The 70,300-nt window shown below is 45.3% G+C and overlaps 3 protein-coding genes across 16 annotated transcripts; all 3 read left to right on the top strand.

Moving 5' to 3' along the window:
• The first annotated feature begins 1,177 nt into the window (after positions 1-1,177).
• LIN28A (lin-28 homolog A) lies at positions 1,178-12,632 on the top strand. The gene is made up of 4 exons (XM_049875909.1): positions 1,178-1,208; positions 1,673-1,857; positions 11,313-11,497; positions 12,416-12,632. Exons 1-4 carry the CDS (start codon positions 1,178-1,180, stop codon positions 12,630-12,632), a joined length of 618 nt encoding a protein of 205 aa, XP_049731866.1.
• Positions 12,633-17,224: 4,592 nt separating this feature from the next.
• On the top strand, positions 17,225-48,466 carry DHDDS (dehydrodolichyl diphosphate synthase subunit). 13 transcript variants are annotated; one of them, XM_049878364.1, is made up of 9 exons: positions 17,225-17,307; positions 17,832-17,944; positions 19,670-19,786; positions 23,596-23,761; positions 27,287-27,403; positions 28,383-28,484; positions 33,479-33,593; positions 35,991-36,098; positions 45,288-48,466. In XM_049878364.1, the coding sequence occupies exons 2-9, from the start codon at positions 17,887-17,889 to the stop codon at positions 45,525-45,527; spliced, it is 1,023 nt and encodes a 340-aa protein (XP_049734321.1). In that variant the 5' UTR covers positions 17,225-17,307; positions 17,832-17,886; the 3' UTR covers positions 45,528-48,466. The 13 variants fall into 13 exon arrangements, with proteins under 13 accessions (XP_049734321.1, XP_049734328.1, XP_049734324.1 ...); XM_049878371.1 differs by having other exon boundaries at positions 23,619-23,761; positions 45,288-48,464; XM_049878367.1 differs by having other exon boundaries at positions 17,245-17,317.
• Positions 48,467-48,718: 252 nt separating this feature from the next.
• Positions 48,719-52,927, top strand: HMGN2 (high mobility group nucleosomal binding domain 2). 2 transcript variants are annotated; one of them, XM_049878377.1, is made up of 6 exons: positions 48,719-48,921; positions 50,006-50,050; positions 50,284-50,313; positions 50,679-50,729; positions 51,393-51,485; positions 52,050-52,927. In XM_049878377.1, exons 1-6 carry the CDS (start codon positions 48,907-48,909, stop codon positions 52,083-52,085), a joined length of 270 nt encoding a protein of 89 aa, XP_049734334.1. In that variant the 5' UTR covers positions 48,719-48,906; the 3' UTR covers positions 52,086-52,927. The 2 variants fall into 2 exon arrangements, with proteins under 2 accessions (XP_049734334.1, XP_049734333.1); XM_049878376.1 differs by having other exon boundaries at positions 48,723-48,921; positions 51,390-51,485.
• Positions 52,928-70,300: the final 17,373 nt, after the last annotated feature.

A 70,300-nucleotide genomic window follows, 5' to 3' on the forward strand; every position in this document is an offset into this window, starting at 1 on the left:
TCTGGGAACCTAAGAGTGTCGGGAGTACAGGAGGAAGACCTTCCACCCACCTCCCCACCCAGTCCCTCTCTAAGCAATGAGTGGGGTGGGGGTGGGGACAGAATGAGAAGGCAGATGGAGGAGAGGGGAGCACATTTTAAAGCCTCTTCGGGGTCCTGCTACTCTCCCAGGGAGCTCTACCTGGGGCTAACTTTAGACAGATTCGAATGAAGGATTCTTTACATAGAATCAATGGGAGCACTTTCTCTCTTCTAATCGAGAGAGATCCAGAAAAAATCTCAGTTGGAAACTCAGAGGCAGAGACCTTCAATATAGTCAGAGGCTACAGACAAGAGTTTTCAGAGGTAGCGCCTCAGTCAGGACTGAAGATAGGCTCTGCCCAGTCTCTAGCCTCTCACTGCTCTCCTACCCAGGTTTCCTAGTGTCCCGAACTCCAGGTCTATCTAAGCACACGGGGGTGGGGGGTGAGAGCAGGTCAGCGCCAAGCAGCCGGGTCAGCTCAAAGGCCTGAGGGGGAACGGAGGGGGAGGAGCGCTCAGGGGCTGGGGGAGGGGGAGGGCTCATCCATTTCTCCCTTGACAGGTGGTTTGTGTCTCTGATTGGCCAGCACCGCCAGGCTCACACCTCCCTCCCCCAACTCTCTGGAATGTATAATTATCTGCGCGGGGGGTGGGGGTGGTGTGTGAGTGTGTGTGGGAGCAGTCACGTGGTCTTAAAACTACCCCCCCAACCCCCCACCTGTATGCTGCTTTGGGGACCCCCATTGTGCCCTTAAAGTGCAGGACCCCAAATTCCGGGGTACCAAGACTTCTACGGCAGAAGGTCCCCATCTCCAGTCGAGCGTGTGAGGAGGGGGGTGTCAAACCTCAAGGTTCTGAGAAGGGACACCCCAGAGGTGTCAGAGATCGGAGCTGTGGGGGGAGGGCCGGAGCTGGAGCCGGAGGGAAAGGGAGGGGAAAAGAGAGAGAGAGAGGGGAGGGGAGGGGGCTGCCCGCGGGGGGTTGGGTCATTGTCTTTTAGAATTTGGGAGCCTTTGAAAAACCGTGGGCCCTCCCACCGCTATTGTGCCGGGGAAGATGTAGCTGCCTCTTCTTCGAGCCACCCCTTTGCCTCCGGACTTCTCTGGGGCCAGCAGCCGCCCGACCAGGGGCCCGGCCCGCGGGCTCAGCCGACGAACATGGGCTCCGTGTCCAACCAACAGTTTGCAGGTTCGAGCTCGGAACTTAGGGGCGACACCTTAGGTTGCGGGGCGCCCAGGAGCCACGTAAAAGGAAAGTGGGGAAGTATCTTCCCAGGCTGCCCGTAGGACCCCAAGTCGGTGCGGCCTCCTGCTTCAGGGGACCGTTTCTGGAGCAAGGAACCCTGGTGTCCCACCGGCGTGTGCTCCGAGGCTACGGGGCAGGGGGGGAATAGGAAGGGCCTGTCCGGCTCTCTGTCCGCGGGCAACGTGTAGTGGGAAGAGGAGCAAAACTTTCGGGGCACCACTGGTCTCGGTGTAGGCTTTGGGAGCGCGGGAGGCGGCCGGGACAGGTCTCTTCTCGCGGGCTGCCTGGTGGGTGCAGGCTCCTAGTGTCCACCCGCGAGACGCTCGGATCTCCCTGTCCCGTCTCTGCGAGGGCCCTCTGAATGCGTGGCCCCCCAACTAAGCCCCCGGTTCCCTCTCCATCTCCAGGTGGCTGCGCCAAGGCGGCGGAAGAGGCGCCGGAGGATGCGGCCCGGGCGGTAGAGGAACCGCAGCTGCTGCATGGTGCCGGCATCTGTAAGTGGTTCAACGTGCGCATGGGGTTCGGCTTCCTGTCCATGACCGCCCGCGCCGGGGTCGCGCTCGACCCCCCGGTGGACGTCTTTGTGCACCAGGTGAGACTCATTCCGTAACTTTGTCGGGAGCGGGAGGGGGTATAGGTGCTCATATTCCGGGGTGGGCGAAGGACTTGGCTGTTGGATTAAGATTGAAGCCCCTCATTGTGTGTACCCATCTTTGCCGTGGCACCCCGATTCTGGGTCCCCGTTTACTCCGATGGGGAAGGATTGGGGGGCAGCGCCGGTTATCAGCACCTCCCCACCCCCTTCCGGGAACCCCTCAGGCTCACCACGTGTCTGTTACCTCTTTCCCCTGGGAAGAGGGCAGAGGGCAGGGAGGTGACCCCATGTGGCAGAAACTAAGGTTGTATTGTGCTTGCCGGTGGGGGGAGGGCGAGCGGCCGACCAGGAAAGCACATGCCGGGGCCGGGCAGGCGCTGAGCGCCCAGCGCCTTTCACTAACCTCTGAAAAGAGCTGGGAGGGCGGGAGAGAGGGAGGGAAACTGGCTCCCAGGCCCAGCCGGCGTGTTTAATACAGACCTCAGCCAGGTGGTGGCTCAAACTCAGGCCCTGAGGCCTGGTGGGTTTGGCGGATCCTTGAAGGATCCATCTGGGGCCTTGAAAGCTCCTCTGCAGGAACGTCTAAGGCGCACAGTTCAGAGAAGGGGGCCTTTGCTGTCCAGTGAATATCCGGAAGAAAAACCTAAGGCATCTAGGCCTTAGATTCCTGGGCCAGGCTGGGAGGAAGTTAGGTGGCAATCCCAAGTTCTCAGTTAAAGCAAGGAAGCATAGTGGGGGTGAAATTCAGTGTCACAGGGCAGGGGGTGGAGTAAGGCTGGCCTCTGAACCTATTCTCCTCGGCCTGGCATTTATGGCCCCAGACAGACATTGATTACTGTCCTAACATTCCCGGCCTCAAACAAGGAGTCTGAGACTTCAGGTCGCTCTCCTCCCGGGCCTGTTCTTCCTCTCACCCCTTCCCTGAATATGCTAGAAGTGTTTCCGTGGTCCCGGGATACCAGCCACTCATACCAACCATGTAAAGCAAGTTGGCTGCATGGGCCTCTTCCACCTTAGGAGGTTTGGGGCTGGACCTGGGAAGAAGAGATTTCTAGTCCCTGGCTCTGGAGGTTGACACCCAGGCCGGGCAGGGAGGGGTTACTGCAGGGAGGTTGGCCCCAGGAGCTGTGGGGGAGGGGAAAGGAGGATGTAGGGATTAAGAGTTGGAGCCTGAGGGTTGGTAGTCTGGAGGGGGAGGGGCAGGGAAGGGAGATGCTGGGTGGACTGGTTGGAGGTGGTGGAGAAGTCTTCTAGCAGGGCCCTCACCTTGAAGGAGGTTGAGGGTGAGATGAAGGGGGAGAGTCCTAGGAGATGGCGACCTGCCCGTTAAAGTTGAATCCCTGGGTCATTGGGCAACTCGAACACCTGCCTGAAGCCTTAACTACATCTTTGCAGCAACACCCCCCACCCCATCAGACAACCATTTTCAAGCTGGTGGATTTGTCCCCCTCCTGTCTCATTTACATATGTGAATGATAACCCACAGGAAGTAATTGTGGGAGAAAGAAGGGACTTGGCCTCTTTAGATCTATTAAATCACTTTATTGCAGGAACCAGCTTTGAATGGCCCTCCTCAGCAGGGTGCCAAGCCTCCCCCACTCTCCCCTTTATCTGATCACAAAGAGATTAAAATCTCTTCTGGTCTGGAGACGACTGGACAGCTTCCCCAGTTTGGGGAGGCTGGAATAAGAGTCAGACCCAATGTTTTCTTATCTCCCCTCAAAAGACTACTAACTATTTAGGGAGGGGCTGAGGGCAACATATCCCTTCATCTTCTGGGGTTCTGTAGTGATATCCAAATTCCAAGGAAGGTTGGGATCCACACTTTAGCCCACTTAACCTTTGGGATCAAATGCAATTGGAAAAGTATTGGATGGCATCACTCGTGAAGGTAAGGAGGGATGGCTGTGAGACTTGCGGAGTGGAGCCCCTTCCGTGCTGTTTCAGATGGGTTAGCAGGAAGATACTCTGGTCTTTAGGTCCTGAGATGTCCAGGTGCCCACGCCTGTCTCTGGAAAAGGAGTTGAATAATTTATCAGGAGGGAGCAGAACTGGGAAGAAAAAAATCAAGAACTTCTCTTCTTAACCCACCTCCCCTTCAGTCAAAGAGGACAATAACTGATAGAAATTCACTGAGCCTTACCTGATAGCTCTGTCTTTATCAATGCATGCTGCTGGCTGGGTCTTGGGTAATTCCTAAAACCCCACCTAGTAGTATGCTACACTAGTGGTTCCAATCCCTGCACTTGAGAAGTTTGAATATCTCTGGGAATTTAATGTAGAAGACAAAGACGGAAGAATTTTTGTTTGTGTTTGTGGGAAAGAGTTCCCAAAGCCGAGAGAAGAGGGAAAGAAAATTCTCTTTAACAAATCTCTCCATTCTTTGGCTGCTGCTGGTGAAAGAGTGGTGAGAATTGTCCTAAGATAACATCTGCTAAGGGTAGGGGAGCAGAGACCCTTTTCAAGGAAAGGAGGAGAAAAAGACAATTTAACATTTTCTTTATCATTCCAGGGTTGGGCCTATTAGCTTCCCAACACTCTGTTAACTACGGTTCTTAAGCTCCTTTCCAAACATTTTGTGCCTCCCAAGGGTTGGGTGGATGGGAGTGAAAACTCACCTTTAGCCTTAAAAAAAACCAAAAAGCCTTCACCCTAATTCTCATCCAGAAGCCCATAAAAGCAAAGAGATTTCTGTAACAACTCTTTTGCTTAGTCACACATCTTCAGATCTAGAACTCTCTGCCTGTCCTTGGGGCCAGGAAAATGTAAGGATCATAATAATGGCAAATCTCAAGCCCTTAAATCAGGGTTTCTCAATCTCTGCACTATTGACAAATTTTGGCTGGATAATTCATTGCGGGGGTGTGTCCTGTGCATTGTAGGATGTTTAACAGCATCCCTGGCCTTTACCCCCTATGCTGTTTGTACCCCCCGTTTGTGACAACCAAAAATGTTTCCAGACATTGCCAAATGTCCCCTGGGAGACAAAATCACCTCTGCCACTACTGAGAACCACTTGTTATATGGGGAGAGCTGGAGCAAAAGAGCTAGGCGATCTCCTGTTTTTCCTGAGATTCACCAAGAATGCCAAAATCCCTGTGACTGTTTTAAGAGTTCTGGTTCAACTCCCTGACCCCCAAGATTTGCAGAATTTTGAAGAAATAAGAAAAAAGCAACTACTGGCTCTGCTTTCTCCAACACCCCCTCAGAACCCAAATATGTTTAAATTGGCTTTCAGGCTAAAATTCTATTGGAGGGCTTAGAAGCAAAAGCAAGCCCAAATTTAAACAAGGACTGAGTTCGTTTAGGAGAAAAAAATTCCAATACCAAGGAAGAAGCTGTGAGACTGCTGAAGCCACGTGGCCAGCTTTTTCTGAAAAGGAGAAGTGTGGAGGGGTGGCTAGAGGGGCCTCAGGCCAGGGTCTAGATTAGGATTGTAGATTTGGGGGAGGGGGGGCAGCTGGAATGTAAATGGATCTCTCTATTGTAGTTTATAACACTGCCAGCGCCTCTGATTACCCATTTCATGTCTAGTTATTGATGTACTTGTCTAATCCCCTCCCCTAGCTAACCTGTGAGCTCTTTGAAGAGAGGAACTGTCTGGTTAATTTTCTAGTAGGCATTCAGTGGCCCGAGGGAATTAGGGGCTTACAGGGTCACTAAGCCGGCAATAGGTTTGGTTTTGGTTTAGGGGCTCCTGAGAGCCCTGGTGAACCAGGAGTGCACTATCAGTTTGGGATCCATGTCTGCAGATACCCTTTTCCCAAGAATGGAGACTGGAGATAAGGAGGGGCGTTATCTGGACTAGTGCCTAGAATAGGGGTGCACCACACTGTAAATGTTTGGAGTGAATGTCAAAGGACCACGAACCTGAGCCCCAAATAGCAGGAGCCTCTTGTTTTGGCGGAGAGACTGGAAGCCATAGTTTGGTGGCCATTCACTAGTTATTTTCTGCTTTAGCAGGAAGAGGCAGATTAAAAAAAAAAAAGACCAGTGAATCACTTTGCAATTTTCAGAGAAGGTTGACAGAGCTACATGAGTTAGTTGGGGTACCGTTAAATCTTGTGTCATTTCTGAAGAGATACGCTTTCTAGAAATCCTGGGTGCTTACTGTCAGCTGGAATATAAGCAAAATTTCAAATATGGGAAATTTCTACCCTGTAGTTGGTAACATTGCTGTCCTATACTTGGTTTTCAGTGAAATGTTAGTTTCTTAAACTCATCTCACATTTCCACCTTACTGGAATTTGTGTTTTGGAGAAACTGCCCTAAGCAAAACTTCCACTGTTCCCTTCTTCTGCCAGCACGATTAACAATTATTCTCTGTTAAATCTGTCTGGGAGCTTAAAAGGAGTGGCAGGGAAGGAGAAAACTTTCACAAACAAAGTATAGCTCATAGACTTATTTAAAACGATTTCAGCTTGGAAGTTTCTTAATTCAGGCAGAAATGAAAGTCCAAGGAGAGTAAATGGCATTTCTTAACAGCAGAGTAGGAGAACAACTGGGTTTCTGGCCTAAAACTCCAGGATCTTCACATCCTCTTCTTGCGTGAGTGGGTGCGGATGGGCAGAAAGAAAGCACCTCGTACCACCTTGATCAAAGTTTAGGCCTCTTGAAATTTCGGTCTGAGGACAGGGGAGCAGATTAGCGCCCTAAAGATGTTGAGATAAATTATGAGAGCAAACTTCTCTAGGGTCCCTTCAGCTTGCCTTTGTGCGGCCAGGTCGATGCGCAGCGCCATCTGGTGGACGACTTCACGCAGGAGCTGGTGGGTTTGGTGGTATCTGCGCAGAGGTGATGGGGGTGGGCTGCCCACAATCTTCTACGCTGCGGGGGTTTGTTCTGGCAATATCTCTTTCCCCACCCTCCCTAACTCGCACACCATCAGATAAACTGCTTCTGGGAGAACCAGTGGGTTTCCTAGCCCCTACCAAACTCAGCCTCCAGGAATGAAGATCTGGTAAGGCTATGGCACCTAATAATTGAGTCATTACAATTAATTTCATCAGCTGCTTATTTACCTTTTAAAATGAGGTTACTAGAAAATTTTAAGTTACACATGTGACTTGCATTGTATTTCTTTTGGACGGCGCTGGCACAGAGTTTAAAAGCATGGGCTATGGCGTCAGGCTAGTTGTAATCAGCCCAGCTCTGCCTCTCACTGTGACCTTGGACGAGGTGCCTGAGCTCTCTATTTTCCTCAGCTGTGATATGAGGGTCATAGTAACATCTACTGCTCAGGTTGGTTTGAGGGTTAAATGAGTTAGAACATACAAAGGGGCTTAGAGCACTACTTAGCATATGTTGTTTGCTTACCAGTTGGTGTGATTCATAGCAACCCTATATGACAGCAGAACAGCCCCATAGGGTTTCCTAGGCTGTAATCTTTACAGGAGCAGATCCAGAGCCATGACCTTTCAGTTAGTAGCCCAGCAGCTTAAACATTGCCCCACCTGGGCTCCTCACTTAGTATATAGTAAGCATCAATAAACATTATTCTGAACAGTAGAAACTTTGTGTTTATTCCACAAACATTTGAGCAGGGCGAGGCACCTAGACCTGAAGGTATAAACAGGCACTGAGGTACAGTCCTCAGCTGGAATGGCCCTGGGTGTTGCAAAAGAGTTGAGGACCAGAGCTTTGATTCCTGTGACCAGAGCAAGTAGGAGCAATGTGACTAAAACAGGGCTATGGGATGAGGTATTTGATGTGGGGGGAGGGATAGGGTAGGCAGCTGTGAGGTAACCAACTGGGAGCAGGACTGCAAACTTGAACTGCATTCAAAAAAGAAACAAAAATGCTTTCTGCAGCAGTGTTTTGTGTTCCATCCGATGCAGTGGGCACCTGTAGGCTGCTCACCTTCCTACTTTGGACAAATCAGGAACGTTCAGACTCCTGCTTTCTTGCTTCCCCTTTGAAATAATTTATCTAAAAAAATAACCCTAATTCAGGCTCCTGCCTAAAGGATTTGACTGAAGACATCAAGGGAAGGGGGTCCTGTGTAGTTAGATCCCAGGGAGGCTAGGGTGGGCAGGTCAGAGAGAAAGAAAAATGACTGCTGGTGGTGACTTGCAAACCCAGCAAAGCTTGAGTGAAGAAGAAAGTGGCTCTCTATCCATTGCTTTCACCGTGACCACAGCTCCAACATGGAGAGGAAGGAAGGAACTGATGGTGGTGTGCGTGGGGGTCCAGGGACACCAGGGGGTCTGCAGCCTCTGGAACTCCAGGAATCTGACCACCGGAACCAACCAGTGTCAACTCTTTGTTTCCCAGGGCTAGGCTCTGTTGGGGGAGCGAAGGCCTTGCCCCTCCCCCAAGGCCTTTTCTTTTTGGAGGGGATGGGGAGAGGGGCGGGGCCCTGCTTTGTGTGTGGCTAGGGGTGGGGGTGGGGGTGGCAGCAAGAATTTCAGGCTCCTTTCAGATGCTGGCCCTGGGAGGCTGGCTCTGTGGGGCTGCAGGCTGATTACCTATCTGATAAGAGAGGAATTCAAACTATGTGTTTTAGAGAGGGGCGGAGTGGGGGGCAGGGAGCCACCCCTGTAGACCACCAGTCTAAATCCTGGCCAGTTATGGTGAGGTGACTGCAGGATTTTTAAAGTCCTAAACATACCTAAAAATCTCTAGTAACGGAGTGGGTGACCTGGAAAGGACTAGTCAATTTCATATTGTAGGTCCCCATCTATATATGAGGTGCAGATGGAGGAACGTATTGTTGTGTGCCATCCAGTTGGTTTTGACTCATAGTGACTCTATAGGGCAAAGTAGAACTGCCCCATAGGGTGTCCCTTTTGCAATGCTTTTATTTTCTGTTTTAAAGCTATACTGCGTTTCTTGGCTTAAAAAAGTGGGAAGATGGTAGAGGGAGCGGATTCATCACATCCCTGGCTGTCCTGTGGGGCATCAAAGGAATTTGTGAAAGGATCCCAAACCTTCGACATATTCTATTGTGGGGACAGGCAGACAAAACTATAAATAATAACAACACAGGGAATATTTACTGAACACTTATTCTTGACCTTTACATGTCTGCGTAATCTTTATTAGAACCATAGGTTGTTAGTTGCCACTGATTGAATTCTGACTCATGGCGACCCCATGTGTGCAGAGTAGAGCAGCTCCATGAGGTTTTCAAGGCTATGACCTTTCAGAAGCAGATGGCCAGGCCTGCCTGTCACGCGCCTCTGGGTAGGTTCGAACTGCCGACCTTTCTGTTAGTAGCTGAGCACAAACCGTTTGAGCCACCCAGGGACTTTAGTAATCTGGTATAACTAGTTTTCATGAGCCAGGATTTGTCTGGCTCTGGAGCCTGCGCTTATAACCAGCTACCTCAAAGCATATTTGTCTTTCACATACCGTCTAAATTAAAATGATTGAGGATCCCACCTAGTTAAAGAGGGGCTATATATTCACCTAAACATCCAGGTTAAACTAGAACCTCACCCCCCCCGCCCCAGTATAAAACACTAACACTAATTACTCATGTTCTCTCGTGCCCATGTGTCTCCCTGGGACAGGACTAGGTGTGAGGTGGTCAGTTTTGCTTCTCTGGACTCCATTTTCTATGATGACTACTCCTTCTCATTGACGTATTTGACATAAGATTTGGAAGCTTCATTCTAAAGGATGAAGCTATAATAAAGTCTATCCTGGTAGGGTCGAAGAGGGGCTGTCACACCTCTGCAACAGAGCAGCATGGAAAGGGATTAAGCCAAATCCAAGAAATTCTAGATAAACAGCCCCTAAACTCTGTTCCACGGGCCTGAGCTCCACTTGCCTTTTTCTGGATTCTCTTAGAGATTTTATAAAGGCAGTAAGTAGTATTGTGGTATAGTGGAATGAGTTGCGAGCTTTTAAGTCCCGAAACATGGGTTCTTCTGACCCTGGTTTTGCCATTCCCTAACTGTGGAGCTGTGATGGCACAGTGGATAAGCACTCTCCTGCTAACCAAAAGGTCTGCAGTTCAAATCCACCAACGGCTCCTTGGAAACACTCTAGGGTAGTTCTGCTCTGTCTATAGGGTCGCTTTGAGTTGGAATCTACTCAGTGGTAAAGGTTTTTTTTTTTTTTTTTTTTAAGGCACTTTGCTAAATCCTTACCAAGTGTCGATATTTTTAAAATTTTGCTACAAACATAATTGTGTTTTAATGGGATTATTCTATATACATTGTCCTAAACCTTGCCGCAGTGAACAAAACCGCGATCTTACATTCTTTCCAGTGGCTGCATCCTGACGGTATTATAAATTTAACGTTTTATTCAACCATCCTTCTACTAATAAACTGTTATTTCCAATTTTTGTTTTTTTACCAGTGATGAGATATTGAACATGGGTCATATGCTAAGTCCTCCTGCAAATTACCTTCTATTCTGTTGTGTGATTCTTTTTTACTGCTTTCTCTTTTCTGTATGTATAAATTCATTCCCTTTTTTTTATAAACTCTAAGTTTATAAGGCATAAGCACCTTTATCTTTAAATATATCAGCGTGCATTCCCAAAGAACAAGGGCATTATCTTACATAATCTCAGTACAATGATCAAAATCAGGAAATTTAATATTGATATACTTTTTGGCATTACATATGCAAATTAATGTTAATTTTCCAATTTTTTTTTTTTTCCTGGTTCAGGATCCAATTCAGGATCTTGCATTGCATTTGTTTAGTTTCTTTAGTTCTTCAGACTTTCTCCTTCGTAACCTTGCTATTTTGAAGTATATTAAAAATAAAAAACAAATCAAACCAAACCTGTTGCCGTCACATTGATTCTGACTCAGCAACACTAGGGCAGAGTAGAACTGCCCCACAGGGTTTTATAAGGCTGTAAATCTTTATGCAGACAGACTGCCACATCTTTCTCTCCTGGAGTGGCTGGTGGGTTCAAACCACTGACCTTTCGGTTGGCAGTCAAGCGCTTAACCACACTGCACCACCAGGGCTCCTCTTGATAACTGTTTTGTAGAATGTCCCTCACTTTGGGTTTATATGGTAGTCCCTCGGGTTTAAATCTATCTATGGCATGCAATAATGCTTATAATTAATTTTTTTTCCCCATATTCTACTTATTTGGCCTTTTGATGATAGCATGAAAGTAGATGACGTACTTTATTTGAAAGCATAATGTTTAATGCTTAAAAGTGTTGGCCTTTTATATTTTACGGTTTAATTTGTTGGTGTCTTAAATGCTTGTGTCTAGAAATTTTCCTCCTTTCCTATCCTACTTAGAACTTTCAACATAGCTGCAAAAACTACTAATGACATCTCTTTATATAATCATGGTTTTTCTTTGTTAATGTAATATTAGATTCCTTGTTCTGTGGTGACTGAGTTACAATTTCCTTAATGGAAAAATAGAAGTGATACCACATCAGCTCTTCCTACCTCACAGGTGTGCCTGTGTGTTTGATGTAATAATGAGAACTAATGTTAAGGTCCACCATGTTTCCCTTCCCCAGAGTAAACTGCACATGGAGGGCTTCCGGAGCCTGAAGGAGGGAGAGGCAGTCGAGTTCACCTTTAAGAAGTCTGCTAAGGGCCTGGAATCAATCCGTGTCACGGGACCTGGCGGGGTGTTCTGTATTGGGAGTGAGAGACGGCCAAAGGGGAAGAACATGCAGAAGCGCAGGTCAAAAGGAGACAGGTATGGCTGAGGGCAGCTGGTGTGGTGGGTTGGGAAATGGTGTACATGAGGAGAACTCTCCCCATGGTTCTGGTTCTCAAAAGTAAAATGAAGCCCGTGGTCTCTGGGAACATCTAGTTGGTTGGGGTACCTCCCACAGATGTGGAAGAGCAGGGGATAGTATGTGGGGCAGGCACTTGAGAAAAACTCGCTTTTCTACTTGGGAGAAGTAATTTTGCTCTGTGAGCTCTAGACTGTTAAGTGGGCGTAGTGATACTAACATCACATGATTATTTTAGGATGCTAAAGGAGATCATGTATGTAAAAACATAAAGTGTAAGTAGGAGGGGAACAAGATGGCGTATCTGCTGCTTCTTCACCAGGTCTACAAATGGCTGGTTTCCTTGATCTTGTCAGTGGGCTATAATATAGTTTTTTTTTTTTTAATAAAATGGTACGGTAAAATCTTGCATATTTTCCACAACGAAGTCCCTAGTTGGGGTCAGTGGCTTTTACTCTTGGCATCTCAGTATTTTTAAGTTGGCTTGACTCTGAAGAGATCATCTAGACAACTATAAAGTTGGAAAGGATTTTAGATTTTAGTCCTATTCCTCCTTTTACATGTGGAGCTCCAGGAAGGGAAGTGCATTAGGCAGGGTTCTCTAGAGAAACAGAACCAATAGATTCATTTTAAGGAATTGGCTCCTGATCTTATAGGTCCTGGCAAGTCCAAAGAGTTGATGTTACAGTCTTGAGTCTAGAATTTGTAGGGCAGGCTGAAAACACAGGACACCAAACATCTGGGCTCCATAGCCTAGCTAAGCTGACACATAAAATTACACGACAAGTGAAATGACAGAATGTGGACCAGGCTCAGGGGAAGCCTTGTGGCCTCTTCTCATTCCTTTCTCTCATCTTTACCTTCTCGGTTTCCACTAGGTGCTACAACTGTGGAGGTCTAGACCATCATGCCAAGGAATGCAAGCTGCCACCCCAGCCCAAGAAGTGCCACTTCTGCCAGAGCATCAGCCATATGGTAGCCTCATGTCCACTGAAGGCCCAGCAGGCCCCTGGCTCACAGGGAAAGCCAGCCTACTTTCGGGAGGAAGAAGAAGAGATCCAAAGCCCTGCCCTACTCCCAGAGGCCCAGAATTGAGCCACAGTGGGTGGGATCAATCCTTCTGCTATCAGGAAGTTTTAAGGAGCAGGCGTCAATTGGCATAGAGTGGAGAAAGTGGGATAGAGGGTGGGTAGGGGGCAGCTGGCACTGCCGTGTATCTCAGGACGGGGTCCATAGCATCACCCCCTCTTCCCTCTTGGTCGGGGGGAAGGAGTGAAGCAAAGGAACTCCAACCATCTTTATCCAAATGCAACTGAGGGCTTTCAGGAGAAATCCCCCTAGAGCCTGCCAGCTTTATCTGAGGCTCCATTCCCAGAATCTCTGACTTTTGTTGAAAGTGGCATGGATAGGGGAGTTTTCCTTTTAAAGAAGGATATATAATTTCCCATGCCAGAGTATGAAAAAATTAAGCATGAGACCAGTCTGTTGGACCCAACCCAAAAGCCACTACATTCTGTGGGGGGAATCTCTTAGGGGTGGGGCAGAGTTTTTTCCACGTCTTATCCCCTCATAGCCCATTCTTGGGACAGGGTGCTGGAACTGTCCCAAGCAGTGGGTTGTGATGAGAGAAAAAAGAGGTGGTTGGGGAACAGCTGCAGACCTGCTGCTCCTAAGTTTACTCCCACCCCATTCTGGGCCAATACAGTTTTATTTATTTGCTTCCTTGAGTGACTGCACCCTGGGTCCCACTTTCTCCAGAATGCCAACTGCACTAGCTGTGTGCGAATGACGTATCTTGTGCATTTTAACTTTTTTTTTCTTAATATAAATATCCTGGTTTTGTATTTTTGTATATTTTAATCTAAGGCCCTCATTCCTGCACTGTGTTCTCAGGTACATGAGCAATCTCAGGGATAAGCTGGCAGCAGCTCCAGGTCTGCACAGCAGGAATACTTTTCGTTGTTGCTTTATCACCTTTAAGAACAACTATTTGGAGTGTATATCTATGGAACTACCTCATTTTTGCCAATTAGAGCTGGCTTTTCTGCCATAGTATCCTCTTGAAACCCCTCCACCTTAAAAATGTGCCATGGGAGACTAGGTTTTTATTGGGTTGCCCCATGACTTGATCTCCTTCTACTGGAAGATGGGGAATTTGTGTGAACGGAAGGTGGTGCAGAGAGGTTAGGAGAGGCTAGGCCAGATGAAAGGCTCAGAGAGGAAGCCAAAGTTAGGTGAAGCTTGTCTGTTAATGTACTAAGAAGCTCCTGTTCCACACCTTTAATCCTAGGGCACGGGACTCACTTCACACACCAGATCCCTCCGTCACTGGATTAGGCTAGGCCTACCACGCACAGCAGGGTGTGTGTGTGTGTGTGTGAAAATCTGAGTTGGTAGCATAGGTTTTAGGATACCTTTATAACCGTCCTGTGCTCCCCAGGGGTGGATATATGAAGCAAGGACTAAAATGCTTAACCTTTTAAAAGTTCTGGACTTTTCCTTCTCGGCTTCCTGAGAGACCCATAAGCAAGGGCTTTTTTGTGGTGCCCAGTGCCAGAGTCCTGACCTGCTGCCGTAGTGTCATAGTAGCTAAAGGAGAAAGGGGGTTTTGTTTACATGCTGTGAGATCACTGCAAACCTACCTCACTGTTGAAACGGGGCAAATGCAATAGAACGCATTGGGTGATGTGTGTTTGATCCTGGGTTCTTGTCTCCCCCAAATGCTGCCCCCTCTAGTTATTGTATTTGTCTGGGTTTTGTAGAACTTCACAAAGTCGCTGATTTGGTGATTGCTAGGTGGCCTAGTTTGTGTAAATATAATGTGTTGGTCTTTCTCCATGTTCTTTTGGGGTTTTTATTGTTTACAAACTTCTTTTGTATTGAAAGAAAAATAGCCAAAGCATCTTTGACAGAAGGTTCTGCACCAGGCAAAAGGATCTGAAATATAAGCTTGGGGACCCTTCTTGAAGTGGGGGCCTTGAACCACCCTTTCTTTTGTGTTCCCCTTCCCCTATTTCCTCTTTGGAACTAGATCTTCTGCCCTAAAAATTTGACTCCTACCATACCTCCTTCCTAGCACTCCCCTGAAACCCACACATATACAACATTTAATTTGGGGGGTATCTCCACAACATTTAAACATTTTTTTTTCCAGAAAACCTCATTTCCAGCCTTCTGTGTCAAGACCAGTCCTTGATATCATTCATGCCAAAACTTATTAGTGTTTAGATGGGGCAAAGCTACTTAATCTCCAGTCATAGGGTAGAGAGAAGCAATGGGGGGCTTCCACATAGAAAGAGGGGGTGGGAGACCAAGAAAGGGAAGATGAATGTATTTCCAAGTCACTCAGGAACTTTTACGCAGGTGCTAGAAACTTATGTCAAAGTGGCCACAAGATTGTTTAATAGGAGACGGACGAATGTAACCCCATGTTTACTGCTAGAAACCAAAGCTTTGTGTGAAATCTTGAATTTATGGGGAGGGAGGGAGGGTAGGAAAGTATATACCTGACTGTTCTTTCCCTGGTACCTTCACCTCATTCCTGAACTACAACTATGGGAGGCTGAGCCCCACTGGGCTTTGGTGACCCCCATCACTGGGGTATGTTTATTTGATGGTTGATTTTGCTGTACTGGGTACTTCCTTTCTCTTCTATCATTTTGTAACACATGCCGATCCTTTTGCCTTCCCCTCTTTTCCCTGGGAAAATACAATGAATAAATACTTATTGGTACTGAAACTGTGTCTGCTTGTCAGATATTTATTTAGGTGCTTTTCCTCTTCTCCCACAAAATTCCCTCCTCGGGTTGGGACTCAGGTCACAGAAGAGTTGTATTTTCTGTTCAGCCATTCTGGTTCAGTCCTCTTAGTACCTCATTACAGTGGGTTTTTGTTTCTATTTAAGGCCTCTTGTCCTTTCCTTGGAAGCTACCACATTCAAGAGGGGATTAGGGGCTTGGCATACATAAGAATGGGGTTGCCTGTGCCACTAGCTGGGAAGAAAAGATGGGGCCATGGCTTGGGGCATGAGACCCTAATACTACTTTGTCCCTTACTCCTCAAAGCCCTTTACAAACATTAACTCCCTGTACCACCCCAGGGAGGGAATTAGATGTGGAACTGTGGAAACTGAGGCCAGATGAGATAACAAAGACCAGTTGTGGCCAGACATTTTCTTTGAGCCATAGTTTGCTAATACACATGTACTACAACTTTAAAAAAAAAACTTTAGCTCCCCCTAAAGGAAGGACTTTTAAAGGAAAAAGCTTTTGACTGGAGGCATAGCAACTATTACACAAAGGGGCAAGGGAAGTGGATTAAATTCTCAAATTACGGCAACACTACCAGAGCAAGGGTAAGAAGTTTCAATATATCCACCCAGGTGCTTTCTAGTCCCTTCACTAATTGTACAAAACACCAAAGCTGACAGTGGTTGCTCCTAGAGCAGCAAGCTACCACTGGGCTTCACTAAACGGTCTTTGCAAAATTGAAGGAAACCTGTTACCCTCAGGCTGCAAAGCACTAAGAATGGAAAAGTTTAAGGGTTTTCCTGAGGGGGTTACTCATCTCTAGGGCTTTCTTTGATCATGTTTTGTCAAAGTAACCTTTTCATCAGAAAGAGGGGAAGATAAACAATGGATTAGGCATCACCAGTGCACTCTCTTCCTTGTATCCTTGATGGAACTTTGCAATCTAAAGAGGATTGTTCTAAATTGTGAAATTCTCTTCCACTCTCAAAACATTCAAGTGTAAGTTTCACGCTTTAAACAAAATACTGGTTGCATCAGAGTCTGTATTTAAAGTTTGTTTTTTTTCATTCTGCTTTTTTAATTTTGCGAAAATTGAGTTCTGACTTTTGAGTCAGAGCCTCAAATTCCTACAACAGCTTTTCCATAAAAATTTGGTACAAAGCTAATTAATGTCCTTGTTTTTTTCTACTGGGGGTTAATCGAGGGCCTGTTAGCAGTCATTCGGTAGGTAGAGCAGAGCTCTTTCTGGCTTTAGCCCTTTTTGACTTCGTCCGAGTGGGTCCTGGGAATCCGCAAATCCAAAAATCAGCAAAAAATGAATTGGTATTAAATTCGTTGTAAGACTGAATGGCTAAGAACTTCATTCCAGACGACTACATTTACGAACTAAAAACTGTAAAAATAAGGTTTTAAGACTGCACTGTATCAGGCCTCTGAAGAAGCCCAGTTCTTGGGCTTTCTCAGCAGTTCCCAACTGCAATCGGTCACTGAGAAGTCCCTAATTTTGATGTGGCAATTCTTGCCCTGTGGCACATTCCACTCAATCTAGCCCGCCTGCAGCCTCTCTAACCTATGGGTTTACTGCGCCTCTGCTCCCTCTGGAAACTATGGGGCAGTTCTACTCTGCCCTATAGGGTCACTATGAGTCAGAATCTACTCGACAGCAGCGGGTTTGGTTTTTTGGTTTTTGCTCCCCCTGGTCGTCTTCACCCCGCCTTCGCCAGCCCTGTCCTCAGCATGTGGCCTAAATCTTCGTCGCCCGCCACACTCCGTGCGCCCACTGCTTTCACGCTCGTCGCTCGACCCTCTCCCCGCCCCCTTCTCCCAGGGTTGCGAACTGGAGGCCCGGAGAGTTTGCAGCGCGCCGCCTCCTAATCCGCATGCGCAGAGCAGGGCTCCACCCATTAGCTCATGAGGGTACGTGTCCCGGCGCCCAACGATGACGTAATATTCCAGCGCCACGTCGTAAGGAAGTGTCGGCCCACTGGAGCGGTAGGAGGGCACCGTGGGCAGCCGATCAGGTGCTGAGCTGTATGTGTGGTCGAAAGGAGAGGGAGGTGACTGGGTGGAAAGACAGCTATGAGAGAAATAAAAGGGACAATGGAAGAGACAGCTGAAGGAATAGAATATGAGAGAGAACGCTGAGGTAGGAGGTAACGGTGCGACAACTTGAAGGGGTTAGTAACTGGGAGCGCAGAGTGGGAAGCGGCTTGGGGGAAGATGGAGAAGAGGCAGGGAGTGATCAGGACGTGGGCAGTAGAATTTGGCAGGAAGCAGACTTAGATGTTCAGAAGTCAGTGCAGATCCTCAAGAAAAGGCGATGGGAACAAGGGCCAAGAAACCAGGAGAACCAAGGAAAGACCTCTGCCCCACAGGTCCCGTTGACTTCTACAACTCTGGGTGGTGAAAGACTAGAAGATTAGACCAGTGCCTTTGGATTCTAATGCTGGCTGCTCTCCACAGTCTAGGTGAATCTCTGAGCACTGCAAGGAAATAGCTGCTTACAAGCCTTGGTGACTTCTTATTCTCTTTCTTGTTCATCCAGGGTTACTGGCTGGTGTTGTTCTGGGGAGATCTCCTAACAAGGCAAGAACTATGTCATGGATCAAGGAAGGAGAGCTGTCACTTTGGGAGCGGTTCTGCGCCAACATCATAAAGGTGAGCAATGGCCCAGGGCATCAGCTGGCCTTCTGGTCACTGGGTAATTTTGTGTCAAAACCTATTATTAAAACTGAACAATCCATGGCATTGAGTGAAATTCAGCAAGGGAACCATAACATCTTAGAATTGCAAAGAAACTTTGAGATCCATGTTTCTGGCAGATTATTGTCCTAACTGACATTTTCAGGCAGGAAGCGCAGAGCCTCCTAATATCATAGGATGGTTCTCCCAGTCATTGTTGAGCAGAGACTACTAAGCTTTCCTTGTAGAGAACTGAAATTTGTTTTCCTGGAACTTTGATCTGTTGTTCCTAGTATGGTCCTCTGGACTTACTAAGAATAACTAATCTTTGACGTGACGGTAGAGCATAGTGGCTAAGAGTTTGGGCTCAGAAGGCAGACAAACATGAGTGAAAGTCTTGTTCTGTCATTAACTATGTGACTTAACATCTATAGTGTTGTTACGTGGATTAAATGAAACATATATATAAAGCACCTAGTTCAGCATCTAGCAGTTCTTAATTCTTTTTTTCCCTTTAATTACAATTATTATTGGGGCTGCCTTTCAGCCGTTTGAAAACTATGATCACTTTATTTCCTACACATTCCTTGTTTCCCCAAATCTTCCTTCAGTTTTGTCTCCAGGAATCACAACACTGTTGTGCTCTCCGCCTAAGACAGAGATTTAATGTGAGATCAGGGCCAGTCAGCTTGGTTTTGTTTGTCATCCACAGGCTGTCATTCAACTGGTAGCAGTGAATTTATGAGTCAGTAATCCTTATACCCACACACACTCACACACAAACACCATGTGATCTCTAGCAGGCAACCACTGCAGTCATGTGTTGGGAATAACAACAAGCTGCATGACTTGACTGGAATTTTATTTGAAAAATGCTGCTTGTGGGGGACAAAAGTAGAAAATGTTGGAGAGCTGCCTGGGGAAGCAGCCGGTGAAGAGCCCTTCCTGGTGAGGGAAGATAGACTGAGGAGTCCATTTTTGTTGTGGTAGACAATCCTAGCCTGCTGTAAACCAGATAAGAAGCTTTGTTTGGCTTTCAAGCCTTCAAAATGTCTTTTTTGTTTTGAAATGGCTCCTGACATTTAAGTTTTTATGTAAAAATCCTGATTTTTGACTTCTCTTGAAAAATTAGAAGATTCAGCAGCATTGCCCCCTCCTCCCCCAGTGTCCTGTGTGGCAGCATTTGGCTGGTGCTGAGGAGTGGGTGCCTCTTGAGTTTTGACCTATCCGTTTGACCTTACCCATCAGTATCCTTCTTGGGCCATTCAGCTGGACTAATGCAACCAAGGTGGTGGTTAATAGTATGTGGTTAAAAAGATGAACTCTGGAAGCAGATGGCCCTAGCTTGAATCCCCACTTTGCCTTTAGCTTTGTGACTTATGCTATCACTTGACCTCTCTGAGTGTTGGTTTTTTCACATGTAAAATGAAGATAATATTATTTGCTTTATAAGGTGTATGATGAAATAAGATGGAATATAAAAAGGCTGGTATAGTGCTTGGCGTGTAGGAAGTGTTTAATGAACACATGAATAAATAAAAATGTTTAAAACCCATTTATTGAGCTACAAGCTTAAAATACCCAATTATCTTCCTCAGGGTTTTGATAAATACCCCAGATCCTATCTGCTTGGGGAGTAGTATCCCCCTTTAGTCCTAAAGAATATGTGATATGTTCATCATTTGTCTTCTTACTCCACAGGCGGGCCCAATGCCCAAACACATTGCGTTTATAATGGATGGGAACCGTCGCTATGCCAAGAAGTGCCAGGTGGAGCGGCAAGAGGGCCACTCACAGGGCTTCAACAAACTGGCAGAGGTGGGTGTGGGTGGCAGAACCCATGGTGAACAGTCTGTGGAGGGAATTGGATTATAGCTAGAAAACCAGCCCTGGAGTTTGCTGTGGTTTTGAAAGTGTTTTTATAGCTGTTTGTTTTATTGCTTGCTTGTTATAGGGCTCATACTGACATTAACAAAAAAATTAACTACCCAGTGAGTCATCAGAAAATATTAGGAGTACAAAGTTGGCTCCTCTAACCACCTTGATAAATCAATAGTCTGTATTTTTCTCTATGTTTCATCCTTGCAGTGTATTCTTCTACATGACTTACCATTTATAAAATTGCATTTATAGCTTTGATAACGTTACTTTCACTTGACATTTTGGCACGTATTTTTTAGGTTGATATATAGTCTTTCTATATATCGTTATGAGTTTTAATGACTAGACCATTTCATCACGTGGATCTGACATAATTTGTTAAGCTGTTCCACTCTTATTGGACATTATAAATAGAACTGCTTTAGAATAAGTTCTTAGACGTGAGATTTCTGGAGCATAGGCTGGGTGACTACCTACCTGTACTGGTTTGCTCAAGGCTGAGGAGTTTCTGAGGAAGCAGGTTTTTCAGTGTTAGAATTGGGAAAATGTCAGGAAAACTGGGACAAGTAGGTCAGCCTATGCAAAAGCCATGAATATTTTATGGCTTTAATACATATTGCAAATTAGGAAACATTAAATTTAACGATAAGAATGAAATATGCCCATCTTTGTGAAACTAAATTTAGGAAGAATGGACATATGGTCTCTAGTCCATGGATCCCAGTTTCCTGGCACAAGATATAACCTGATGCCAGGGCAGTGGTTTTTTTTTTGCTTTGAATGAGTGCCCATGGGGTTATCTCCAACCCTCTGTAGAGGTTTTTAGGTTCGTTGATTCCAGCCTCTCTTTCATAACTTAGTAAGAGGGAGTTTTGCTTAGTTCTTAGGAGATCTGCCACTTTCTGGCTCTGGTCTGCAATGAGTTACCTAGCTTCCCTCTGCCTCAGTTTCTTTATCTCTAAAATGAGGATTGTGATCATCTCTACCTCAGGAGATTATTTGAGGATTAACAAGATGGTACATGAAAAGCATGTGGCACAAGGCCTGTCATAAAAGATGTGCTCAGGAAATTGAAGCTGCTGTTATTGGCAGCAGTATTTGGCTAAGGTCAGTGGTGGATTCTGACTCAGATGTGCCATCCAAAGTGGCCGGCTCGCAAGGTCTGTAGGGCCTGTGCCTATTCAAGTGTCAGGTCCTCACTGGTGATTTCCTTGAAGTGGTGATGGATTTGTTTGTATGTCTGTTGTGGGATTAGAAAGGCAGTCGTCAGATGTGTTTCTTCACTGTTATGCTTGAATGAATTCTACCCCCTGCCTTTCATCTCCAGGTTCCCCATCTCAGCATTGTTGTTCCCAGCTCCAGCTTTGTCTTCTACCTTAGAGGGTGGTACTGGGTTAGAGCAGCCTCAAGGAAGCTGAGTTTAAGTGTGAGCTTTCCTTTTTTAATTGAGGTATAATTTCATACAGTGAAATGAACAGATCTTGGGTTTTGACCATTGTATTAGTCTGTCTAACCCGTACCCTTGTCAAGATACAGAGCATTTCCATCCCTCCAAAAAGTTCCCTGCAGGGCAGGGGTCTGGGGACCATGGTTTCAGGGGACATCTAAGTCAGCTGGCATAATACAATCTATTAAGAAAACATTCTGCATCCTACTTTGAAGAGTGGCGTCTGGGGTCTTAAACGCTAGCAAGCGGCCATCTAAGATGCATCAATTGGTCTCAACCCACCTGGATCAAAGGAGAATGAAGAACACCAAGGACATAAGGCGATTACGAGCCCAAGAGACAGAAAGGGCCACATGACCCAGAGATTACATCATCCTGAGACCAGAAGAATTAGGTGGTACCCGGCTACAGCCGCTGACTGCCCTGACAGGGAACACAACAGAGAACCCCTGAGGGAGCGGGAGAGCAGTGGGATGCAGACCCCAAATTCTCATAAGACCAGACTTAATGGTCTGACTGAGACTAGAAGGACCCCAGTGGTCATGGCCCCCAGACCTTCTGTTGGCCCAGGACAGGAACCATTCCCGAAGCCAACTCTTCAGACATGGATTGGACTGGACAGTGGGTTGGAGAGGGATGCTGGTGAGGAGTGAGCTTCTTGGATCAGGTGGACACATGAGACTATGTTGGCATCTCCTGCCTGGAGGGGAGATGAGAGGGTGGAGGGGGTTAGAAGCTGACGAAATGGACACGAAAAGAGAGAGTGGAGGGAGAGAGTGGGGCTGTCTCATTAGGGGGAGAGTAATTGGAAGTGTGTAGCAAGGTGTATACAGGTTTTTGTGTGAGGGACTGACTTGATTTGTAAACTTTCACTCCAACACTGCATCATGAGGGGAAGTGTGAGAAGCCTTAGTGTGGGGATACTTTTAGTTTGATCGTGATGGCATCTAAAATATCTTACTTTTGAACTGAGGAAACTAAACATACAAGGGAAAGATTAGTCCAAAGGACTAATGGACCACAATACCACGGCCTCCACGGGACTGAGTCCAGTACAGCTAGATGGTGCCCAGCTACCACCACAGACTGCTCTGACAGGGATCACAACAGAGGGTCCCAGACAGAGCTGGAGAAAAATGTAGAACAAAATTCTAACTCACAAAAACAGACCAGACTTACTGGCCTGACAGAGTCTGGCGAAACCCAAAGAATATGACCCCCGGACACCCTTTTAGCTCAGTAATGAAGTCACTCCCGAGGTTCACCCTTCAGCCAAAGATTAGACAGGCCCATAAAACAAAATGAGACGAAAGGCACAACAGCCTAGGGGCAAGGATTAGAAGGGAGAAGGGGACAGGAAAGCTGATAATAGGGAAGCCAAGGTCAAGAAGGGAGAATGTTGAGATGTCATGGGGTTGTTAAGGCCATAAAACAATGTGTGTACTAACTGTTTAATGAGAAACTAGTTCTGTAAACTTTCATCTAAAGTACAATTTTAAAAAAAAGTTCTCTGCGCCCCTTCCTAGTCAGCCCTTGTCCCCCCACCTTCCCCTCTCCCCAGCAACCACTGCTTTGATTTCTGTCACTGTAGCTTTTTGTGTTCTAGAACTTCATATAATGGAATCATGCAGTACAGTTGTAAACTTTTGATAAGTTTCTTCAACTCTCTGAGCCTCGGTTTTATCATCTATAAAATAGGGATTGTAAAATAATGCCTGTGGTTGCTTGAAGAATCAAATGGAATCATATTCTTATCAAGGGGAATAAATGTATGTATAACCCTTTGCAGACTTAAATGTCGCACAGCTGTTCAGTTGTTGCTTTTATTCTTACACATCGTCAGTCCCTCAGTCTACCAGGATGATGAAGTTATGCTGTGAGTAATAAGACCTTGTGTCTTTGTATTGATCCTTAGCCACCATGGGAGGGATGGATTGTGATCCCGTTTTACAGATAAGGAGATTAAGGCCCAAGGAGATTGAATGATTTTCCTACAGTTCCGTAGCAGGTGCACAGTGGAGTCAGGGACTAGACCCTCCACCTGTACTCTCAGTGAAGAGTTCTTCCCAGTAACCTACAGAGGCATCAGCAGAGTAGTACTCATTAAAGCCATGTTATTCAGTTTCTTACGTGGTGGCTTTCTGCTTATTTGGTTCATTATTCTGACGTAAGCACTGATGTTATCCTAGGTTTTCACAGTTTGAGGGATGAAGAAAAGTATGTCTCCCACCTCCAACACTGAGTCAGGGCCAGAGCATCTCTCATGTCCCTCCATCTTCTTCCTTTCCGTGTACCCTAGCTGCTTGCCTCCTCCCCTCTCAGACGCTGCGCTGGTGTTTGAACCTGGGCATCCTAGAGGTGACGGTCTACGCATTCAGCATTGAGAACTTCAAACGCTCCAAGAGTGAGGTAGACGGGCTAATGGATCTGGCCCGGCAGAAGTTCAGCCGCTTGATGGAAGAACAGTAAGATACTACCAGAGGGGAAGAGTGTGTTCTTCCACCACCTCCGGCCTTCTCCTAACCCTCACAACTCTGTTTATCTCAGGCTTCTGTAATGGGCCCTGTAAATCCTTACAATGTTTGTTAGAAGTCTTTAGTGGCAAATATCAGAAACACAGCCTAGTTTTTCTTTTTTTTAAAGGGGGACTTTATTTGACGGTATAGAGGTATTTCACAGACGGCAAGGACAAGCACAGCCAGCCTCAAGCAAAACTGAAACCAGGAATTGAAATCCATTAATTAGAGCCTCTTTATACATCTACTTCCATCTCTCTCTGCAGATTAGCTTTTTCTGCTTTAAGAGAGCAGCCCAGAGTATACTAAGTCCTTTGATTGGCCCACCTTAGCTCAACTTTCTACCCTCAGACCAATAAACTGTCGCCTGGAGAGTGGGGTGAGAGAAACATTGAAAAGGTCATTTTCTGCTGGGCAACCAAAATCAAACCAAACCCATTGCCGTAGAGTCAATTCTGACTTGTAATGACCCTATGGGACAAAGTAGAGCTGCCCCATTGGGTTTCCAAGGCTGTAATCTTTATAGAAGCAGACTGCCACAAATTCTCCTGCAGAGTGGCTGGTGGGTTCAAATCACCAGCCTTTTGGTTAGCAGCTAGGCACTTAACCACTGTGCCACCAGGGCCCCTCTTCTGCTGAGCAGTCATCCCTATACTCCCCCGCATGTTCTCTTGGGAGGGATGGCATGATGCATAAGAAATCTTTATAGGGAAGTGTCAGTACCAGTCTTAACTGTAGCTAACTTTAGACTAACTTGGGGAGCAAAACCAGAGTAAAGAGGAAGTTTGACGAAAATTGTTTGCTTCAAAGTGCAGAGCCCTCACCACCCAGAACTGCTTAAAAGTCTTCATTACAACTATTCTGCCCCACTCCTGCCTACGCCAGGGATAGGGAGGTGAGAGCACAGTGAGCCTAGAGCTGCGGCGGGGCTGGGCTTGAAACAGCTTTCTCAGAAGTCAGTTCTGTCATTTCTGTTCCTATCTGGATCCTTGGACGTGAGGGGGGTGGACAACCAGGTTTCTCTCTGTCCAGATTAGGATGGTGAGACCCTGGACGCAGACACTACTTCTGGTCCCCAGCAGAGCAAGTGGGGCTCAGAGTTCACACCCGAGGGGCTGGGGGTGGTACGTGGAGGCACATCCCGGATGTTCACATTCTTCTGTACCTCACACTGAAAGCATGAGGAGGGAAGAATGCCTTTATGAAAGAATGTCTGCATCAGTATATCTTTTACTTTTTTTTATGTGCTTACTATGTGCCAGGCCCTGAGCCTAACATGTATTTTCATTTAATCTTCACCTTATCCCATGAGAAGGATATTATTAGCCCAATTTTAGAGAAAAGTAAAACCAGAGAAATTAAAGCAGATACCCTGGATCACACAGCTGTCAGATAGGTAAAGCAAAGATGCAAACTTCGGTCTTTCTGACCCCAGAGTGTACACTCTTGCCTACTACTCTGTACTCTGAAAGACCAGAGGCAATTTTATGTTCCCTGAATGGTCAAAATGCATGGCAGTATAAGTGCTGCTGAGATTGCGGGAATCAACCAGTAGTAGAGAAAATGGTCTTATGCTATCACGAAGTCCAAAGCAGATCTGGAAGAAACCTTAGAGGTGATTTTCTAACAATGTATCACAGAGCCTCAGAGTTCTGAGGTATAGGAGTGAAGAGACCAGAGGGAATGGGGGTACAGGGTGCTGCCTTTCATTGATCTATTTTATATATTGGACTTTGGCATAAGATTTTATTTGAAGAAAGAGATCTTAGGCTAAAAGAAAATTTGAAAACCACTAGCAAGCTGGTGGCAGAACCAGGTTGGAAACCCAGGCCTTCTGGGTCCTCTCCAGGCTTTTGCAGCTACTTTCTCCTGTCTACACCTCACTAGTCCTGCACCTAATGTCTGAGAACAAGCACTGTCGCATACCTAACATGAGCCTATGAAGATAGTATGGCAAGGATGGTTATCACCCCCAATTTACAGGGGAAGAACTGAGGCTCATAGAGGTTCAGTGGTTATGTAAGGTCACATAGCTAGTCAGTGATGGCACTAGGCCTTGAATCTAGTTATTCTTATTAAAATTTTGCCTTGATTTGACTATACACTTGTTTATGGTGGCTCTAGTGGGTTCCTAAAAATAACTGTTTAGATCTTGCATCATCCTTAAAAGAAAATGTAGCTGAGGGCTAGTATGGATGTGACCATCAGGTCTGGATCAGGGTCCCCTAGGACCTACCAGATATCCTCACCCACAATATAGTTCTTGTTATTAAGCTTCCTTTTTCCAAACTTTCATTGTTCAATTTCTCCATAGCATTCCCAGGTAAAGGAGGCTGGTTGGGTAACAGTAAACGCATTCTCACTGTGTGCAGAGTTTGGGAATTACTATATGGAAGCAGTACAATATGATTAAGGGGACAGGCTCTGGAACCAGACTCACTAGGTTCAAATTCTAGCTTTCCATTCACTAGCTGTCTGATTTTGAGCAAATTACCTAACCTCCCTGTCCCTCAGTTTCCATATCTGTAAAATGGGAGTAAAAATGGTACCTACCTCAAAGGATGGAAAGTGTTGGTACATGTAAAAGACTTAGACCAGTGTCTGGCACTGAGTAAATGTATAATTAATGTCCACTGTCACTATTATTGGAACCCTGGTGGTGCAGTGGTTAAGAGCTTGGCTGCTAACCAAAAGGTTAGCAGTTCGAATCCACCAGCCACCAGCCACTAACCTTGGAAACCCTGTGGGGCAGTTCTACTCTGTCCTATAGGGCCGCTATGAGTTGGAATTGTTTTTGGTCATTATTATTACAAGAAGCCCTGGTTGCTCAGTGGTTAAAGTGCTCTGCTGCCAACCAAAAGGTTGGCGGTCCAAACCTACCAGCTACTCTGCAGGAGAAAGATGTGGCAGTCTGCTTCCATAAAGATTTACAGCCTTGGAAACCCTATGGGGCAGTTCTACTCTGTCCTATAGGGTCACTATGAGTCAGGATCGACTCTATGGCAGTGGGTTTGGGTTTTTTGGTGGGCCACTATTAGTATCATATTTCACCAGGAGATACAGAAGTAACCAATAATATAGTTCCTGTCCTTAAGGAGTTTACTTACTTGTCAAAGAGGGGACAAACATACCATAAAATGTAACTTGCCAACAAGGACACATGAAGTGGTATAATGTGTGATAAAAGAGTTTGGGCTCTCAAATCAGACAGACCTGGGTTTCAGTCCCAACATAGCATGTGCTGGCTATATGACCTTTGGCAAGTTGCTTCTCTTATCTGAGCCTCAGTTTCCTGCCCTCAAATGGAATGTCACACACACTTTTCAGAGTTGAGGGGATGCAGTGAAATAATATATGTAGAACAGTGCCTACACATAGGAAAGCACCCAGTATTTTGTAGTTGATTATTATAAAGCTCCCTCCACTTGAGTGGGTGCTCTCTCCAACCCTGCCTCCTCCCCCCACCCCCATCAGGGAGAAACTGCAGAAGCATGGGGTGTGTATCCGGGTCCTGGGCGATCTGCATTTGTTGCCCTTGGATCTCCAGGAGCTGATTGCACAAGCTGTAGAAGCCACCAGAAACTACAACAAGTAAGTTCTCAGATTTCCCCTTGGGGGACTGTGTCAATCTTTGACTGTTTGCTAGCTTTGGGAACATCCTGAGCCTTTCTTGGTCTGCATTTGGTGCTAGAGGCATTGAGGGGGTAGTTTGGGATGCTTGGAGACTGCCTTCTTCCATCTGCAGGGCAGACTAGAGACGGTTCTGCAACATTTTGCTACATGTGTGCACTCTCACATGCACACAATTTCTCATCCACCTCCCCTTTCAGTGGCCTCCTAAAATACATGTAATATATGTTTTACTTGTGGCGGGTAGGGTGGCTATACAGCAGGCCTCATCCCTGTCTTTCTGAAGACTGATCCTTCAAGAAATTCTTTTTCTATCCCAGTCCTTTAACTCATGGTTAGGATGACCTTGGGAGGTCATGCAGATGCAGAGGGGAACGGAGTTCAATAATCGAATCTTCATTATGTGTGGCTTTGAAATATGTGTTTGGAGGTGAATTTGTTTTGCATCAGAGTTCCTTATTTTGCTTATGTCAATATCACTGTGGATTCACGTCCTCTGTAAGCTGGTTGGGGCCCTGGTGGCGTAGTGGTTAAGAGCTCGGCTGCTAACCAAAAGGTTGGCAGTTCAAATCCACCAGCCATTCCTTGGAAACCCTGTGGGGCAATTCTACTCTATCCTATAGGGTCGCTATGAGTTGGAATCGACTTGACGGCAACGAGTTTAGTTTTGGTAAGCTGGTTGGCAGTAGAAAAGGAAAGGGTTAGGAAGGCAATAAGAGTCACTTAATATTTGTTTTATTGTAAAACTGGTAATGTGTTTATTTCAAGAACACTTGGAAAACACGAAAAGCTCATAATCTCATCATTCAGAGCTATCCATAGTTAACCCTTGGTGTGTGTTCTCCCAGGGAGGGTGCTCCATGTCAGTGACTCCAGCCATCAGCCCCTGCTCCCAGCCTGGCAGGCTCTTTGGTAAATTCCTTTGCTCTTCCCCTCTCAGGTGTTTCCTGAATGTCTGCTTTGCATACACATCTCGCCATGAGATCAGCAATGCTGTGAGAGAGATGGCCTGGGGAGTGGAGCAAGGCCTGCTGGATCCCAGGTATCCCTAGTTGTTCAGGGATTAAACCATAAAACTCTTGCAAAGCTGTGTATTTGGGCCAGAGGTCAAGTCAGGGATGCACATGAAAAGATTTTTGGCAGGTCCCTCAAACTTAAAGGTTAGGATTGGCTTATTACAACCTGCTCCAGAGTTTCTCTGTTTACCACACGCCAAAACCCCAAGTAAGTAGCAAAGCAGGGAGCAGGGGATGTGGCATTCAATAAACAATAATGCCTTCCTGGACTCTTTGGCAGTGTTTTTCTAGGAATGGTTTTTCAGGAATGTAGCTTGTTTGGGGTAGAGTTCTCTAGGGGGTTCATGTTATAGTTTTAAGCAAGACTGAGATTGTTTTTTGGAAACAAAAAACAAAAAAAGCTGTCAATCATGAGCCACACAGTGGAATCCTGATTGTTAGAGCTGGGGGGGACTTAAGCCATCCAGGTATCCAGGCTCTGTCATGCTATTATTGTTTTAACATTTAGTAATAACATTAGTAAACTAATAATAGCAGTAGTAAAATAATAATCTGAAAAGTATTCTAGGCAATATGTTATGTTCTCTATTTTATTAAGTTATTAATTTCATACGACCATGTACGAGAGATTTAAGCCTTTTCTTCCTTTTATAGATGAGAAAGCTGAGCTCAGCATTGAAGTGACTTGCCCAAGTAAATCCAGAGCTAGGACTCATGTCTAAAGCCGTCTGATTCCAGAGTTCTTGTCCTCTACCTCAGGAATTTTTCTGATTCCTTTCTCAGACATAATTTGACCTGGGAAACTAAATTACAAATCAAGAAGTTGCTTGATGAGAATGGAATTAGTTAAGGCTATTATGGAATTAGATAAGGCTTTTTATTATGAACAATGGAACCCTGGTAGCACAGTGATTAAGAACTCAGCTGCTAACCAAAAGGCCGGCAGTCCGAACCCACCAGCTGCTCCTTGGAAACCCTATGGAGCAGTTCTACTCTGTCCTGTGGGATTGCTATGAGTTGGAATTGACTCGACAGCAACAGGTTATTATGAACAACAGCTGTGTGATTTTTCTATGCCACATCATCCATTCATTCATTCATTCAACAAATTTTAGTGCCAGTTGTAGGCCAGGCACGTTGCTGTGCATAGAGAATACACTGATGAGAATAAATATCCATGTTTCCTGCCTTCCTGGAGCTCAAATTCTGGTAGGGAAACAAATATTAATCGAGATTATACATGTGAGCATAAAATTATAATGGTGATAAGTGTTGCAAAGGCATTGGTGCGTGGTACAACAAATATTTATAGTAAGAGATTTGAACCTGGTAAGGAAAACTTCTCCCAAGGAAATGATAAATGAGCTAAGAAGGAAGAATAAGCAGTAACTAGGGAAAGAGGGGAATCCTTGGGTGGTGCAAATGGTTTAATGCCCTTGGCTGCTCTGAAAGGTTGGAGGTTCAAGAACACCCAGAGGTACCTTGGAAGAAAGTTAAGGTGATCTACTTCCAAAAAATTAGTAATTGAAAACTCTGTGGAACACGGTTCTCCTCTGGTGCATACAGGGCTGCCATGAGTTGGGACTGACTCCATGACAACTGGTTTTCTAGGAAAAGAGGCAGTAGCATGAGGAGCGTATTATTTGTGGAAAGACTGAATAATCCAAGTAGAGAGCGCCTGGAAGAAAGAGAGCTTGAGTTATAATGGTGGTAATAGAATGGACAGACTGTCAAGAGCTACACAGCAGGTAAAATCCAGAGGACCTGCTGACATATTGACTGGGAAAAGGATATGCTATGAGCGACTCCAGGGTTTTTGACTTATAAATCGATGGACAGTGGCAACCTTCACTGTGGTGGGGAATCCTTAAAGAGAATCCGGTTAGAAGAAGGTATCAGGAGTTTGGTTTTGGATTTACTGTAGTTGTTGAACAGAGATAGTGGGTTGACATTTGAGAAGTTGGGACTGGAGACATCAGTGTGGAGGTCACCTGTTTAGGTGGTAAGTGAAGCAAACAGAAGGCATGTGGAAGCTAAGGAAAGTCCAGAGTGAAAAGAGAGGGCCCAGAAAGGAGTTTTGAGAAACTCTGACTTTTATTGGCTGTGTAGGGGAAAATGAACCTGAAAGGAAGAGAGTGAATAACGAGAAAGGTAGCCAGAAAATCAGGGCCGTCAGTATTACAGCAGACAAGAAAGGGAGTTGGTTGGGGTAGATGGAGGAAGGGGCATGGGGCACACTGATGGCATTAACAGGGTAGAGAGGTCTATTAAGTGGTTTGAAAATTAGCCCTTGGGAAAAAAATTACGGCAGTGAGGGACAGGCAGGAGGTTAGGATTTTTTAAAGTTATCAGTAATTTTCTGATTCTTGGCTTGGGCAGTGGTTTCATAGTTCATTATAATTGTGCTTTATAATTAATGTGTTTCATATAATCTTTTGTGTGTATCAAATAATATATTAATACTGAGGACAAAAAATAAAAGGAAAACAAAACAAAATGACAACAAAAAAAATAATAAGGGCAAATGCTTATGCTAGAAAGAAAGAAAGGTGGCTACCTGGCAGATTTAGTATGTGTTTGTGCCTAGGACTAAAAGTCTGATCCTGACTCCTAGTTCAGGGCATTTTACACTCATATCACATTGCAGTAACCACTGAGATTTAGCTTCTTCTTGACCAGCATGCTTTCCCATATCCATCTTCTCTGCCCTGCATGGTTTAGTAACTTGTGTGTGTGAGGTTAGTTATGTGGGGTTAGTCTGGTGTGGCTGGGCAGGGTCACCAAGGGCAGGAGGCTGATGTACGTGTTTAGCTTTTTGAGGAACCACCAAACTGTTTTCCACAATGACTGTACGTACCATGTTACATTCCCACCAGTAGTGTACAAGGCCTCCAATTTCGCCACATCGTCTACAAGACTTGCTTTATTATGTTTGTTTGTTTTTTAAAAGTAGCCATCCTAGTAGATGTGAGTGGTTTCTCGTTGTGGTTTTGATTTGCATTTCTCTCATCACTAATGATGTTGATCATCTTCTCACGTGCTCTTTGGCCATTTGTATGTCTTGTGTGGAGAAATGTCTATTCAAGTCCTCTGTGAATTTTTTAATTGGGTTGCTTGGTTTTTTCTTTTTTAGTTGTAAGTGTTCTTTATATATTCTGGATATTAGTTCCTTATCAGATACATGATTTGCAAATATTTTCTCCCATTCTATGGGTTGTCTTTTCACTTGCTTAATAGTGTCCTTTGATGCACAAAAGCTTTTAATTTTGATAAAATCCAAGTTAACCATTTTTTGTTACTGTTTATGCTTTTGGTGTCGTATCTAAGACTCCATTGCCGTATCCAAAGTCATGAAGCTTTTCCCCTGTGTTTTCTTCTAAGAGTTTTATAGTTTTAACTCTTAGATTTAGGTCTTTGGTCCATTTTGAGTTGATTTTTGTGTGTGGTGTAAGATAAGCATCCAAGTCATCCTTTTGCATGTGAGATCCAGTTTGTGGAGATCCGCTTTTCGTAGCATCATCTTCATGTAGAACATGTAAGCAGTGCTTTTGGAGCCAACAGACAGAGCCTTCCAAATTCCCTTTTCCCATGGACAGAAAAATTTTACTTAAGATAAATGCTGCCAGTTTCCAGTTTTCTCACTGCTGAATGAGAAGGTAGCTCCTACCAAACACAGGAAGGCTGATCATTTTAATATGTATTTCAAATCCCAGATAATGTGGACTCTTGTAGTGTGTCTGGTTCCATATGATGTAAGTAAAGTCTTAAAAATGTTCTTTATAATAAATTCAAACAATATAGAAGGATATAAAGTAAAAAGATAATCTTTCCTTCCTCACTTTTTGTCCCTACCTTCCAGAGGGAATCACCACTAATAATATGGTGTCTTTCTAGACCTTTTTCTTTGTTTATATGTATTGACAACAGTGGCTGTTAACAATGGGTCAAGCATAACAATTGTGAGGATGGTGCAGGACTGGGCAGTTTTTGTTGTGTTGTATGTAGGGTCACTATATGCTCATGTGTATTTGAGAGAAAGAGTGTATGTGTATGTTTTCCCCCCAAAAATCACACACTGTGTTTGCTGAAACTTGCTTTTATTCATTTAACATTAGATCTGAGACATCTTTCCAAATCAGTGCATTTAGATTTACCTTTATTAAAAAAAACACAGATGCAATGACTGCCCTGACAGGGAACACAGCAGAGAATCCCTGATGGAGCAAGAGAACAGTGGGATGCAGATCTCAAATTCTTATAACAAGACCAGATTTAATGGTCTGACTGAGGCTTGAGGGACCCCAGAGGTCATGGCCCCAGGACCCTCTGTTAGCCCAAGATTAGAACCATTCCCAAAGCCAACTCTTCAGACAGGGATTGGACTGGAATATAAGACAGAAAATGATACTGATGAGGAGTGAGCTTCTTGACTCAAGTAGACACATAAGACTATGTGGGCAGCTCCTGTCTGGAGGTGAGATGAGAAGGCAGAGGGGGACAGGAGCTGGTTGAATGGACACAAGGAATACAGAATGGAGAGAAGGAGTGTGCTGTCACATTAAGGGGAGAGCAGCTAGGGTTACAGAGACTGACTTGATTTATAAACTTTCACTTAAAGCACAATAAATAAATAATAGATGCATAGTGTTTCATCTCGTTGCTGGGTCATGGGGTGTATGTATGCATTTTAAAAAACAAGATGTTTTAAGTGAAGGACGGCTCAATATCATATATCATAGCAGATACTTCTGGTTTTAGGCCTGCAGCTAAATGACTTTGGACAAATTATTTATCCTCTCTGAGCCTCAGTTTCCTTTTCTATAAAATGAAGATAAAAATACCCTATGTAGTTGTAAGGGTTAAAATCATTCATTAGTTTATCAAACATGTTGAGAGCCTTCTGTATACCAGGTAGTATTGGCTAATGTATTTGATGGTGTTCTGTAAACTGGAAGTTCACCATGAGAATAATACAAAAAGAGATTCGTGCTTGTCTTTGTCTCCTCCATACTTACCTTAGTGATATCTCTGAGTCTCTGCTCGATAAGTGCCTCTATACCAACCACTCTCCTCACCCAGACATCTTGATACGGACTTCGGGGGAAGTGAGGCTGAGCGACTTCTTGCTCTGGCAGGTAGGTAGTTCCTAACCACCATTCTATCTGTGACAGCCTGAAAACTGTGACTGTGCCCACAGAATGGATCAGAGCGGGTCATGCTGCCCCATTCCCAGCCATGCTGGGACCGGAGAACTTGGGGGAAAAGCTACCATCTGGAGAGGTGGCTCTAGACTGTGCCTGGCAACCTTTGCCATCCCTTCCTTTTCTGTCCCTGGCTTTGTGAGCCTGTATGGTTCTTGTCCAAAATACAAAGCATCCAGCCTAGAGAAGTTTAGGCTTTCCAGCTGTATTGGAAATTTCACTTGTGCTCCTGTTCAAGGAACTGGACTTCTGCCTTAGTAACCTGCCAGGTACTCCAGCACCTCTGGGCAGGAACCTTGCCTGCAGTTACTAGTCTCTCCCCTTTAGACTACAGGGCTGTGTCAATGAAAGCTCAGTCCTTGAAGGATATAAACTGTATGCACACCCATTCTTAGGGGCTTGCCCTTTTTTCCCGGATCAGTTACTCCAGGGTAGGTATTCCTCCAAAAGCATATCCCCAAATGTGTTTGGTTTTGTTTAAAAACCTCTATCCCCTGCTAACGTGGCCCCTGGGTAGAACATGAATTGGGGGAACTCCTTGTTCAAGGAGCATTTAATACACAAAAGGAGAGGTTGGAGGACGAGATCCAGCCTGGAAGCAGTTCACGTGATAAAACTCCAGGAATTTTAATGGGTCAGTCTTAAAAGTGAACTAACAAGGTTTAGCTACTCAAGATACTTTCAGTCTTTGGCTATATTGAAATGAGTATAATGTTCAACTAGTGGTTCTATGGCCCACTCTGCTCCTCAGATGGCATCTGGAAAGTTATTTCTGGGCAATGAGTTTTAAGAGACTATATTGGTAAGTTAGAGGACTTGCCAGAAGAAGTAGACCTGGATAGCAAGAAATCTGGAACTTGTGTCCTACAAGGAATGAGTGAAGGATACCAAAACCAAAAACCAAACCGGCTGGCCTCAAGTCGATTCCAACTCATAGCAACCCTGTAGGACAGGGTAGAACTGCCCCATAGGGCTTCCAAGGAGCGGCTAGTGGATTTGAACTGCTGACCTTTTGGTTAGCAGCCGAGCTCTTAACCACTGTGCCACCAGGGCTCCTGAGTGAAGGATGGCGGTCTTGAAAAGGGAAGCATGATGACACTTCCTCTTTTGTGCTGGCAGTACAGCAGTGACCAAGTCAGAAGTGATCCGTGGTGTCTTAAAACTTAGTTTGTTGGCAGAGACAAACTCTGAACAAGACGCTACAGCCTCAGGAACAGATAACAGACAGCCCTAATAAAGCCTTCAAATATTTGAAAGAATGCCACTTCAAAGAACATAGAAACTTGTTCAGAGAAAAGACCTGGGGCCCTGGTAGAAGTTCCAGGAAAGGTGACATTGGTTTAGTATAACAAGCTATCCAATAGCTAGTTACCACCCGTCCTGTGAGGCATTGAATTCTCTACCATTGAAGGTATCAGGATGAGCCCTGGTGGCGTAGTGGTTAAAGCACTCAGGCTGCTAACTAAAAGGTCAGTGGTTTAAAACCACCAGCCAGTCCGTAGGAGAAAGATTTGACAGTCTGCTTCTGTAAAGATTTACAGCCTTGGAAACCCTATGGGGCAGTTCTACTCTGTCTATAGGGTGCTAGGAGTTGGAATAGACTCTGCGGCAATGGTTCAGTTGGTTTTGGAAGGTACCGGGCCATGACTTTCAAAATTGCTCCAAAAGGGATTCTTAAATCAGTAGTTAGTATTAAAGTTCACCTGGCTCTGGGGTCAGACTGCTTTATGTACATTATCTCATTTAATCTTCGTAATACCCTAAAAGCTGGGTATTCTTATTACCTAGTTTTACAGTTGAGAAAACGGAGTCCAAGAGAGGTTAAGTAACTTTCCCAAGGTCACATAGATGATAAATGGTGGAGCCAGAATTCAAGGCCAGGCAGTCTGGCTCCAGAGCCCGTGCTCATAACCACTGTGCCATACTGCTAGTACTTAAAAATAACAATGGCAGCTACCATTTGTTCATTGCTGACTTTTATCAGTATGTCTCCCAGATGACCTCTAAAGGCCAAGAGCCAATAACATAATCCAGATGTTATCTCATAGTCCTAAAATTGGCTCTTAGAAAAATCCTGGTGGAAATGTTAATCTAGTCTTGTTTTATTTCTGCTTTGCTGGAGGCAGCTGGTCTAAGTGCCTCAGATGACCCCTCCCTCTATTAGCGAGTGAATCAGGGCTGGTGGCAGCAGCTCAGGATGCCTGTGCCATTTCGTCTCTTGGCCTCTGGGTCCTGCTCAGCCCATGCTCCTTCTTTGGAGGCCTGGCCAGGGATGTGTTCCAGGGACATGCAACTTAACCATACTCTCTCTTTCTTCCCCACCTTTCCCAGACCTCCCACTCCTGCCTGGTGTTCCAGCCAGTTCTATGGCCAGAATACACATTTTGGAACCTCTGTGAGGCCATCCTGCAGTTCCAGATGAATCACAGTGCACTTCAGGTAAGAGTCCCAGACTGGCTTGTCTGGGTGGGGATGGAAGAGAAGGTTAGCACTGAAAGAGCAAATACTATACCAGGCACTTGGTGAGCATGCTAGTGATGCTGATAGTGATGAGAGTTATCTGACACTTGACTATTTACCGTGTCAAACACTGTTAACATTAACATTTTATGTGCATTAGTTCCTTCAATCCTCCCCATAACCCAGCTTGGTAGGTAGTATTAGCTCCTCCCCACCCTTTGCAAATGAGTAAATAGAAATGATCTAGTCAAGGACACAACCAATAAGAGACAAAACTGGGGTTCAGGCTACAAGTCTTTAATTTCCTTACTGTGGAGACCCAAGAAAGTCTTCTCAGAGAGATTGGCCATTATTCCTGAAGGTGTTAGCCTAATAAGGGATTATAGCAGTGGAAGTATACAAAAGCAAGCCTTTTTCAGAAGGGATCAGCAACTGGAACTGTACAACTATGCCGTATTAAGACTTGAAGTTCTACTTTGAGTTTTGATGACGAAATCTTGGGTTTCATTAGGAGACAGTCACCTGTGTCTGATTAGCTCTCTTAAGAAAGGTGGTACAGGTGGTGGTAGCTAACACTGCAGGTCAGCTAAGGCACTTAGGTACTTTCATGTAAGTTTTAAGCCATTCGGCAACCTAGCAGGTTTGGTGTCCTCATTCTTCAGAAAAGGAAATGAGGAGCAGAGAGACTAAGTCACTGTCCCAAGGCCACAGAAGAGGAGCGTGACTTTTAAACCCCAAGCTTATAGTTATTCTTGAGTCTAGAGAAATAATGGCTGAGGGGAGAGAACGGTGTAGGTCAGGGCTTCTCAGTCTCCTCGGCATTAGGAACCCCTTGGATAATCTGATGAAAACTATAGACCCTCTTCCTAGAAAAATGGCACAGACCACTCAAACACAAGGAATTTTGCACAGAATCGCACTTACACGCAAACACACAGAGTATTTTCAGGGAGTTTACCTAAGCCCTGAAACCTGGCCGTGACTCCCAAGTTCGGAACTCCTGGTGTAAGCCGATCAGGTCATGAGGGTTCGATCGTTGCTTGGTCATTTAGTTTCAGAGTGTGAGGAAGTCGAAAGAGGTAAGTTTAAAACAAGTGAGAGGACCCACAGCAAAGCCCCAGTTATCTGTTGTCAGTAATAAATATCATAGATTTCTCCACACGACCAGAGCTTCAAGAACTAAAACTTCTTTTTAAATGGGAAACGTTCTGAAATGTGCCTTGTACATAATTCATGGACAGCTACTCTGTACCGGGCATTTGCTGATTGTTTTAATGATAATGGTAAATGGCATCTTAAGCACTTCACTGTACAGGGATGCTCTTGAGGGATGAGGCTGTTGGCTTTAAGATAGATGGTCCCAAAATACTTAGCTTTGGGATTTCTTACACCAGTATTTTTCTGTGTATTTCTCCCTGTCATTTCCTACTGCGGTCAGTGGGTAATTTTGACAGCATATCCCTTCCCTTCCCTTCCAGTTTATTGCTTTAAATCAGCTCTAGGCAAGGAAACCAGCTAATCAAGCTTGTTAGAATTATGTCTATAAAGTGAGAGTAAATTGGCTCTGCATGAAGCCCGTGGGAACATGGTGCATGAGCTTTAGTGCAGGGATATTCTTCTCTCTAATTGGGCTGCTCAGCAGCCTTTATAGTCAGAGGAGCTACCTCAGGTTTCATTCATTCTATAAATGTTTATGGCGTATCTTGTATAAGTCAGGCACTGTATTAGGCACAGGAGATTCAACAGCTGGCCAGAAAAGATCCCCAAGATTCTTGGTTGGGTAGACATAATAAACAAATACATAAGGTAATTTCAGACTGTGATAGAATAATGAAGAAAATACACAGGGTGATGTGCTAGAAAGTAGTGAAGAGAGTGGGGGGTACTGAACAGAGCAGTCAAGGAAAGCTGTAAGCCAGGAAATGAAAGATGAAAAATAGCCAGACATGCCAAAACCCGAGAGAAAAGAATTATTTTCTGCAAAGGGAGCAGCAAATGCAAGGATACTGAGGTTATAAAGTTTGTGTCTTGGAAGAACAGAAAAGGGCCATAGTACAAGAGAAGGAAAGGTCCCTGGATGGCTTAAACAGTTTGTGCTGGATCATAACAAATTATGGATAACATTGCAAAGAATGGGAATTCCACAATACTTAATTGTGCTCATGAGAATCTTTACATAGATCAAGAGGCAGTTGTTCGGACCGAACAAGGGGATTCTGATTGGTTTAAAGTCAGGAAAGGTGTGCGTCATGGTTGTATTCTTTCACCATACTTATTCAGTTCAATCTGTATCCTGAGCAAATAATCCAAGAAACTGGACTATATGAAAAAGAACTGGGCATCAGGATTGGAGGAAGACTCATTAACAACCTGTGTTATGCAGATGTTATGACCTTGCTTGCTGAAAGTGAAAAGGACTTGAAGTACTTCCTAATGAAGGTCAAAGACCACAGTCCTCAGTATAGATTGCACCTCAAAATAAAGAAAACAAAAATCCTTACAACTAGACCATTGAGCAACATCATGATAAATGGAGAAAAGATTGAAGTTGTCAAGGATTTCATCTTACTTGGATCCACGGTCAGCACCCACGGAAGCAGCAGTCAAGAAATCAAATGACGCATTTCATTGGATAAATCTGCTGCAAAGGACCTCTTTAAAGTGTTGGAAAGCAAAGATGTCACCTTGAAGACTAAGATGCACCGGACCCAAGCCATGGTATTTTTAATCACATCATATGCATGTGAAAGCTGGACAGTGAATAAGGAAGACTGAAGAAGAATTGATGCCTTTGAATTGTGGTGTTGGTGAAAAATATTGAATATGCCATGGACTGCCAAAAGAACAAACAAATCTGCCTTGGAAGAAGTACAACCAGAATATTCCTTAGAAGCAAGGATGGTGAGACTGCGTCTTACATACGTGGGACATGTTGTCAGGAGGGATCAGTCCCTGGAAAAAGACACCATGCTTGGCAGAATACAGGGTCAGCAGAAAAGAGGAAGACCCTCAATGAGGGGGATTGACACAGTGGTTGCAACAATGGGCTCAAGCATAGCAACGATTGTAAGGATGGCACAGGACCAGGCAGTGTTTCATTCTGTTGTGTACAGGGTTGCTATGAGTCAGAACGGACTCAACAGCACCTAAGAACAACAACAACTAAAGATTGGCAGTTCAATCCCACTCAGTGGCACTGTGGAAGAAAGGCCTGGTGATCTGCTTCTCTAAAGATTACAGCCAAGAAAACCCTATGGGATAGTTCTATTCTGTAATACATGGGATTGGTCACCATGAGTTGGAATTGTCTTGACGGCAGCAGTTTTTTGTTTTTCTTTCTTGGTGCCTTAAAGGGAGAGGAATACGGAATGAGGTTGGAGAAGTAGTCTCTGATCATATAGGGCCTCATAGGCCATGGTCACAAATCTAAAGAGTTTTAATTAAAGCAGTGATGGCATCTGACTTACATTTTGCAAAAATCCCTCAGGATTCAAAGGGCAGGAGTCAAGGGAGAGACCAAACTCCTGCAGCTTAGGTGACAGATGATGTGCCTCAAGGTAGGGTGGCAGCACTAAGGAAGGGGAGGACTGGAGGACTGACTGACTGATGACCGACAGGGGGGCCGGAGGGGTAAACATTACACAGAAACAGACAATCCATGTGAAATTGAAATATATACTCCCGGAAAAAGGAATTAACTCAAGTAACTTGAACACAGTTCTTTGACAATACATCTTTAGTGGGATATAGTCTAAGGATAATATAAACTGCAAAACAAATGTAAACATTTCTTAGGTGGTTTATTGTTAGTGGTACTGCTGGTGATGTAATTCTGAAACTCTTTTATGTATCTTGTAGAATAAAGCAAATAATTCCAAATACTAATATTATTAGGAACCAAGACATCAAGGTTTTGCCGTAGCCAGTTGGGTAGATGGTTCTGCTCTTTGCTAGAACGGAGTGGAATGTGCTTGAGAAAAACTACTAAGCAGTCCATTTTGTACTTATTAATCATAATTGCAAACCTTTATTAGGCTCTTACTGTGCGTCAGGGATCCTTTACATTAATTCTGTGTAGTCCTGTAGGCTAGATATTATTACAGCCCTCATTTTTAGAGTGAGTAAACCAAGGCTAAAACAGATGTTGACTGTCCTGTACCCTTTTCCAACAGGACCTCTCGGTGGTCCTGACCAGCCTTTCTCTACCCAGGAGCCCTCAGAGCTCTGTTTCTAGAAATGTTAACACCTTGGCAGAAGCACTAATGGGAGAATCCAGACTAACAGCCTCCTCAGACCAGAGAGCTGATCTTTCCAAACTTTTCTCACATTCTCCTCTTCACATATCCTGTATCATGACCAAACTGGACTCTTCCCAGCTCCTTGTTCTCATACCCTACAGTTTCCTACCTCCATGTCTGTGTTCTTACCCCATATCCCAAATTCTCACTGTCAAAATCTGAGTTGCTGTATCTCCAGGCCCAGCCCAATGTGCCCCATTCCTCTGCAGGGAGCCAGGGCAGGGGGGAGGGAGCTGGGCTGTGAACCTAGAGTAGCTTACTGGGATGAGGGCAGCTGGTAGAGGCTAAGAGAAGCCAGGACTCAGTCAAGAGTTGTCAGGGGCCAGACCTTAGTATCTGAAGGGACCATGAGTCTCCAAGTGGTCATCCAGTCAGTCTTGTGGTTAGAGTAGGGTAGGGTAGGGGGGATGGCAAAGGGAAGAGATCTTGATTAGGATGTAGTAGGACTTGTCAGCAGGGAGGCAGAGGACAGATAGGATAGGGTTGGGGTGGGTGGCAGTGCGGCGCAGCTGGTCTTCAGTTACAAATTGCATGAATGGTAGATCCATGAGGAGTCATTGACAGAGATGAGTAAAGTGTCTGGTTCACGTAATCTGTAAGTATGAGTTCATAGAGGGAGAAGACACATGTTCCACTAGACTTCCTTGGATGCATTTGCAGAGATTAAATACAAGCTGGATCAACCATTTTATTTCTGGTGTTCTTTATGTAGTCACAGTCTTCTCTTCAAGGGAAAAATGCTTAAATTGTTGGCCCAGACATTCCTGACTTTTAATCATGATGCTGCCTACTAGATGTGTGAGTGGTAGTTACTTAACCCCTCAGAGTATCATTTTCTTCATCTATAAAATGAGAGTAATAATAGTAATAATAGCTACCTCACAGATTTGTGATGAGGCTTCGGTATGATAATATATTGAAAAGTGCTGAGGGTAGTGCCTAGAACAAAGTACATGTTCAGAGAATGGTGACCAGTATTGACGTGTGTGTCTCTGGGCCCTTCACCAGACTTCTCCCATCTCTAGAAAAGCCACATATATGTAGCACCCTGCTCATCCCATCCGCAGTACAGTTCCCCAACAGGGAGACTCTCGGGATACTTTAGAACATCATGTTCCCAGCAGAAAGAGCTCTCTGTATCTCAGGGCAGCCCTCAGAAATACTGAAGAAAAAATTCAAGTTTTGAGTTAAAATTTTGAAGTATCTTTGGGCAAAATATTGAATGATACAGAAAACATCAAAAGAAGATGGAAGGAATACCCAGAGTCACTATACCAAAAAGAACTGGTTGACATTCACCCATTTCAGGAGGTAGCATATGACCAAGAACTGATGGTACTGAAGGACGAAGTCTTAGCTGCACTGAAGGCATTGGCAAAAAACAAGGCTCCAGGAACTGACAGAATACCAATTGAGACGTTTCAGCAAATGGATGCAGCGCTGGAGGTGCTCACTCATCTATGCCAAGAAATTTGGAAGACTGCTCCCTGGCCAACCTATTGGAAGAGATCAATATTTGTGCCCATTCCAAAGAAAGGTGATCCAACAGAATGTGGAAATTATTAAACAATATCATTACTATTACATGCAAGCAAAATTTTGCTGACGATAACTAAAAAATGATTGCTGCAGCAGTACATTGACAGTGAACTTCCAGAAATTCAAGCCGGATTCAGAAAAGGATGTGGAACCAGGGATACCATTGCTGATGTCAGATGGATCCTGGTCAAAAGCAGAGAATACCGGAAAGATGTTTACCTGTGTTTTATCGACTATGCAAAGGCATTCGACTGTGTGGATCAGAACAAATAATGGATAACATTGCAAAGAATGGGAATACCAGAACGCCTCGTTGTGCTCATGAAGAACCTGTAGATAGATCAAGAGGCAGTTGTTCAAACAGAACAAGGGGATACTGAGTGGTTTAAAGTCAGGAAAGGTGTGGGTCAGGGTTGTATCCTTTCACCACATCTATTCAATCTGTATGCTGAGCAGATAATCTGAGAAACTGAACTATATGAAAGAGAACAGGGCATCAGTATTGGAGGAGGACTCATTAACAACCTGCGATATGCAGACGACACAATGTTGCTTGCTCAAAGTGAAGAGGAATTGAAGCACTTACTGATGAAGATCAAAGACCACAGCCTTCAGTATGGATTACACTTCAACATAAAGAAAACAAAAATCCTCACAACTGGACCTATAATAAGCAACATCATGATAAATGGAGAAACTATTGAAGTTGTCAAGGATCTCATTTTATTTGGATCCACTGTCAATACCTATGGAAACAGCAGTCAAGAAATCAAACGATGCAAAAGAAAAAAAATCAAATCTGCTGCAAAACACCTCTTTCAAGTGTTGAAAAGCAAAGATATTACTTTGAGGACTAAGGTGCGCCTGACCCAAGCAATGATATTTTGAGTCACCTCATATGCATGCAAAAGCTGGAGAATGAATACGAAAGACCGAAGAAGAATTGATGCCTTCGAATTACGGTGTTGGTGAAGAATATTGAATCTACCCTGGACTGCCAGAAGAACGAACAAGTCTGTGTTGGGGGATTTACAGCCAGAGGGCTCCTTGGAAGCGAGATGGCAAGATTTCATGTCACATACTTTGGACATGTTATCAGGAGGCACCAGTCCCTGGGAAAGAACATTATGCTTGATAAGGTAGAGGGTCAGTGAAAAAGAGGAAGACCCTGAAGGAGATGGATTGACACAATGGCTGCAGCAATGGGCTCAAACATAGCAGCAGTTGTGAGGAAGGTGCAGGACCAGGCAGTGTTTTATTCCCTTGTACGTAGGGTCACCATGAGTCGGAACTGACTCAACAGCAGCTGACACAACATGGTACTGACCTGGGCGTGCTGACTGTGGGAAGTGGGAACTGAAGGGAGGGCTTTTCTTTGGCTCATGAATATTTCAAAATCAAGGACCTGAAGCTTTTCCAGGCCCCAGCAAGTTGGTGGAGGGCTTGAGAATTTAAGTACTGGAGGGGTTGTTACATGTTGTTCCCTGATTCTACCAAGGAGAGAACAAGTGCAGAGAAGCTTAGTGTCCAGGAGGGATTTAGATTAATAGGTTAAACCCCCATTTCTCAAAGGGAGCTCTATAGAGTCCTTTCAACAAGACTATATAAGGTCTGTGTAGACAGTCTTCAAAGAAAGAAATAACACCCTCACTTACTCCTGATAGGTTGTTACACTGAAAATATAGACAGTATGATCAGGGAGAAAGGAAGTGTCCATTAGGACTTGTGTTTACCCAGGATTTTCTAAGGATGAGTACCTGAGAACTTAGAAAACCCCCGAGATTGGGAGAGTATATCCAGACCATGTGGAGGCTGGATGGACAGGTGTCCAGATGCAGGTCTCCAGCTTCCCCACTCCACCCCTAAAAAGCATGGCTTATCCATAGGTAGAAGATACATTTCCTGTAGCCTTCTCAAGCCACCTTACTGGAGAAACCAAGGGAATTTCAACCAGCTGTCTGACAATTGGCCAAGTCCCTTCCTCAGTGGCCTTGTCTATAAAATCAGACTGGGGTAAATGGTCTTTAGGAGCTCTCCCACCGAGTCCTGGCAAGTAGAGGTCAGGCTCTGCCTTGGCTATAGCTCCCCTGTTCATACTCAGACGAAGTGCTTGTGCAAATGTAAGGTACTCTTTAAAGGATGAAGATAGAGGTATAGGATGCCAAGAAGGAAGCAGAACCTAGTTTTTCACCCATGGGATAGGTTTGGCAGGAGGAGCTCTGGTGCAGAGGCTCTGTGGGCTGGTTAGACTGGCAGGAGCAGAGAGCATCAGTGAGGAAGGGTGAGGCCTTGGTCCTGTTCCAATGGGATTTTCCCTTCTGCACCACGAGCATCCTCCCTGCCCTCCTGGGATCACATGGTCAGTCAGTTGAGTAAATCACATGTACAGGGTGTCCCAAGTGCCAGAGATGAGGAGCACTGTCTCTCCTCTAGGAGTTCATGGTTTGCCTGGACTCACACACAAGGTGTGAGAAGTGCTGTCAGGGAGTATGATCACCTACCTGGTGTCAGAGCTGGCTCTAGGAGCCCGGGGCTCTATCAAGCCCTCCAGGGCTTATTTTTTAACAGAAAAAGTGAACTATGGACACAGACACCTGTTCTACTAGGCAGAATGCAGTAAGTAGCTTAAGGGATCTGAATTTGCATCTCAGACTGTTTATATGAGGGTCATTTGCTGTAAGAGTCAAGTAGGTCTCCATACAGGAGGCAAGTTGGAGCCAAACTCTGAAGAACAGCTTAGGGAGGAGGAGGATGACACCCTTAGAGTGACCTAGGAGACCAAGGGAGGTGACCCCAAGGGTGCACCCCATATAGGAATGGGACCTTCCTTGCAGCAGAGAATAGACAGTAATAACTTATAAAATTACTGTTTCTGTTTGAGATCCTGCTAATATGCTAGAGAGGATTTTGCATATATTATCTCTAATCCTTAAAACCATTCTTCAAGATAGGCACAACCCCCACTTTACAGATGCAGCAACATGGTTAGGAGAGGATTTGCCCAAAGCCACACAGCTATTGGTAGAGGAACCAGAAGCCAGACCCATGTTTATCTGATTCCCTTCTAATTGAAAACCTGAGAAGAATTTCAAGAAATACAGATGCTCCCCACCCAAAACAAACCAAGATGGACCCAGAACTGCTACTGCCCTGCCTATGCTACCTGGGCACCAAACACCACATGCCTTCTGCCAAGCCTTTCCAAGTCTGGTACAGTCTCCACTGTTACATCTAACTTAGCCTGCCCTGAGCCCCACCCCACATCTTCTCCATCCCAACTCCACCCACACCTAAAAATGATTTCCCCACCCCAATCCCCACTTTTCTCTAGCAGAAGGCCCGAGACATGTATGCAGAGGAGCGGAAGAGGCAGCAGCTGGAGAGGGACCAGGCTGCAGTGACCGAGCAGCTGCTGCGAGAGGGGCTTCAGGCCAGTGGGGACGCCCAGCTCCGACGGACATTCTTGCACAAACTCTCAGCCAGACGGGAAGAGCGGGTCCAAGGCTTCCTGCAGGCCTTGGAACTCAAGCGGGCTGACTGGTTGGCACGTCTGGGCACTGCATCAGCCTGAGTGAGGCTGGCCACCTGCCACTCTGCCCTGCCCTCTGCCTTCAGGGCCCGACTCCTTTTTCTTTTCTTGGTGAAAGGCATCTTCTTCCTGATGATGAACTGTGTTCCCTTTGCCCAGCAGGGGAGCCACCGAAGCCAGCTCTGCTGGCCAGAGATACCCTTGGGCTGCCTGGGACAGCGGCCCCCTGGGGGGGTTGAGAGTGAGAGTCCCCTGCAAGTACGCTAAACCTAGCTCTGGTCACCAGTAGGTTTGGAGAGCAGGCCGCCAACTCGGGCTGCCACTCCTTCCTCTGTTGGCATTGCCGTCTGTGCTCCTAGAAGCACTTTCTTTTTCAACCAGCCCATCCTTCAGCACAGAACTGTGGGGAGACGTCTCCCCAAACTCCAGCCCCTTGCTTATCCATTTTAGCCTTCCACCTGACTTGCACAAAAGATTTGGCTCCACCTTGGATCAGCTGGTAAATAGCTAATAGGCAACCAACGTTATTTGGGCAAGGAAGAAAGGGGCGGGAGAGACAGAAAGAAAATTTGCCCATCTGCTGTTCCTCCCCCTTGGCTGTCCACCTGGGATTCGCTGTTGAATCCCTACCCCTCCCACCATGCAGCACTGATTGCTCACTGAAAGCCTCAGCGCCCCCAATGGCGCGGAAGCCAGGCTGGTGATTACAATCCAATTACCTATTGTCGACTCAGCCCACACAAGCTTTTCTCCTCCTTGCAGGGCATGGGGCCAGGCTCCACTCCCCCCAAAGGCCAGCCCTCTCCGTAGCTACAGGGTAACAGGCTGTAGGCCCTAGTGAGCCTAATCCAACACCGGCCTCCTGCCCTGTGACACATCAGGACCAGAAGCATAGAAAGTACTTTTCCCACCTCACTCTGCCTCCCGCCTCACCATTCTCAAACTCTGATTCCCACTTCTCAGCTCTATCTCAGAGGCTTCTTGGCTTTTTGACCTGGCCCCCTAAGCAGGCCCTGAGACGATTTATTTTAAGCATGGCTGAGTCCCAGCTTATTCCAGGCCCTTCTCTGCTTGTGAGAACCAGGGCTGCCCAGCAGAAAAGAGAGGGTAGGGTAGAGTCAAGGGCTGAGTCCTTTCCCTTACCTGTCCCTGCCAGGCCTTGCTGCAGAGCTGCTGACAGGATTGGTGCCTTTGAAGAGCTGTATGCCTGAGCAGCTCTGTGCTTCAGGTGCCCCAGAGCAAAAAGCACTGCCAGTAGTACCAACCAAATGCTACTCCAGTTAGTCTTCCCATTTTACTTTGTGCAAGCTGTTTCCCCAGCACCTCCCTCTAGGGTAGAAGCCGGACCTTACAAGCAGTGTTAAGAGCATACTCTTCAGACCTATAACCTTCCTGTACTTCAGTCCCCTCCTCCTCTTTCTGTGCCTGGATACCTGGCATAAGAGACCCCTTGGCCATCATCCCTGCTCTGAGAATCAAGTATAAATGCCAGGCGCTATGATTGAGAAGCCAATCAATGTACCCTTTGGCAAGCCCCCACACACACCTGGCACTCCCCACTACCAATCCCTGGCACAGGGTTCCCAGAGAGCAGGTGCTGTACATTTTCCAGCTTTACAATGGGGCTGTTGACAGCTTTAATTAGGGAGGCATGAATTATGCGGCTATAATGCAGAGCCCTACAATTAAGGCGGGATTGAGGGGCTGGAGGCAGCAAACGGAATCTGCCCTGTGAGCATGGCTGTTGAGTCGTGGCTCCTTTTTTGTGCCTGACTTTCCCTAATGTGATTGGGGTACAGCAAAGGTGATTAATAGGGCTGGTATCTCTTTTGGCCTGAAGTCTTAAATTCTGGGAAAGGTACACAGGGTGGGGTAGGGAGGAGCTGTCCCAGAAGGCACTGAGGCCCAGGAGCAGGGGCTGCAAAATATTGGAACTCACTGTGGTTGCTCTCTAACAGTATGATTTGTTCAAACCAGCTTAACGCTTGTCTCAAGAATCCAGGTGGTACCCATTTGAATGTCCTTCCACCTGTGAGCCAAGTCCCCATTCGAGAATATCATGTCTTGTGTTCTCCTGGGTGTAAAATAGAATTTTAAATTTTTCTTAGCTGTAAAAAGTTGTTTGCCAACAGTGCAACAGAAGAATATCTTGTTTTGCTGCTGCAATTGTCTGTCCTTCCTCAGGTGCCCTTGGTAAGCTCCAGGACCCCTAGCTTTGAACTCAGGGGCACTGGAAGAGACCTTTTGCCATCGCAACACCTGTTCCTCTACGTGTTTTCTAATCCCCCCGGGGCGCTTTCCTCCACCGTCCTTTTCCTTGCGCAAGTGAAGCCAGCCTGACAGTGTGGTAGGGGAGATTTCGCCAGCTGCGTTTGCAGCGCCCAGGCTTGGTGGCCGCGTCGGGTGGGGGCAGCTGGGTTGGATGCATCCGAGATGGATGCAGCCTAGGGCGAGGGAGGAGCTGGTAGGCCTTCCTGGTGGCCGCTCTCCATCATTCTGTGGTGGGATCTTGAGGTCCCGCAATACAAGGACCTAAAGAAGCCATCGGACAGGCGTGGGGGGGGGCACTTCCTTAGCGTTTGGGGAGGTGGCTGAACAACGAGTGCTGAAAGAACAGCTCCTACCTGCCCCACTGCACCCGAAAGGCACCTTTGCGTGTAAAGTCTACCCTCGACTCCCCCCTCCTCCACCTCGGGTGCACCGCCTTCCAGGTGAGGTGCACAAGAAAGGCTCCCTCGGAGTGGCAGCTTGGAAGGATGCACGTCCGGCTGCGCCAAGCTGGCTTCCCCGCTCTTTCTCCACTTCAGCGTCAGCCTTGGCCCTGGGAACTGCAGCCGGTGCTTCTGAGCCGCGCGCTCACTCCCGCCTCCAGTGGAGTAGGGCGGGCGGCCAGGCCTTGCGAACCCTCTCCTGGGGCCCCCAGCGGGAGCAGGAAGGAAAGCGGCTCAGATGCGCTCCGAGTGTTGCACGGCTTAGAGAAGTGGGTTGCTCGGTTGCATAAGGTGGAAGGAACTTGGTAGTTTGCAAAACCCAGCTCTTGGTGGGAGCCGAACCCCAAACCCCGCCGATTCATGCACCCCCCCCATTTATTGCCTTCGACGCGCCTCCCCCGCTGCGCCCCCACCCCCCCCCTCGGCGCGCCGCCGTTTCGCGCGCCTTCCCCCCAGGCCCCCCTTCTCACTCCCTCCAGAGGAGGTGAGTTTAAACCCCGCCCACGTGACCCCAGCTGGGCCAATGAACAGCGGCGGGAGGTGAAATCCGGTTCTAACCGGTCCGGGGCTCCCAGCGCTATAAAAACTTTATAAACCCCCCGGAGCCTGAGCAGTGTGAAGAAGAGGCGAGAACGACCCCCGGATCGGCCAAAGCTCGCGCGCCGCTGCATCCTCGCGTTTAGCGCCTGCGTCCCACCGCCGTCGCCACCATGCCCAAGAGAAAGGTACGTGGCGCGAGAGCCCCAGGCGCTAGGCCGCCCCGCCGCTGCCGCGGCCAACACCGCTGCCGCCGCCGCCGCCTGCCTAGCTTTGGGCGCGAGGATCGGCCCTGGGCTGGAGCAGGCTTTGCCGCCGAGCGCCGGGGCCCAAAGGGGCGGCAGGCGGCCTGGGGCTAGCCCCGCGCGGCTCGGCTGCCCGCGGGCGCCAGAGGCCATATTGGAGGAACGGCAGCCGCGGCGGGAGGAGCCATGTTGGCCGCTGTTTATCCCGCTCTCCTTGGGCTCGTTGCACCCGCCCCGCGCCCCCTCCCCCACCGCGAGGCCCCCTCCTCTTCCCCGCGGGCGGGCAATTCAAACCCGAAAGGGCGGGAAGACGGCGCTCGGGGTTGGCGGGCGGGGGAACGCGCTGCCGCCAAAAAACCGCCGCCGTGAGGGGGCGGGCCCGACCTCCCTCGGGGGCGGGGCTCGTGGTGCGTGGCCCCGCCTCCGTCTGCGCGCCGCCCTCTCCGGGGAGGGGAGTGCGGTGCGCACGGACCCAGCGCGCCGCCCACGGACCCCGCGCCTAAACCAGCGCCGGTGCGCGCCGCCGTCGCCCACGAGTCTCCCGGCTGCGCGCCTCTTGCTCCCGCCCTCGACGGCTGCCATGGCAACGGCGCTCGGGCTCCGCCTCCGGAGGGGGTTTGTTTGCACCATCTGCAGCTGTTGCTTCTGCCTGGCGTGGTGGCGCAGGCGGCCCTGTCTCTCCCTGTGCCTCGCGCCTGTCTGTCCCGCGCTTCCCATGGCCGCTCGGTTCAGATTCCCGAAGGTCTCTCTCGTGCGCGTTTTGGGTTCACTTGGAGCCCGACTGGCCATGAAACTTAAACAAATGAGCAAGCATACAGCTTTCTAAGCGCTTCAATTATTTGCATAGGCGATGGGGATACCAAAAACTGACGATTTGTGTATGACCTAGAAAAGTTACGTGTAAAAGTCACTCTAATTTTTCTGTTCAGGGCTTTATTAAGCACAGAAAAGTCATAAAATACTTTTTCAGAGGCTGAAAATTTTTTTTTTTTTTTTTTGCCTTTTTTTGTTGTTTTTTTTTTTATAGGCTGAAGGGGATGCTAAGGGAGATAAAGCCAAGGTGAAGGACGAAGTAAGTTTTATTCTATTTTCTTTTGGGGTCTTACAAAGCCTCGGACTGGCAAAGACTATAGGACTCCTTAGGTGGCAGTTAGCAACCAAGTTTCGACCTGACTTTGTCTAAGTATTTTTCTTTTCTTACAGTCTAGAACAAATTAGCACCAAACGTCTGTTTGTACTTTTTAATCTTTTTTTTAAGTGGTTTTGCTATGCTTTCCCTAACTTTTTCAATTTTTTTTTAAATAGCCACAGAGGAGATCCGCAAGGTTATCTGCTGTAAGTATGTTTGCTTTTACATTTTCTTTTTTATCCCTGAATCTAATAAGTGTTTAAAGACAACTTCTCTACTTCCTAAGAAGTATGATTAGTGGGTGGTTTTGAATATTCCATTCTACTTTGGACTCTTGTGCACTTGAGGATTGCTGGTTCTGAAAATCTGATAACAGTGGCCAAACTAGAACGGGTAGAATGCTTCAAACTTGAGTGAGGTTCTGGAGATAGGACATTCTAATGGAAAAGCAGCGACAAAAACTTCTGAGAAGTGGGAGAAAATTCTTTGCTGGTGGTACTGTGATTTTGTTGGGTTTTCCTTGGTCTATTGTACTAATGTTCTCTTTTTCCCTCCTCTCCCTCTCAAAAAGAAACCTGCTCCCCCAAAGCCAGAGCCTAAGCCTAAAAAGGCCCCTGCAAAGGTGAGTGGGCCTGTGAAACGAGTGTCCTTTGAGAGAATTGCAGAATTCCTGGAGCAGTTTCTAAAATATTTAAGCATAATGATGACCTGTTGATGAACTTTAATAATTTTTTAATATATAAGTTGTTTTATTCCTGGCGTTTATAGTAGTAGTTTCTTAGGCAAGGATTTTATCATCAATTTATAGAAAACTGAATTTTGGCTGTTAAATATCCAAGTGTGATGTATCCTATTATTTGTATTTATGGATCTTTATATATTAAAGATCAAAACAAATAATAGGCAATTTGGTCTCATTTTTGACTGGTGGTTCACATGAGTTGGTGAGGGTTGTCCTGTGGGTTTTTTGCAGGGCTGTGAACCAGTTCTTTTCTGGTTCTAGCTCCTGCTAAGAATTTGCCCGCCCTCGCCCCCCCTTTGAATCAGAATGCACATTTTAACAAAATCCCCAGGTGATTCTTAATGTATAACTTCCCGGGAACTTGTTAGAAATGCAAATTCTCAGCAGGGGTCTAAACTGCTTCAAGCCCTGGTTTTTTTATTTTTTTAATCTTTAATAAATAATCATACCTTGTGTAGAACTTTGCGGAACATACTCTGGTAACATGAAATGGGGAGAAATAGCTCTTCTTTTTTTTTTTTAACCCATCCTTTCTTTTAGAAGGGAGAGAAGGTACCCAAAGGGAAAAAGGGGAAAGCTGATGCTGGCAAGGATGGGAATAACCCAGCAGAAAATGGAGATGCCAAAACAGACCAGGTACAACTACAATTTGATTTTTCATTTGGTCTGCTCATTCAATCAGTTATTGATCCCAAAAACTGTGGGGTTGCCCTTCTCCTATGGTCACATCACTTCAGTTGTAGTCTGCTTTTTTTGATGTGTGACACAGAAGTATGTTTCAGTCCAGAGTTCACACTTGTATTTACAGTCTTCCCCTTAGTTTAGATCTTGGATGAAGTCTCCACCATCCAATACTGGACGCTGCGATACGAGATGTATCTTTTATCCTGTTGTAAAGTGTCACACTCTTACTGCAGCTGAGATTTCCCGACTTCTTCCAAGAATAGCACTCATAAAACGCATAGAATTTGCAAGCTGAGAGTAATTTTAGGTCTTCTACCCCTGGTGTGCCGCCTCCCACAATTTTAAAATGCCCAGAGGGAGAGTGACTTTACAAGGTGACCTAGCAAGTCTCAAAAGAAGTGGCAAAGTCTAGTGTTTTAAGTGTCTGAAACCTCAACTTTGGCCTAGGAGCGGGATAATGCTATCGAAGGAATATGAAATGAAGATTGTTTCAAAATCTGTCTGCTTTTCTTTTAGGCACAGAAAGCTGAAGGTGCTGGAGATGCCAAGTGAAGTGTGTGCATTTTTGATAACTGTGTACTTCTGGTGACTGTACAGTTTGAAATACTATTTTTTATCAAGTTTTATAAAAATGCAGAATTTTGTTTTACTTTTTTTTTTTTTTTTTTTTAAAGCTATGTTGTTAGCACACAGAACACTTCGTTGTTGTTTTTTGGGGAAGGGGCAAATGTCACTAATAGAATTTCTCCAAGGCTGGATTGATAATGGAAGAAAACACCTTTCCCTTCTAGTTTTGAGAGACCTTCTCTTGGTTCCCAGGAGGAGGGATTCCCTGATGTTGACACCCATTAGCCACCTTGGCACAAATGCCTTGTGGTGTGGAAAAAGTAAAATTTGTTTTTACGTCCTCATGTCCTCTTCTCTCTCTCTGCCTTCAGCGTAGACTTGACTCCCATAAACCCAGAGACCTGTTGGGATCTGACCCCAAAAAATTGGTTACCAGTATGTCAGGCAATCTGGACTTTGCAGGGATGCCATTTCAGTAGCATCCCTCAAAAGAGCAGCAGTTCCGTTTTTTAGATGTGGATCTTAGGATTGATAATTCTGCCATTTTCATTTCATTTTCTGAAAGTCAGGGTCGGCTTGTGAAAAGTTGTTAAACAACATGCTAAATGTGAAATGTCAACCCTCACTCTAAACTTTCCCTGTCGAGAGCATCAAATGAAGACTTCATTGGGTTTTATAGTGGCTTTCTGATTTTGGTAGTCCACTGAAGAAGGGAGTTGGAAAGTTGTCGTATATTGTTAACGATTGTCTGCCCATGTTCTGCCTGAAATACCATGATTGTTTATGAAAAGTATCTTTAATAAAGCTGGATACAGTTTGGCTTGGAATGCTGCCTCTGATCTTTTCCTACAGGTGAGGGGAGTCTGGATTCTCCAAGTCTCTCCTAACCAGGGTGTTGCGATGTACAGGTTCCATGTAAAATCAGTCTTTCATTGATCTGTAGTCATTCTCCAAAATACCTGTGCTAGGTGGGGTTAGGAAGGGATCCCAAGAATAGGCTGGCTGGTGGTGAGAGGCTGGGACAGAGAAGTGTTTCCTGAACTTGGTTACCTAACATTCCCTGAGGTGTATTCTTAAATGCAGTTTTCAGTGGATCTGAGATTTAGGCCTGGTAGCTGACAGCAGAGGGCCTCGGCTTGATCTGCCTTTACAAACTCTGTAGAATTAGCAGATTAACAAGAGCCACTGTGTCAGGAGAAAGTGCCCTATCTATACACAGCTGACCACAAGGTGTGTAAGGCTGATGGTTTGCTCCTAAGGGGGCTTGCAAATCTTACCAGTTGATTCAATTGTCCTTGACATGCCAGCTCCAAAGCAAGCAAGTAAATGGGAACTTCTTATGTAGTTTGGGACCCTTCAGAGAACCTCTTTAGTGAAATAGCAAGAATTTTATCTGTTGGAATGTAGAGCTTTGTATTAAACTGGTGGTGCTTGCTATTTGAGTTTTCTTTTCAGGCCACCTCACTGTATTGTTTGAGGGGAATTAAATGGAGGTTTACATCACCTTGTCTGTGTGAGAAAGTTACAGTTGTTTTTGTGTATTACCGCTGAGCCTCGATCTTAGAACAATCATAAGCAAGTATGATAACCCATTTTGTAAAGGAACAGACTCACATGAAAAAACTTACTCAAGGTTGCATATGTATCTAATAAGTAGCAAAGTCAGGATTCAAACCCCTGACTTAATAAATTAAAAAAATCATTTCTGATTTAGAATTACTTAAGGATACCTTCTGGATAAAATACCATTTTCCACTTATGCAATTTCCAGCCATTTGTCTTCATTATTGCTGAAGTACTTCTAGGTTGTAGGTTTTTACTTTTTACCCAGATGGAAGTGTCATCTTCCAAAGTGAAAGCTATTACAGCTAGATTAGTTAGGGATATAGGTAGCTTTTTTGGTATTTAAGCAGAAATGGCAGAATTTGAAAAAGCCACAGTTGAGGTTACTTTATCACTATTTGTATGAATCTACATTCAACATACTTGAGCTGTGCTAGGTGTGTCACACGGTCTTATTTATTCTTGGGTCCATCCTGCGAGGGTTAGGTGTTAGAGGTTTTACGGATAAATGGACTCAGATGTGAAATGACTGGCCAAGGTTAAATTCCATACCTGCTTTGTTGTGTATGTGTGGGTGTTTCCTTCTGTTACCAAAACATGATGAATCAGGTGAGCTTGAACTTTTTTCCGTCATGGAAAATAATTGACTGATTTGACTGGCTCTGAGAGTGCCTGGGCTTAAGAACCAAGAAACAAACATCAAAATGTGGTGAGGACCTTGCTTAGACAGCCATAATAGCATGTTGCCCAGCCGGGGCTGTCCTGAACTAAAGTCTGATCATAGTGAGATGCTAATGTAAAACTGGACACCTTCAGCTGTGTCTCCAAGCCTATTATACCCCATCTCAGAGGAAGTAACTTGTACAAAGATACTTTGGGTTGTAATGAAATGACTTGAAAACAATTTCTTTCCTAAGACAAGTTCTGAGGTAGGCGGGCCCCAAGGACCCAAGTGGATATTTCAGCCCTACTGCCTCAGCATGTTGTCCAACCATCTCAACCTCCCAAGTCAGCTGCTCCAGGCGTCACAATTTGTCACAGCAACGTCTAGAGGCAGGAGGACTGTTTTTTCTTTTAAAAAATAATGAAATAGTTCCCAGAAGCCCCTCAGTAGCCTGAGATTGTTGGGTAGAACTGGTCCCTAGGACTAGTTTTACCTCTTGACTTCTCTGCAGCATTTGACTACTGAGTACCACTCCTCTTTTTTTAAGATATAATTCACTTACAATAAAATTCACCATTTTAAAGCATACAATTTAATAGTATTTTCACAAGGTTGTTCAACCATCACGACTAACTTCAGAATATTTTCATTACTCCAAAGAGAAGCCCCATACCCCTTAGTGGTCACTCATTCCCTCCACTCTCTCACCCCCTGGCAACCACTTTCTATCTATAGATTTGTCTTTTCTGGGTATTTTATTTAAATACAATTGTGTAATATGTGATCTTTTGTGATGCATCTTTCAATTAGCATGTTTTCAACAGTCATTCATGTTCTAGCCTGTATCAGTACTTCATTCCTTTTCGCTGAATAATACTCCATTGTGTGGGTATATCATGTTTTGTTTATTCATCAGTTGATGGACATTTGGATGGTTTCCACTTTTTAGCTATTTGAGTAATGCTGCTGTATACATCATATACAAGTTTTATGTGTTGAATTCTCTTGAATATATAACTAGGAGTAGACTTGCTAGGTCATATGGTAATTGTTTAACTTTGAGGAACTACCGAATGGCTTTTCACAGCAGCTGTACCATTTTACGTTCCTACCAGCAGTGTATGAGGGTTCCAACTTCAAATCCTTGTCGACCCTTGTTATTTTCCTGTTGGTTTTTGCACTTCCCTAATGACTAATCATACTGAGCATCTTTTCATATGCTTATTGACCATTTGTATATCTTTGAAGGAATGTCTTCAAATCCTTTCTCCATTTTTTAATTGGGTTATTTGTCTTTATTGTTGAATTATGAGTTCTTTATGTTTTCTGAATCTAGAACCTTATCAGATAAATGATCTGCAAATACTTTCTCCCATTCTTTCTGTTGTTTTCACTTTGATGGTGCCCTTTGATCCACAAGTTTTTAATTGTGATGACATCCAATTTATTTTTTCTTTGGTTGCTTTTGCTTTTGGTGTCATACCTAAGAAAGCATTACCTAATCCGAAGTTATGAAGCTTTTCCCCTTTGTTTTGTTCTGAGAGTTTTATAATTTAAGCTCTTACATTTAGGTCTTTGATCCAGTTTGAGTTAACTTTTGTATTTAGTGTGAGAGAGTTTAAAGTACTCCCTCCTTTTTAAACTGCTATGGATTTCTTCCTGGGTCTTCAGCTTCCAAGACACTGTTCATTTAGTTCTTCACTCTGCAACTATTCACATCTCTCTGGGTTCCCCTTCTCTACAGTTTCTCCCTGGGACATCTCATCTAGTACCATCCATATGCCAGTGACTCCCACATCTTCATCTCCTGCCCACTAAGGTCAGTGTTTCCGCCAACCTCCTGGACAATCCTACCCAGATATATCACATATTCAGCATGACCAAAATGGAACTCATCTTGCTCTTCACAAACCCACCTCCCCTGCTTGCCCTATATCTAGTAAATCCACCTGTACCTACTCCATCCCTCAAGCAAGAAACCTGAAAGTCACCCAAGATTCCTCCCTTGCTCCCCAGCATTGCATACATCCAGTGGGTCCCTAAATCAGTGACTTGTAAGAAAATTTTTTTTTTTTTTTCAGTTTTTATCATGGAAAATTTCAAATGCATCAAAGGCCAGCATAGCAGGGGCAAAGGGTTGGGGACCATGGTTTCAGTGGACATCTAAGTCAATTGGCATAATAAAATCTATTAAGAAAACATTCTGCATCCTGCTTTAGAGAGTGGTGTCTCAGGTCTTAAACGCTAGCAAGCGGCCATCTAAGATGCATCAATTGGTCTCAAACCACCTGGATCAAAGGAGAATGAAGAACACCAAGGACACAAGGCAATTACGAGCCCAAGACACAGAAAAAGCCACACAAACCAGAGACGACATCACCCTGAGACCAGAAGAACTAGATGGTGCCCAGCTACGACCGCTGACTGCCCTGACAGGGAACACAACAGAGAACCCCTGAGGGAGCAGGAGAGCAGTGGGATGCAGACCCCAGATTCTTGTAAAAAGACCAGACTTAATGGTCTGAGTGAGACTAGAAGGACCATGGTGGTCATGACCCCCAGAGCTTCTGTTGGCCCAGGACAGGAACCATTCCCGAAGGCAACTCTGCAGACAGGGATTGGACTGGACAATGGGCTGGAGAGGGATGCTGGTGACAAGTGAGCTTCTCGGATCAGGTGGACACTTGAGACTATGTTGGCATCTCCTGCCTGGAGGGGAGATGAGAGGGTAGAAGGGGTTACAAGCTGGCGAAATGGACACCAAAAGACAGAGTGGAGGGAGGGAGCGGGCTGTCTCATTAGGCGGAGACCAATTGGGAGTATGTAGCAAGGTGTATGTAAGTTTTTGTGTGAGAGACTGACTTGATTTGTAAACTTCCACTTAAAGCACAATAAAAATTAAAAGAATTTGAACGAAAATCCAAAAACAGCCTACATTGCAATTGGTTGGCATATCTCTTTAATTTCTTTGAGCCTGTAGGTTCCTCATGCCATCTCTCTTTCCCAGTCTTGCTGATTGCATTCCTGTGGTGTCACTTAAGAGCTTTCTCTATTTGTGTGTCCTGTTAGTTAGAAAATAGATCTAGAGGTGTGAGTGGATTCAGATTTTGTGGCGAGAAAACCTCAGTATGTGCTTTCATCAGGAGGCACATCATGCCTGGTTGTCTCTATGATTTTGCAGCCTTTGAAGCTCAATGTCTGGATCTATTCACCAAGGGTTAAAATGGTGATACTCTAATTCTACCATTCCTTCTTCATGTAATGCTTGAAATACTTATATAAAGAGAAAATTTTTACTCATCTGGTGTCATGGATTGAATTGTGTCCCCCAAGAATATGTGTCACTTTGGCTAGGCCATGATTCCCAATAATGTGTGATTGGCCACCATTTTGTCATCCTATGTGATTTTCCTATGTGCTTTAAATCCTGTCTCTATGATGTTAATGAGATAGGGTTAGCAGCAGTTATGTTAATGAAGCAGGGCTCAAGCCAATCTTTTGAGATATAAAAGAGAGAAGACAGTAGAGAGACGCAGGGACCTCATACCACCAAGAAAACAGACAAAGGAGCATGCATCCTTTGGACCTCGGGTCCCTGCCCTGATAAGCTCCTAGACCAGGGGAAAATTGATGACAAGGACCTTCCCCCAGGGCTAACAGAAAGAGAAAGTCTTGCCCTGGAGCTGGCACCCTGAATTCCAACTTCCAGCCTTCGAGACTGAGAGAATAAATTTCTCTTTGTTAAAGCCATCCACTTGTGATATTTCTGTTATAGCAGTGCTAGATAACTAAGACATCTGGTATATGGTTATCCAGAGTTATAGTTCATATGGGAAAAAAGGGTAGATGTTCAAATCTCCTATTTGTCAGTTTTCAGAACAATGAATTGGTTTACTAAAAAAAAAAAAAACTAGTGTTCCCCAAAGGAAACCAATATTGGTTTTAGTGTTTTTAGTGTCATTATGATCATTGAATGAACATATTTGATGTGTTCCAGTTCATTGCAATTGCTACACTTGTTGATATTCAAATTGTCCTAATTTTGGCCAGTGGGAGCCTCTTCAAGTTGACTCCTGAGTCCTTTTGATACAACTTTACTAGTATCTGATAACTTCCCTGCTATCTGTTATGACAGGATGTTCCAGGCATATCTTGTACATTTCCTGCTCCAAACCTGGACTTAGCTATTTCTAGGAGAAAATAACAAAAATGAACAAAACACTTGGTTCCTTTTAGTGGTGAATGGAATTTTAAAACCAAAAACTAGGCCCTGGAATGTCTGTTGTTGTACTGTGCTGGTCATCGTTTCTAGGCCTTTTTGGTACCCAGATATTTTTAAGACAAAATACATCATAAGCTCTACTGATACTTCCGAAAAACTTTAGAGTTTTTTCTTAACTTGTCTATCTTGGCTCAGTATATGTTTTCTCAACACTCAGAGCATCTCAGTTCTCAAAGACACCCAGAGTTATAAAATTAGAATATCACATAATTACTCAATAGCTTTATCCTGTATTATTTAAGTCTCAGAATTGCAATATCAACTCTACTACCAAAAATATTATTGCAAAAAGCAGTTTAAGGTTTTATTTTCAGTTCTTTTTGTTCTTGGGTATTTCCTAATAGGCATGTACAGCCAATACGTTGTGTCTTCAGGTCACTCAGGATAGCTCCTCTCTGTGTGGCCTTGCTGTGGACTGCATACACATGTAGCTTACCCTGTTTCATTTAATTTTCAATTTGTAGGGATTTCTTTTTTAGTTTACCTTTTAATTATGCAAAATATGTATATAGTTCCAAGTCTAACCTACAAAACAAGATACACTCAAAGCAGTGTAGCTTCTATTCATATGTCCTCCTCCTTCCTCCTTCCCTTCCCAGTTAGTGGCCATTTTTATTTCATGATAGTCTATCCATCTGTTTTTAAGTATATGCAAATAAATATATGTGTTATATTCCTCTTTTCTTATGTAAGGGTAGCATCCTGTGCATTTTTCCACCTTGCTTTTCCCTTAACAATATACTCTGGAGACTACTCCATGTTATATTAGTATTACAGCAGCATAAGAGGATGGATACATTTGGCCTTGATTCTGTCATGCTATTTTATGCTTTATTTATATGTATTCCAAGTCATATATATATATGTGTGTGTGTGTGTGTGTGTGTGTGTGTGTATAGAAACCCTGGTGGCATAGTGGTTAAGTGCTATGGCTGCTAACCAAAAGGCCAGCAGTTCGAATCCACCAGGCGCTCCTTGGAAACTCTATGGGCAGCTCTACTCTGTCCTATAGGGTCGCTATGAGTTGGAATCGACGGCAATGAGTTTGGTTTATATATATATATATGTCATCATGATTTCATATGTAGTCTACTTGTTTTATCTCTCCATTTAGTTTTTTTTAGTTGTGTTTGGTTTTGGTATTGAGGAAGGTTTATGTTGTTGTTCAATGGTTACCTTGATATTAATGCCTTCATATAATAACCTGGGTCCCCTCCTCCCTGACCTCACTGAGACTTCCAATTCCTTGACTCTCTTTTTCACTTCTCCTTCACCAGTCACCTCCTCTCTTATGTTTTCACTTCCCTTTTTACTCAGATTCTGTGGTCTAGTGTTAAAACCACTCCTTGCAAGCATGCTCAACTCCTTTCTTCCCTCTATCTTCATCACACTTACCTGGCACTTAGCTAGCACCTGCACCCAAACAGCTGAACACTGCAGAAGAACATCACCCCACTATGCTGACTGGGCTCGCCTCAGAGTGATGACCACAGATTTCAAATGGGCCTCAACACTGCCAGACCTTCCTGTTACTTTTCCCTAGAATATAACCTGTTTCACACCTTCAGCTCTTCTCCCATCCCCAACACTCCCTCCCCATCTTTGCCCTCACCAGTGACTTCCCTTTGTACTTCATGGTGATAGTAGATACAATCAGAAAGGAGCTACCTCATCCGTCCACCTGCTCTGCTACTAACTACCCACAATGTGATGCACACACACTCTGCTTACCCTCCTGTTAAAATGGGGAAACCCTCTCTTTTCTAAGGCCAAAACTTTGACTCATAATCTGGATCTATCCCACTCAGTCCTCAATGACTGACCTGCTACAAGTGTCCCCTTTCTCATCTGCTGTCTTAGTTAGCTAATGCTGCCATAACAGAAATACCATATGTGGATGGTTTTAACAAAAACAAATTTATTCTCTCACAGCCTAGGAGGCTAGAAGTCCAAATTCAGGGCACCAGCTCCAGGGGAAGGCTTTCTCTCTCTGCTCAGGAGGAAGGTTCTTGTCATCAATCTTCCCCTGGTCTAGGAGTATCTCAGTGCAGGGACCCCAGGTCTAAAGGACACGCTCCACTCCTGGCTCTTCTTTCTGGATGGTAGGAGGTCCCCCTCCTCTCTGCTCAATTCTTTTATATTTCAAAAAATATTGACTCAAGATACAACCTAATCCTGTAGATCAAGTCCTGCCTTATTAACATAACTGCCTCTAATCCTGCCTCATTAATATCATAGAGGTTAGGATTTATAACACAGGATAATCACATCAGATCACAAAATGGTGGACAACCACACAATACTGAGGAATCATGGCCTAGCCAAGTTGACACACATTTTTTTTGGGGGGGGCACAATTCAATCCATAACATTGCACCCTTTGGCCCCCCAAAATTCATGTCTTTGCCACATGTAAAACACATTCACCCCATCATATCATCCCCAAAGTCTTAAATCAACTCCAAGTCCAAAATCTCATCTTCTGCAAAATTCCTCTTCATCTGTGAAATCTAGAATACAAGTTATCTGTTTCCAAAGTACAATGGTGGACTGGGCACAAGGTAAGACACTTCCATTACAAATGGGAGAAATTGGAGGAAAAGAAGGGATAACAGGCACCAAGCAAGTCAGCAGAACACATAACATTACCTCTCAAGGCTTGAAAATAATTCTCTGTTCTCTGAGACCAGTTAAGCAATGACCCTGCCCACCAGACTCTGGGTGTTGGCCACACTCTGCAGATTGTGGGTGGAGGCCTCTCAGCCCTGGGCTTCAGCTTCACCTTCCAGGCCCTCTGGGACAGCAACTCTGCTCCTTAGGTTTTAGGAGGCCCCATGCTGCTAGTCCATCTGTGTGGTGACCCCATGCCTTCGGCCCCAGCAGGCCCTGTTCTTCTGCTCCTTGGGCATGGCAGCCGTGCTCCCTCAGCTTTGGGCAGTGGACTCCGTCTCATCTCCCTGGCACTCTTGAATGGCAGCCCCACACTACAGAACCAAGTTGGTGAAGATCGGACTCTTTGAAACATAGGTGGCTGTGACCCCACCTTTTGAGAACCAGCAGGCCATGGTTCCACCCTTTGAAACTGAGGCTCCTTATCTCTCCAGCTTTTGCTTTCTGGTCTCTTGGCCTCTTTGCCCCTCAGCCTCTTGGGCAAGTATTACAAAGCTCTTTAGTTCTACTAATAAGTGCCCGGAGGCACCCTACTCCACCAGAAAACCTTGGCTGGAAGGCACTCAGCTCTTTGGCTCCATGGGGTCTGCAAGTCTAGCTCCACCAACAAGTGCCCGGAGGCACCCCACTCCGCCAGGAAGCCTCCTGCCTTAAGGTACTCAGCTCTCTCGAGCCATTGATCAGCTCCTATGGCGTCTTGCACCGGTCTCCTGGTTCTGCTGCCGCCATTTCTCTGCTGCTGCTTCTCACTGTCTTCGCTGTCTCTGGTGTTACAGCTCTCCTTACTGCCTTCTGAGCCTTCACCATTTCTCCTCTGCTAAATCCTTCCTGCCTGCAAACACATCATGCCTTAAAAACATCCTCCCCTGGCCTTTTTCAGCTACCACCCTTTACAGCAAAACTCCTGGAAAAAGTTGTCTATATTCTCCATCACCACTTCCTCTCCCCCATTCTTTCCTCAACCCACTCCATTTTGTCCCCACCACTTATTAAACAGGCCACCAATGGCATACTTCTTGCCAGAGTCAAAAAAAGTTCTGCCTCATCTGCTTTTTCTTCTCAACCAATCTCTTTCCTTAAGTGTCCACAACCAGCATTCTGACTTTCAATATCATTTATATGATGATGACTCAAATTTTCTATCTCCAGCCATAACCTCTCCCCTTCACCTCCAGATGTAGACAATTCTGTGTCTAAATAGACTTCTCCAATCTAACATAACCAAAAAATATATTATGTTTTCCTCCCAGATCAACTTTCCTTCAAGCTTTCCCCATCTCAGTAAATGACACCATCATCCACTAAAACATTCTTCCTCTCGCTTCCACTTCATGACCAATCCATCAATAAATCCTATTGGCTCAACTTCCAAAGTCTATTTTGAACTCAACCAGTTATTACCATCTTCACTGTATACTGTGCAGTGGACACAGACCTTATGAGTTATCTCAGATTCCTCAACTATCTCTTTTTCTCATTTGGCACCTCACCTGTGCCCGGTCATCCCTTTCCACTTTTGAACTTGGATGAAAGATCACTCGTAGGGGCATGGGATCTGGCTTGTTGAAAGACAACCAAGCAGCTGGGTGATTCAGTCCAGAATGTGAAGGAGTTAGCTCCCTGGAGGTAAATATGAAACATAGGAAACAGGAGATGGGAGAGGAGGGAACTGGACTGATAAATGTCTCCCACTCTCTCTCTCCCATGATCTTCTCTAAGATTTAGTCCCTCCTTGCAACCCTTCTAGAAAAGTCTCTATGTCAAGTGAATACACCTGCTGAATAACCTACTGTGTCTCTTTGCAACTTGTTGGGAAGCAGTTGTTATTCGGTGCCGTCGAGTTGATTCCAGCTCAGAAAAATGGAATGAAACAAATCCCAGTCCTGCACCATCCTTATGATCATTGTTATGCTTGAGCCCACTGTTGCAGCCACTGCATTAATCCATCTCCTTGAGGGTCTTACTCTTTTTCGATGACCCTCTATTTTACCAAGCATGAAGCCCTTCTCCAGGAAATGGTCCCTCCTGATAACATGTCCAAAGTATGTGAGACAAAATCTCACCATCCTTGTTTCTAAGGAGCATTCTGGCTGTACTTCTTCCAAGACAGATTTATTCATTCTTTTGGCAGCCCGTGGTAGATTCAGTATTGGTCACCAACACCATAATTCAAAGGTGTCAATTCTTTCTCAGTGTTCCTTATTCATCCTCCAGCTTTCACATGCGTATAAGGCAATTGAAAACACCATGGCTTGGATCAGGTACACCTTAGTCCTTAAAGTGACACCTTTGCTTTTTAACACTTTAAAGAAGCAGTAGCCAGTGCATAATGCATCACGTCTCATTTCTTTGTATGTTTTCTTCCCTTCTTCCTCACCCTCATGACCCTGGGCTTGTATCTCCCAAATAAAGTATCAGCACATTTCATATTTACCTCCAGGGAGCTAACTCCTTCACATTCCTTTCCTTAGCTTCTCCTTTCCCAGGGCAAGAAACAACTCCAGTCCAAGCCACCATTGTGTCTCTCCAGGACCAGTACATCACCATACCTGTGGACTCTGGACCAGCAACACCACTATACCTGTAAACTTGTTAGCATTGCAGTTTTGTGGCCCTACACAATCAGAATCCCTGGAGATGGGGTCCAGGAACCCTATTTAAAAAGCTATTCAGGTGATTCTTATGCTCGCTAAAGTTTTACAGATTTTCTTGGAGAAAAGTTTCTAGAGGAAAAAGACTTGTTACAGCCTCTCCTATACTTCCTGCTTGGGATGCTGCATGAGGATGTGAAATTTGTAGCTGCAGGCAACCACCCTGTGACCATAAAGAAAAAAGTCACCAATACACCAAGGACAACAGAGCAGAAAGAACCCGGGACATCGGTGAACTGCCGAGCCAGCTTAAGAGCTCCCCGCCTTGTCATGTGTGGTAATGAAATGTCTTTGTTGTTTCTGTCAGGGGTTCTGTTGCTTCCAGCTGAAAAATCAGTCCTAACTGATTCAATGATTGTTTCATTTAATCCTCACACTAAATGAGCAAGTGGAAATTAGTCTTTACAGGTGACGAAACTGGGTCTCGGAGAGGTGAGAGGCCTTGCCGAGGTCACATGTGCTGTCAGTGGCACAGCCAGGTGGCCAGCCCATGGACAGGCTCCAAACTGAGGGCTCAGGGGGTGTTTGCTGTGCCAGTGACTTGGCCTTGAAAATGTGAATGTAAACAGTGAGAACCTGGCCTGGGCTCTGGACCAGGAGGCTGAAGCATTTATTGACTGACCACAGCAGAAATGTCCTCCTCATTTTCCCACAAAATGCAGAGGGTAGGGAATGTTTGTCTCATTTCTTCAAAAGCTTTGTCATCCATCAGGGCTAAAGGTAGAACTGAACAGGAGAGACTGGTCTTAAATTGTCCCCCAAGAAGTCTAGGATACACACCTGAAAGATGATGACTTTTAAAACCAGAAAGAAACCCAAAGACCACCTGCCACTCTTTCATGATACAGACAGGAAACGCCAACAACTCTGCACTCCCAGTGAGGCCTCCCTGTGAGCCTGAATGATCTCATTTAATTCTCACAACAACCTAGTGACATCATTGCCCCTGTTTTACAGTTGGGAGAATTGAGGCACCAGGAGAGTAAATTAACTTGCCCAAGTTAGTAAGTGTCTAAGCTGGACTAGACCTCAGGCAGTCTGAGCCTGAAGGCTGAACTAGAAACCTCCACACTATAGCAAGTCCCCAACAACACTCCCTTGCCTCACAGCTCACTAATGGCAGATTGGAAGCTGGAAGCCACACCTGCCTCCCACACTGGTCTGGTTTCCATGACCTCGAGGATATACCCTGTATGCCCCAAGCCCTTAAAGCTACCAGCCACCACCCCACTCTACACCAGTTTCCACCGCTGCATCTATAGAATTGTCCAGCTCCCATGCTGGTGCCGCTGGCCCAGGGCAGGGTTTCCAGTCACTCTTCTCTTTCTGCTCCTACCAGACAGAGTACCAGCCTTGGGGACCTCCCCGCCACCCCCTTGGTTTAACAAAGAAAACTTCATCCCCTCCTACCTCCTGTACCAGGGCTAGGGAGTTTAGCTGAGCAAAGACTAGTTCTTGGAATGTTTTTATTACCAAGACTGTTGGTTGTTAAGTGCACAACATACATTATCTCATTTAGCTTTCACAACATTTTACAGAAAAGAAACCTGAGGCCCAGAAAGGTTAAGTAACTTGCTCAAGATCACACAATTGGTAAATGGTGAAGATGGAATTGGACTCAGGCTTGACCAAACTCCTGACCTCCGTGCCACAAGAAAAGGAGACTCAGTGGAACAAGCGGTTAAACACTCAGCTGCCAACAGAAAGGATTGCAGTTCAAAGCCACCCCGTGGCTCCACGGCAGCAAGACCTAGCTATCTACTTCTGCAAAGATTACAGCCGAGAAAACCCTGTGGAGCAATCCTGCTCTTTCACATGGGGTCTCTATGAGGCGAAAACCGACCCCACCATGTGTGACAACAACAGCATGCCATGAGAAGGCAGGGTCCTCAATGGCCTCAATTCCCGGGGGAATTATGATTCACACAACTCTGATGCTTCCCTCAGGGGCCCCCTGTTCCCACTGCAGCCGCAGACCTGAACCCAAACATTCCTGCAGCATGCCCCACACCAAGTAAGGGCCCCATTTCCCACCAGAGCACTTTCGGGGTAGGGTAAAGTCCCCTCACAGCTCCTAGGCCCTGAAACCACTTTGGCTGCTTTGACCTTTGGCTACTCTGGGGTTGGGACAAAATGGTGGGGCCCAGCCCATCAGGATCTGGGCTGCAGCCGGCCAGTCCAGAGGCCAGATATTTCTCTAGAGAAGCTTGGCAGCATTTGAGAGAGAAGTCATTGCTGGGCAGTGAGTTAATGACTTTTGTTGCTTATTCCTGCTTACCTGCCCCTACTTTCTAAGTCTTCCACATGTACTCCTTGGGCAATGGAGGAAAGGTCAGTAGGTATGTTTTCTTTTCCTTCTAAACATAAAAGTATTACCTTTCACTGTAAAACAATTCAAACAAAACAAGCTTGTAGAGAGCGAAAGTGAAAATCGCCTTCTCATATTCAAACCCACTCTTCTCCCACAGCAGCCACCTCCATTTTGGTGTGAAACCTTCTAGGCCTTTTCCTCTACATTTACAAACACAGAGGCAGCCCAGATGTCTCCTGAGACTGACCCCCTTTGCCTCTTGAGATCTAGCTGAGATGCTAAGATTGGCTCAAACCTCCATCTCCATGTAATATGGAAGTCCAAACACACCACCAGATTTCTTTGAGTCCTATGGAAAAAAAAGTGGGGATCTTATGTGCCCACAGACTCCTCGGCCTCTAGACTCTTGGGTCAGCCCATGCAGTCTCTCTTCTCTGATCCAGATGAGAAACTCAGCCCCTTCCTGGATTCTACCCTAATAGTCAGGCACCAGAGGCATTGGTCAGTGACTGAGGAGACTTCACTGAGGGTTTGGGGGTCCCTTAGTCTGTTCACATTGTACCCACACTGCAAACAATTTTAAGTACCATCTCTGTGATGGCTTCAAACATACGTAGTTTGGAGATGGGGTTTTCTTTGTACATGTGAAATTACATTGCAGTGTTCAGCAACTTGCTTGTTTCACTTAACCTAAAGCACAGCCGTCTCTCCATGTCACCAGTAATAACAGCTGAACTTTATTGAGAACTTGACTTGTGCCAGGCACTTGTGCTGGGACTATGTTGTTGTGTGCAGCCGAGTCAATTCCAATTCATAGCAATCCTAGAGGACTGAGTAGAACTGTAATCTTTATGGAAGCTGATCACCAAGACTTTTCTCCTTCAGAGACTGGTGGGTTTGAACCACTGACCTTTCAGTTAGCAGCCAAGCCCTTAACCATTGCACCACCAGGGCTCCTTGCTGGGACTATATAGGTGTCTTATTTGGTTAAATGAATAAGGAAGCCCAAAGAAGAATAAATGCCTTTGAATTATAGCGCTGGCAAAGAATATTGAATATGCCATGGACTGCCAAAAGAATGAATAAATCCGTCCGGGAAGAAGTACAGCCAGAATGCTTATTAGTAGCGAGGATGGTGAGACTTCATCTTAAATACTTTGGACATGTTATCAGGAGGAACCAGTCCTGGAGAAGGACATCATACTTCATAAAGGGTCAGTGAAAAACGGAAGACCTTCAAGGAAATGGATTGACACAGTGGCTGCAACAATGGTCTTAAACATAGCAACAGTTGTGAGGATGGTGCAGGACTGGGCAGTGTTTTCTTCTGTTGTACACAGGGTTGCTATAGTCAGAACCAACTCGATGACACCTAACAACGAACAGTTTGGTCCACTAACCAAACATGGCTAATGAGCCTTGAAATATGGCTAGTGTGACTGGGGAACTAAATTGTTTATTTCGTTTAGTTTTAATTAATTTAAATTAAAAAACTGAGGCAGTATAAAATATTTTTCTCTTAACACAACTTTATTTTTTCAGTAGGACTCTGTTTCACATTAACCACTGTGTTGTGTAAGGTATTATTGCTGTATAGCTGTGTAGCAAATTGAGATGTGCTGTATGTATAAAGGAGCCCTGGTAGTGCAGTGGTTAAGAGCTCAGCTGCTAACCAAAATGTCAGCAGTTCAAACTCACTAGCTACTCCTTGGAAACACCAGGGGCCAATTCTACTCTGTCCTATAGGGTCTCTACGAGTTGGAATCAACTTGAGAGCAATGGTTATATGGGTAGATAAAAAATACACACTGAATTCCAAAGACTTAGTAGGAGAAAAAGAATGAAAAATATCTCGTTAAATTTTATATTAACTGCATGTTACAATGATAATATTTTGGATATATTATTATATGTGAAACTATATAGTATTAAAATCAACTTTACCTGTTTCTTTTTACTTTTTTTAACATAGCTACTAGAAATCTTTAAAATTACGTAAGTGGTTTATATTATATTTCTACTGGACAGCTCTCCTTTATATGCATTGTCTCATTATTCCACAAATTCGTTCAACAAATATTTACTGTATAGCTTATATGTGCCAGACACTAGGCTAGGCACTGGAGCTACAGCAGTGAACAAAATAAACCAGAATCCCTGCTCTTATGGAGCTTCCATTTCTAGGTCATGTCAGGCCTGGTACTGCTTCTGTAAAGATTACAGCCTAGGAAACCCTATGGGGCAGTACTACAGGGGATTCAATGGCAAGGAAAAAAAGGAGGTCCCTCCCTCATGAAGCTTACCCTCTATGGAGGAGGCTGAAATTAAACACAGAAACCCACTAAGTGCTGCACAACCACAAACCTAGGCAAGAGCTCTGTAGAAAGAGAACGCGGTGTAGGCCTCAGACTGTGGCTGCCTCAGGCCAGGATAGGGGTGTGGGGTGGCCAGGTGAAAGGGGTGGGACTGGACAGAGGGAGTGTCAGCAGAGGGAACTGCTTGGGCAAAGAAGGCCAGAGGGGCCAAATTGGAGAGTGTGGTAGAAGACGAGACCAGGGAGTGGAGTGGTCTAGCGATGTAGACCCCTGTATGCAGGTAAGGACCTGCTTTCACCTGGCCATTCTGCTCCCAAGCCTCCCGTGGCTCCCTTTGGCTGCACATTCCACAAACTATAGTTGGTTTTCAATGACTACACCAGGAGAAGCAGAAATCTGGAGGTCATCTGTGACTCCTCCTTCTTCCTCATCCCCCATGTCTATTCGACAAACATTTAGAAAGTGTCTCTGGTGTCCAGGGACCATGTTAAGCTGTGAGGGCAGTGGTGGTTCAGTGATAGAATTCTCACCTCCCATGCAGGAGACCTGGGTTCAACTCCCAGCCAAGGCACCCCAGGCACAGCCACTACTCGTGTGTCAATCCTGACCCTATAGGACAGAATAGAACTGCCCCATAGAGTTTCCAAGAAGTGCCTGGTGAATTCAAACTGCCGGCCTTTTGGTTAACAGCCGTAGCTCTTCACCACCACACCACCAGGGTTTCCAACTAGGAAGAAAGGCTTAGCAACCTACTTCAGAAAAGCAGCCAATGAAAAGCCTCCAGATCACAACGAACCTATCCCACTGGGCATGGGGCACCATGAGATGGGTACTAACAACATATACACACCAGGGTACAAAATGGACAAGGCACCACCCTCTTGAGAATTACAGTCTGTCTACATTCTAAATAGCTCTATGAGCACGACCTGTTCCAAGCCACCCATCATTTCCCCTGGTCCCTGTACTGACCTCGTCACTATTTCCCAGGCTCCATACTTCCTCCTGTTTTAATTCCTTCTCTATACAGCTGCGAGATGCATCTTTTAAAGACATAAATCTGCATTTTGTAAGTATGATTCGTCACGTCTGTTGTTTTCATCTCGGCCCCATATTTGTTTCCTTTTTAGCTCTTACACAGTCTGTAATTATTAATCTGCTTACTGGTTTAGGTAAGAATGTAGGCTCTGAAAATTATGGCAGATCGAACATATGCATCTAATTTAACTCCCTCCCAAAATTCCACTAAAACTACAGTAAAGAGGTTTTGTTAAAGGCACAAACCCACTCAGATGAGGAGAATGAGTGAGGAGACAATAGCACGGCATTAGGAAGCTGGGAAACAGATGGTCAGGTGGAAACTAAACAGCAAACCCGAGAAAACTGTGCCCTGAACTGGATGCAGGGAAAGAGAAGAACCGACCCAAAGCGGGCTCCCCAAAAGGCTCAGGTACCTCTTTAAGTGGCGGTGACGGGATATAAAATAAGGAGAAGGTGTTGAAAACTGTTTCAGAATCGTCAGAACCTGGCCGCTTCTTCCCCAATCCCAGCAGAAAACTGGTGCTTTATTCTCTGCATGAAATACAAGAGGGTTACTAGAGTGGGGGACCACAAGCACAGCTGAGGGCAGGAATAAACCAAAAAACGAAACCTCTTGCCGTAGAGTCGATTCCAACTCATAGCGACTCTATGGGACAGAGAAGAACCGTAGGGTTTCTGAGGAGCTGCTGGTGGATTTGAACTG

The sequence above is a fragment of the Elephas maximus genome, chromosome 3 (genome assembly GCF_024166365.1).
Source record: "Elephas maximus indicus isolate mEleMax1 chromosome 3, mEleMax1 primary haplotype, whole genome shotgun sequence".
NCBI lineage: Eukaryota > Metazoa > Chordata > Mammalia > Proboscidea > Elephantidae > Elephas > Elephas maximus.

Bases quoted from the DNA above. Each gene is read 5' to 3' on its own strand.
- LIN28A (XM_049875909.1), top strand. From the start codon at position 1,178: ATGGGCTCCGTGTCCAACCAACAGTTTGCAG. The intron at 1,209-1,672 runs GTTCGAGCTCGG...CTCCATCTCCAG, and splicing joins GTCCAACCAACAGTTTGCAG to GTGGCTGCGCCAAGGCGGCG. The intron at 11,498-12,415 runs GTATGGCTGAGG...GGTTTCCACTAG, and splicing joins CGCAGGTCAAAAGGAGACAG to GTGCTACAACTGTGGAGGTC.
- DHDDS (XM_049878361.1), top strand. From the start codon at position 17,607: ATGGGAACAAGGGCCAAGAAACCAGGAGAACCAAGGAAAGACCTCTGC. The intron at 28,485-33,478 runs GTATCCCTAGTT...TACTTACCTTAG, and splicing joins CAAGGCCTGCTGGATCCCAG to TGATATCTCTGAGTCTCTGC. The intron at 33,594-35,990 runs GTAGGTAGTTCC...CACCTTTCCCAG, and splicing joins GCGACTTCTTGCTCTGGCAG to ACCTCCCACTCCTGCCTGGT.
- HMGN2 (XM_049878376.1), top strand. The intron at 50,051-50,283 runs GTAAGTTTTATT...TTTTTTAAATAG, and splicing joins AAGCCAAGGTGAAGGACGAA to CCACAGAGGAGATCCGCAAG. The intron at 50,314-50,678 runs GTAAGTATGTTT...CCTCTCAAAAAG, and splicing joins GATCCGCAAGGTTATCTGCT to AAACCTGCTCCCCCAAAGCC.